The following is a 68,276-nucleotide window of genomic DNA, read 5'->3' on the forward strand; positions in this document are numbered from 1 at the left end:
CAGAGGGAGTTTTGTGTTCCAGAAGGAGTTGTGTGTTCCAGAGGGAGTTGTGTGTGTTCCAGAGGGAGTTGTGTGTTCCAGAGGGAGTTCCAGAGGGAGTTGTGTGTTCCAGAGGGAGTTGTGTGTTCCAGAGGGAGTTGTGTGTGTTCCAGAGGGAGTTGTGTGTGCCAGAGGGAGTTGTGTGATCCAGAGGGAGTTGTGTGTTCCAGAGGGAGTTGTGTGTGCCAGAGGGAGTTGTGTGTGCCAGAGGGAGTTGTGTGTTCCAGAGGGAGTTGTGTGTTCCAGAGGGAGTTGTGTTCCAGAGGGAGTTGTGTGTTCCAGAGGGAGTTGTGTGTGCCAGAGGGAGTTGTGTGTGCCAGAGTGAGTTGTGTGTTCCAGAGGGAGTTGTGTATTCCAGAGGGAGTTGTGTTCCAGAGGGAGTTGTGTGCTCCAGAGGGAGTTGTGTTCCAGAGGGAGTTGTGTGTTCCAGAGGGAGTTATTTGTTCCAGAGGGAGTTGTGTGTTCCAGAGGGAGTTGTGTGTTCCAGAGGGAGTTGTGTTCCAGAGGGAGTTGTGTGTTCCGGAGGGAGTTGTGTTCCAGAGGGAGTTGTGTGTTCGAGAGGGAGTTGTGTGTTCCAGAGGGAGTTGTGTGTGCCAGAGGGAGTTGTGTTCCAGAGGGAGTTGTGTGTTCCAGAGGGAGTTGTGTGTTCCAGAGGGAGTTGTGTGTTCCAGAGGGAGTTGTGTGTGTTCCAGAGGGAGTTGTGTGTGCCAGAGGGAGTTGTGTGTTCCAGAGGGAGTTGTGTGTTCCAGAGGGAGTTGTGTGTGTTCCAGAGGGAGTTGTGTGTGCCAGAGGGAGTTGTGTGTTCCAGAGGGAGTTGTGTGTTCCAGAGGGAGTTGTGTGTTCCAGAGGGAGTTGTGTGTGTTCCAGAGGGAGTTGTGTGTGCCAGAGGGAGTGGTGTGTGCCAGAGGGAGTTTTGTGTTCCAGAGGGAGTTGTGTGTTCCAGAGGGAGTTCCAGAGGGAGTTTTGTGTTCCAGAAGGAGTTGTGTGTTCCAGAGGGAGTTGTGTGTGTTCCAGAGGGAGTTGTGTGTTCCAGAGGGAGTTCCAGAGGGAGTTGTGTGTTCCAGAGGGAGTTGTGTGTTCCAGAGGGAGTTGTGTGTGTTCCAGAGGGAGTTGTGTGTGCCAGAGGGAGTTGTGTGATCCAGAGGGAGTTGTGTGTTCCAGAGGGAGTTGTGTGTGCCAGAGGGAGTTGTGTGTGCCAGAGGGAGTTGTGTGTTCCAGAGGGAGTTGTGTGTTCCAGAGGGAGTTGTGTTCCAGAGGGAGTTGTGTGTTCCAGAGGGAGTTGTGTGTGCCAGAGGGAGTTGTGTGTGCCAGAGTGAGTTGTGTGTTCCAGAGGGAGTTGTGTATTCCAGAGGGAGTTGTGTTCCAGAGGGAGTTGTGTGCTCCAGAGGGAGTTGTGTTCCAGAGGGAGTTGTGTGTTCCAGAGGGAGTTATTTGTTCCAGAGGGAGTTGTGTGTTCCAGAGGGAGTTGTGTGTTCCAGAGGGAGTTGTGTTCCAGAGGGAGTTGTGTGTTCCGGAGGGAGTTGTGTTCCAGAGGGAGTTGTGTGTTCGAGAGGGAGTTGTGTGTTCCAGAGGGAGTTGTGTGTGCCAGAGGGAGTTGTGTGTTCCAGAGGGAGTTGTGTGTTCCAGAGGGAGTTGTGTGTGTTCCAGAGGGAGTTGTGTGTTCCAGAGGGAGTTGTGTGTTCCAGAGGGAGTTGTGTGTTCCAGAGGGAGTTGTGTGTTCCAGAGGGAGTTGTGTTCCAGAGGGAGTTGTGTTCCAGAGGGAGTTGTGTGTTCCAGAGGGAGTTGTGTGTGCCAGAGGGAGTTGTGTGTGCCAGAGGGAGTTGTGTGTGCCAGAGGGAGTTGTGTGTTCCAGAGGGAGTTGTGTTCCAGAGGGAGTTGTGTGTGCCAGAGGGAGTTGTGTGTGCCAGAGGGAGTTGTGTGTTCCAGAGGGAGTTGTGTTCCAGAGGGAGTTGTGTGTTCCGGAGGGAGTTGTGTTCCAGAGGGAGTTGTGTGTTCCAGAGGGAGTTGTGTGTTCCAGAGGGAGTTGTGTGTGCCAGAGGGAGTTGTGTGTTCCAGAGGGAGTTGTGTGTGTTCCAGAGGGAGTTGTGTTCCAGAGGGAGTTGTGTGTTCCAGAGGGAGTTGTGTGTTCCAGAGGGAGTTGTGTTCCAGAGGGAGTTGTGTGTTCCAGAGGGAGTTGTGTGTTCCAGAGGGGGTTGTGTGTGCCAGAGGGAGTTGTGTGTTCCAGAGGGAGTTGTGTGTTCCAGAGGGAGTTGTGTTCCAGAGGGAGTTGTGTTCCAGAGGGAGTTGTGTGTTCCAGAGGGAGTTGTGTGTTCCAGAGGGAGTGTGTTCCAGAGGGAGTTGTTTGTGCCAGAGGGAGTTGTGTGTTCCAGAGGGAGTTGTGTTCCAGAGGGAGTTGTGTGTTCCAGAGGGAGTTGTGTGTTCCAGAGGGAGTTGTGTGTTCCAGAGGGAGTTGTGTGTGTTCCAGAGGGAGTTGTGTGTGCCAGAGGGAGTTGTGTGTTCCAGAGGGAGTTGTGTGTTGCAGAGGGAGTTGTGTGTGTTCCAGAGAGAGTTGTGTGTGCCAGAGGGAGTTGTGTGTTCCAGAGGGAGTTGTGTGTTCCAGAGGGAGTTGTGTGTTCCAGAGGGAGTTGTGTGTGTTCCAGAGGGAGTTGTGTGTGACAGAGGGAGTGGTGTGTGCCAGAGGGAGTTTTGTGTTCCAGAGGGAGTTGTGTGTTCCAGAGGGAGTTCCAGAGGGAGTTGTGTGTTCCAGAAGGAGTTGTGTGTTCCAGAGGGATTTTTGTGTGTTTCAGAGGGAGTTGTGTGTTCCAGAGGGAGTTCCAGAGGGAGTTGTGTGTTCCAGAGGGAGTTGTGTGTTCCAGAGGGAGTTGTGTGTGTTCCAGAGGGAGTTGTGTGTGCCAGAGGGAGTTGTGTGTGCCAGAGGGAGTTTTGTGTTCCAGAGGGAGTTGTGTGTTCCAGAGGGAGTTCCAGAGGGAGTTGTGTGTTCCAGAGGGAGTTGTGTGTTCCAGAGGGAGTTGTGTGTGTTCCAGAGGGAGTTGTGTGTGCCAGAGGGAGTTGTGTGTGCCAGAGGGAGTTATGTGTTCCAGAGGGAGTTGTGTGTTCCAGAGGGAGTTGTGTGTGCCAGAGGGAGTTGTGTGTTCCAGAGGGAGTTGTGTGTTCCAGAGGGAGTTTTTGTGTTCAGTTGTGTGTGCCAGAGGGAGTTGTGTGTTCCAGAGGGAGTTGTGTGTTCCAGAGGGAGTTGTGTGTTCCAGAGGGAGTTGTGTTCCAGAGGGAGTTGTGTTCCAGAGGGAGTTGTGTGTGCCAGAGGGAGTTGTGTGTGCCAGAGGGAGTTGTGTGTTCCAGAGGGAGTTGTGTGTTCCAGAGGGAGTTGTGTTCCAGAGGGAGTTGTGTGTTCCAGAGGGAGTTGTGTGTGCCAGAGGGAGTTGTGTGTGCCAGAGTGAGTTGTGTGTTCCAGAGGGAGTTGTGTATTCCAGAGGGAGTTGTGTTCCAGAGGGAGTTGTGTGTGCCAGAGGGAGTTGTGTGTTCCAGAGGGAGTTGTGTGTTCCAGAGGGAGTTGTGTGTGTTCCAGAGGGAGTTGTGTGTGCCAGAGGGAGTTGTGTGTTCCAGAGGGAGTTGTGTGTTCCAGAGGGAGTTGTGTGTTCCGGAGGGAGTTGTGTTCCAGAGGGAGTTGTGTGTTCGAGAGGGAGTTGTGTGTTCCAGAGGGAGTTGTGTGTGCCAGAGGGAGTTGTGTGTTCCAGAGGGAGTTGTTTGTTCCAGAGGGAGTTGTGTGTGTTCCAGAGGGAGTTGTGTGTTCCAGAGGGAGTTGTGTGTTCCAGAGGGAGTTGTGTGTGTTCCAGAGGGAGTTGTGTGTGCCAGAGGGAGTTGTGTGTGCCAGAGGGAGTTTTGTGTTCCAGAGGGAGTTGTGTGTTCCAGAGGGAGTTCCAGAGGGAGTTGTGTGTTCCAGAGGGAGTTGTGTGTTCCAGAGGGAGTTGTGTGTGTTCCAGAGGGAGTTGTGTGTGCCAGAGGGAGTTGTGTGTGCCAGAGGGAGTTATGTGTTCCAGAGGGAGTTGTGTGTTCCAGAGGGAGTTGTGTGTGCCAGAGGGAGTTGTGTGTTCCAGAGGGAGTTGTGTGTTCCAGAGGGAGTTTTTGTGTTCAGTTGTGTGTGCCAGAGGGAGTTGTGTGTTCCAGAGGGAGTTGTGTGTTCCAGAGGGAGTTGTGTGTTCCAGAGGGAGTTGTGTTCCAGAGGGAGTTGTGTTCCAGAGGGAGTTGTGTGTGCCAGAGGGAGTTGTGTGTGCCAGAGGGAGTTGTGTGTTCCAGAGGGAGTTGTGTGTTCCAGAGGGAGTTGTGTTCCAGAGGGAGTTGTGTGTTCCAGAGGGAGTTGTGTGTGCCAGAGGGAGTTGTGTGTGCCAGAGTGAGTTGTGTGTTCCAGAGGGAGTTGTGTATTCCAGAGGGAGTTGTGTTCCAGAGGGAGTTGTGTGTTCCAGAGGGAGTTGTGTTCCAGAGGGAGTTGTGTGTTCCAGAGGGAGTTGTGTGTTCCAGAGGGAGTTGTGTGTTCCAGAGGGAGTTGTGTGTTCCAGAGGGAGTTGTGTTCCAGAGGGAGTTGTGTGTTCCGGAGGGAGTTGTGTTCCAGAGGGAGTTGTGTGTTCGAGAGGGAGTTGTGTGTTCCAGAGGGAGTTGTGTGTGCCAGAGGGAGTTGTGTGTTCCAGAGGGAGTTGTTTGTTCCAGAGGGAGTTGTGTGTGTTCCAGAGGGAGTTGTGTGTTCCAGAGGGAGTTGTGTGTTCCAGAGGGAGTTGTGTGTTCCAGAGAGAGTTGTGTGTTCCAGAGGGAGTTGTGTGTTCCAGAGGGAGTTGTGTGTTCCAGAGGGAGTTGTGTAGGCCAGAGGGAGTTGTGTGTTCCAGAGGGAGTTGTGTGTTCCAGAGGGAGTTGTGTTCCAGAGGGAGTTGTGTTCCAGAGGGAGTTGTGTTCCAGAGGGAGTTGTGTGTTCCAGAGGGAGTTGTGTGTTCCAGAGGGAGTGTGTTCCAGAGGGAGTTGTGTGTGCCAGAGGGAGTTGTGTGTTCCAGAGGGAGTTGTGTTCCAGAGGGAGTTGTGTGTTCCAGAGGGAGTTGTGTGTTCCAGAGGGAGTTGTGTGTGTTCCAGAGGGAGTTGTGTGTGTTCCAGAGGGAGTTGTGTGTGCCAGAGGGAGTTGTGTGTTCCAGAGGGAGTTGTGTGTTCCAGAGGGAGTTGTGTGTGTTCCAGAGGGAGTTGTGTGTTCCAGAGGGAGTTGTGTGTTCCAGAGGGAGTTGTGTGTTCCAGAGGGAGTTGTGTGTGTTCCAGAGGGAGTTGTGTGTGCCAGATGGAGGGGTGTGTGCCAGAGGGAGTTTTGTGTTCCAGAGGGAGTTGTGTGTTCCAGAGGGAGTTGTGTGTTCCAGAGGGAGTTGTGTGTTCCAGAGGGAGTTGTGTGTTCCAGAGGGAGTTGTGTGTTCCAGAGGGAGTTCCAGAGGGAGTTGTGTTCCAGAGGGAGTTGTGTTCCAGAGGGAGTTGTGTGTTCCAGAGGGAGTTGTGTGTTCCAGAGGGAGTGTGTTCCAGAGGGAGTTGTGTGTGCCAGAGGGAGTTGTGTGTTCCAGAGGGAGTTGTGTTCCAGAGGGAGTTGTGTGTTCCAGAGGGAGTTGTGTGTTCCAGAGGGAGTTGTGTGTTCCAGAGGGAGTTGTGTGTGTTCCAGAGGGAGTTGTGTGTGCCAGAGGGAGTTGTGTGTTCCAGAGGGAGTTGTGTGTTCCAGAGGGAGTTGTGTGTGTTCCAGAGGGAGTTGTGTGTGCCAGAGGGAGTTGTGTGTTCCAGAGGGAGTTGTGTGTTCCAGAGGGAGTTGTGTGTTCCAGAGGGAGTTGTGTGTGTTCCAGAGGGAGTTGTGTGTGCCAGAGGGAGTGGTGTGTGCCAGAGGGAGTTTTGTGTTCCAGAGGGAGTTGTGTGTTCCAGAGGGAGTTCCAGAGGGAGTTGTGTGTTCTAGAAGGAGTTGTGTGTTCCAGAGGGAGTTGTGTGTGTTCCAGAGGGAGTTGTGTGTTCCAGAGGGAGTTCCAGAGGGAGTTGTGTGTTCCAGAGGGAGTTGTGTGTTCCAGAGGGAGTTGTGTGTGTTCCAGAGGGAGTTGTGTGTGCCAGAGGGAGTTGTGTGTGCCAGAGGGAGTTTTGTGTTCCAGAGGGAGTTGTGTGTTCCAGAGGGAGTTCCAGAGGGAGTTGTGTGTTCCAGAGGGAGTTGTGTGTTCCAGAGGGAGTTGTGTGTGTTCCAGAGGGAGTTGTGTGTGCCAGAGGGAGTTGTGTGTGCCAGAGGGAGTTATGTGTTCCAGAGGGAGTTGTGTGTTCCAGAGGGAGTTGTGTTCCAGAGGGAGTTGTGTGTTCCAGAGGGAGTTGTGTTCCAGAGGGAGTTGTGTGTTCCAGAGGGAGTTGTGTGTTCCAGAGGGAGTTGTGTGTTCCAGAGGGAGTTGTGTGTTCCAGAGGGAGTTGTGTGTTCCAGAGGGAGTTGTGTTCCAGAGGGAGTTGTGTGTTCCGGAGGGAGTTGTGTTCCAGAGGGAGTTGTGTGTTCCAGAGGGAGTTGTGTGTTCCAAAGGGAGTTGTGTGTGCCAGAGGGAGTTGTGTGTTCCAGAGGGAGTTGTGTGTTCCAGAGGGAGTTGTGTGTGTTCCAGAGGGAGTTGTGTTCCAGAGGGAGTTGTGTGTTCCAGAGGGAGTTGTGTGTTCCAGAGGGAGTTGTGTTCCAGAGGGAGTTGTGTGTTCCAGAGGGAGTTGTGTGTTCCAGAGGGAGTTGTGTGTGCCAGAGGGAGTTGTGTGTTCCAGAGGGAGTTGTGTGTTCCAGAGGGAGTTGTGTTCCAGAGGGAGTTGTGTGTTCCAGAGGGAGTTGTGTGTGCCAGAGGGAGTTGTGTGTGCCAGAGGGAGTTGTGTGTGCCAGAGGGAGTTGTGTGTTCCAGAGGGAGTTGTGTTCCAGAGGGAGTTGTGTGTGCCAGAGGGAGTTGTGTGTTCCAGAGGGAGTTGTGTGTTCCAGAGGGAGTTGTGTGTTCCAGAGGGAGTTGTGTGTGCCAGAGGGAGTTGTGTGTGCCAGAGGGAGTTGTGTGTTCCAGAGGGAGTTGTGTTCCAGAGGGAGTTGTGTGTGCCAGAGGGAGTTGTGTGTGCCAGAGGGAGTTGTGTGTTCCAGAGGGAGTTGTGTTCCAGAGGGAGTTGTGTGTTCCGGAGGGAGTTGTGTTCCAGAGGGAGTTGTGTGTTCCAGAGGGAGTTGTGTGTTCCAGAGGGAGTTGTGTGTGCCAGAGGGAGTTGTGTGTTCCAGAGGGAGTTGTGTGTTCCAGAGGGAGTTGTGTGTGTTCCAGAGGGAGTTGTGTTCCAGAGGGAGTTGTGTGTTCCAGAGGGAGTTGTGTGTTCCAGAGGGAGTTGTGTTCCAGAGGGAGTTGTGTGTTCCAGAGGGAGTTGTGTGTTCCAGAGGGAGTTGTGTGTGCCAGAGGGAGTTGTGTGTTCCAGAGGGAGTTGTGTGTTCCAGAGGGAGTTGTGTTCCAGAGGGAGTTGTGTTCCAGAGGGAGTTGTGTGTTCCAGAGGGAGTTGTGTGTTCCAGAGGGAGTGTGTTCCAGAGGGAGTTGTTTGTGCCAGAGGGAGTTGTGTGTTCCAGAGGGAGTTGTGTTCCAGAGGGAGTTGTGTGTTCCAGAGGGAGTTGTGTGTTCCAGAGGGAGTTGTGTGTTCCAGAGGGAGTTGTGTGTGTTCCAGAGGGAGTTGTGTGTGCCAGAGGGAGTTGTGTGTTCCAGAGGGAGTTGTGTGTTCCAGAGGGAGTTGTGTGTGTTCCAGAGGGAGTTGTGTGTGCCAGAGGGAGTTGTGTGTTCCAGAGGGAGTTGTGTGTTCCAGAGGGAGTTGTGTGTTCCAGAGGGAGTTGTGTGTGTTCCAGAGGGAGTTGTGTGTGCCAGAGGGAGTGGTGTGTGCCAGAGGGAGTTTTGTGTTCCAGAGGGAGTTGTGTGTTCCAGAGGGAGTTCCAGAGGGAGTTTTGTGTTCCAGAAGGAGTTGTGTGATCCAGAGGGAGTTGTGTGTTCCAGAGGGAGTTGTGTGTGTTCCAGAGGGAGTTGTGTGTGCCAGAGGGAGTTGTGTGTTCCAGAGGGAGTTGTGTGTTCCAGAGGGAGTTGTGTGTGTTCCAGAGGGAGTTGTGTGTGCCAGAGGGAGTTGTGTGTTCCAGAGGGAGTTGTGTGTTCCAGAGGGAGTTGTGTGTTCCAGAGGGAGTTGTGTGTGTTCCAGAGGGAGTTGTGTGTGCCAGAGGGAGTGGTGTGTGCCAGAGGGAGTTTTGTGTTCCAGAGGGAGTTGTGTGTTCCAGAGGGAGTTCCAGAGGGAGTTGTGTGTTCTAGAAGGAGTTGTGTGTTCCAGAGGGAGTTGTGTGTGTTCCAGAGGGAGTTGTGTGTTCCAGAGGGAGTTCCAGAGGGAGTTGTGTGTTCCAGAGGGAGTTGTGTGTTCCAGAGGGAGTTGTGTGTGTTCCAGAGGGAGTTGTGTGTGCCAGAGGGAGTTGTGTGTGCCAGAGGGAGTTTTGTGTTCCAGAGGGAGTTGTGTGTTCCAGAGGGAGTTCCAGAGGGAGTTGTGTGTTCCAGAGGGAGTTGTGTGTTCCAGAGGGAGTTGTGTGTGTTCCAGAGGGAGTTGTGTGTGCCAGAGGGAGTTGTGTGTGCCAGAGGGAGTTATGTGTTCCAGAGGGAGTTGTGTGTTCCAGAGGGAGTTGTGTTCCAGAGGGAGTTGTGTGTTCCAGAGGGAGTTGTTTTCCAGAGGGAGTTGTGTGTTCCAGAGGGAGTTGTGTGTTCCAGAGGGAGTTGTGTGTTCCAGAGGGAGTTGTGTGTTCCAGAGGGAGTTGTGTGTTCCGGAGGGAGTTGTGTTCCAGAGGGAGTTGTGTGTTCCAGAGGGAGTTGTGTGTTCCAGAGGGAGTTGTGTGTGCCAGAGGGAGTTGTGTGTTCCAGAGGGAGTTGTGTGTTCCAGAGGGAGTTGTGTGTGTTCCAGAGGGAGTTGTGTTCCAGAGGGAGTTGTGTGTTCCAGAGGGAGTTGTGTGTTCCAGAGGGAGTTTTGTTCCAGAGGGAGTTGTGTGTTCCAGAGGGAGTTGTGTGTTCCAGAGGGAGTTGTGTGTGCCAGAGGGAGTTGTGTGTTCCAGAGGGAGTTGTGTGTTCCAGAGGGAGTTGTGTTCCAGAGGGAGTTGTGTGTTCCAGAGGGAGTTGTGTGTGCCAGAGGGAGTTGTGTGTGCCAGAGGGAGTTGTGTGTGCCAGAGGGAGTTGTGTGTTCCAGAGGGAGTTGTGTTCCAGAGGGAGTTGTGTGTGCCAGAGGGAGTTGTGTGTTCCAGAGGGAGTTGTGTGTTCCAGAGGGAGTTGTGTGTTCCAGAGGGAGTTGTGTGTTCCAGAGGGAGTTGTGTGTGCCAGAGGGAGTTGTGTGTGCCAGAGGGAGTTGTGTGTTCCAGAGGGAGTTGTGTTCCAGAGGGAGTTGTGTGTGCCAGAGGGAGTTGTGTGTGCCAGAGGGAGTTGTGTGTTCCAGAGGGAGTTGTGTTCCAGAGGGAGTTGTGTGTTCCGGAGGGAGTTGTGTTCCAGAGGGAGTTGTGTGTTCCAGAGGGAGTTGTGTGTTCCAGAGGGAGTTGTGTGTGCCAGAGGGAGTTGTGTGTTCCAGAGGGAGTTGTGTGTTCCAGAGGGAGTTGTGTGTGTTCCAGAGGGAGTTGTGTTCCAGAGGGAGTTGTGTGTTCCAGAGGGAGTTGTGTGTTCCAGAGGGAGTTGTGTTCCAGAGGGAGTTGTGTGTTCCAGAGGGAGTTGTGTGTTCCAGAGGGAGTTGTGTGTGCCAGAGGGAGTTGTGTGTTCCAGAGGGAGTTGTGTGTTCCAGAGGGAGTTGTGTTCCAGAGGGAGTTGTGTTCCAGAGGGAGTTGTGTGTTCCAGAGGGAGTTGTGTGTTCCAGAGGGAGTTGTGTGTTCCAGAGGGAGTTGTGTGTGTTCCAGAGGGAGTTGTGTGTGCCAGAGGGAGTGGTGTGTGCCAGAGGGAGTTTTGTGTTCCAGAGGGAGTTGTGTGTTCCAGAGGGAGTTCCAGAGGGAGTTGTGTGTTCTAGAAGGAGTTGTGTGTTCCAGAGGGAGTTGTGTGTGTTCCAGAGGGAGTTGTGTGTTCCAGAGGGAGTTCCAGAGGGAGTTGTGTGTTCCAGAGGGAGTTGTGTGTTCCAGAGGGAGTTGTGTGTGTTCCAGAGGGAGTTGTGTGTGCCAGAGGGAGTTGTGTGTGCCAGAGGGAGTTTTGTGTTCCAGAGGGAGTTGTGTGTTCCAGAGGGAGTTCCAGAGGGAGTTGTGTGTTCCAGAGGGAGTTGTGTGTTCCAGAGGGAGTTGTGTGTGTTCCAGAGGGAGTTGTGTGTGCCAGAGGGAGTTGTGTGTGCCAGAGGGAGTTATGTGTTCCAGAGGGAGTTGTGTGTTCCAGAGGGAGTTGTGTTCCAGAGGGAGTTGTGTGTTCCAGAGGGAGTTGTGTTCCAGAGGGAGTTGTGTGTTCCAGAGGGAGTTGTGTGTTCCAGAGGGAGTTGTGTGTTCCAGAGGGAGTTGTGTGTTCCAGAGGGAGTTGTGTGTTCCGGAGGGAGTTGTGTTCCAGAGGGAGTTGTGTGTTCCAGAGGGAGTTGTGTGTTCCAGAGGGAGTTGTGTGTGCCAGAGGGAGTTGTGTGTTCCAGAGGGAGTTGTGTGTTCCAGAGGGAGTTGTGTGTGTTCCAGAGGGAGTTGTGTTCCAGAGGGAGTTGTGTGTTCCAGAGGGAGTTGTGTGTTCCAGAGGGAGTTTTGTTCCAGAGGGAGTTGTGTGTTCCAGAGGGAGTTGTGTGTTCCAGAGGGAGTTGTGTGTGCCAGAGGGAGTTGTGTGTTCCAGAGGGAGTTTTGTGTTCCAGAGGGAGTTGTGTTCCAGAGGGAGTTGTGTGTTCCAGAGGGAGTTGTGTGTGCCAGAGGGAGTTGTGTGTGCCAGAGGGAGTTGTGTGTGCCAGAGGGAGTTGTGTGTTCCAGAGGGAGTTGTGTTCCAGAGGGAGTTGTGTGTGCCAGAGGGAGTTGTGTGTTCCAGAGGGAGTTGTGTGTTCCAGAGGGAGTTGTGTGTTCCAGAGGGAGTTGTGTGTTCCAGAGGGAGTTGTGTGTGCCAGAGGGAGTTGTGTGTGCCAGAGGGAGTTGTGTGTTCCAGAGGGAGTTGTGTTCCAGAGGGAGTTGTGTGTGCCAGAGGGAGTTGTGTGTGCCAGAGGGAGTTGTGTGTTCCAGAGGGAGTTGTGTTCCAGAGGGAGTTGTGTGTTCCGGAGGGAGTTGTGTTCCAGAGGGAGTTGTGTGTTCCAGAGGGAGTTGTGTGTTCCAGAGGGAGTTGTGTGTGCCAGAGGGAGTTGTGTGTTCCAGAGGGAGTTGTGTGTTCCAGAGGGAGTTGTGTGTGTTCCAGAGGGAGTTGTGTTCCAGAGGGAGTTGTGTGTTCCAGAGGGAGTTGTGTGTTCCAGAGGGAGTTGTGTTCCAGAGGGAGTTGTGTGTTCCAGAGGGAGTTGTGTGTTCCAGAGGGAGTTGTGTGTGCCAGAGGGAGTTGTGTGTTCCAGAGGGAGTTGTGTGTTCCAGAGGGAGTTGTGTTCCAGAGGGAGTTGTGTTCCAGAGGGAGTTGTGTGTTCCAGAGGGAGTTGTGTGTTCCAGAGGGAGTGTGTTCCAGAGGGAGTTGTTTGTGCCAGAGGGAGTTGTGTGTTCCAGAGGGAGTTGTGTTCCAGAGGGAGTTGTGTGTTCCAGAGGGAGTTGTGTGTTCCAGAGGGAGTTGTGTGTTCCAGAGGGAGTTGTGTGTGCCAGAGGGAGTTGTGTGTTCCAGAGGGAGTTGTGTGTTCCAGAGGGAGTTGTGTGTTCCAGAGGGAGTTGTGTGTTCCAGAGGGAGTTGTGTGTGCCAGAGGGAGTTGTGTGTGCCAGAGGGAGTTGTGTGTTCCAGAGGGAGTTGTGTGTGTTCCAGAGGGAGTTGTGTTCCAGAGGGAGTTGTGTGTTCCAGAGGGAGTTGTGTGTTCCAGAGGGAGTTGTGTTCCAGAGGGAGTTGTGTGTTCCAGAGGGAGTTGTGTGTTCCAGAGGGAGTTTTGTTCCAGAGGGAGTTGTGTGTTCCAGAGGGAGTTGTGTGTTCCAGAGGGAGTTGTGTGTGCCAGAGGGAGTTGTGTGTTCCAGAGGGAGTTTTGTGTTCCAGAGGGAGTTGTGTTCCAGAGGGAGTTGTGTGTTCCAGAGGGAGTTGTGTGTGCCAGAGGGAGTTGTGTGTGCCAGAGGGAGTTGTGTGTGCCAGAGGGAGTTGTGTGTTCCAGAGGGAGTTGTGTTCCAGAGGGAGTTGTGTGTGCCAGAGGGAGTTGTGTGTTCCAGAGGGAGTTGTGTGTTCCAGAGGGAGTTGTGTGTTCCAGAGGGAGTTGTGTGTTCCAGAGGGAGTTGTGTGTGTTCCAGAGGGAGTTGTGTGTGCCAGAGGGAGTTGTGTGTTCCAGAGGGAGTTGTGTGTTCCAGAGGGAGTTGTGTGTGTTCCAGAGGGAGTTGTGTGTGCCAGAGGGAGTTGTGTGTTCCAGAGGGAGTTGTGTGTTCCAGAGGGAGTTGTGTGTTCCAGAGGGAGTTGTGTGTGTTCCAGAGGGAGTTGTGTGTGCCAGAGGGAGTGGTGTGTGCCAGAGGGAGTTTTGTGTTCCAGAGGGAGTTGTGTGTTCCAGAGGGAGTTCCAGAGGGAGTTTTGTGTTCCAGAAGGAGTTGTGTGATCCAGAGGGAGTTGTGTGTGTTCCAGAGGGAGTTGTGTGTTCCAGAGGGAGTTCCAGAGGGAGTTGTGTGTTCCAGAGGGAGTTGTGTGTTCCAGAGGGAGTTGTGTGTGTTCCAGAGGGAGTTGTGTGTTCCAGAGGGAGTTGTGTGTTCCAGAGGGAGTTGTGTGTGTTCCAGAGGGAGTTGTGTGTGCCAGAGGGAGTTGTGTGATCCAGAGGGAGTTGTGTGTTCCAGAGGGAGTTGTGTGTGCCAGAGGGAGTTGTGTGTGCCAGAGGGAGTTGTGTGTTCCAGAGGGAGTTGTGTGTTCCAGAGGGAGTTGTGTTCCAGAGGGAGTTGTGTGTTCCAGAGGGAGTTGTGTGTGCCAGAGGGAGTTGTGTGTGCCAGAGTGAGTTGTGTGTTCCAGAGGGAGTTGTGTATTCCAGAGGGAGTTGTGTTCCAGAGGGAGTTGTGTGCTCCAGAGGGAGTTGTGTTCCAGAGGGAGTTGTGTGTTCCAGAGGGAGTTATTTGTTCCAGAGGGAGTTGTGTGTTCCAGAGGGAGTTGTGTGTTCCAGAGGGAGTTGTGTTCCAGAGGGAGTTGTGTGTTCCGGAGGGAGTTGTGTTCCAGAGGGAGTTGTGTGTTCGAGAGGGAGTTGTGTGTTCCAGAGGGAGTTGTGTGTGCCAGAGGGAGTTGTGTGTTCCAGAGGGAGTTGTGTGTTCCAGAGGGAGTTGTGTGTGTTCCAGAGGGAGTTGTGTGTTCCAGAGGGAGTTGTGTGTTCCAGAGGGAGTTGTGTGTTCCAGAGGGAGTTGTGTGTTCCAGAGGGAGTTGTGTGTTCCAGAGGGAGTTGTGTGTTCCAGAGGGAGTTGTGTGTGCCAGAGGGAGTTGTGTGTTCCAGAGGGAGTTGTGTGTTCCAGAGGGAGTTGTGTTCCAGAGGGAGTTGTGTTCCAGAGGGAGTTGTGTTCCAGAGGGAGTTGTGTGTTCCAGAGGGAGTTGTGTGTTCCAGAGGGAGTGTGTTCCAGAGGGAGTTGTGTGTGCCAGAGGGAGTTGTGTGTTCCAGAGGGAGTTGTGTTCCAGAGGGAGTTGTGTGTTCCAGAGGGAGTTGTGTGTTCCAGAGGGAGTTGTGTGTGTTCCAGAGGGAGTTGTGTGTGCCAGAGGGAGTTGTGTGTGCCAGAGGGAGTTGTGTGTTCCAGAGGGAGTTGTGTGTTCCAGAGGGAGTTGTGTGTGTTCCAGAGAGAGTTGTGTGTTCCAGAGGGAGTTGTGTGTTCCAGAGGGAGTTGTGTGTTCCAGAGGGAGTTGTGTGTGTTCCAGAGGGAGTTGTGTGTGCCAGATGGAGTGGTGTGTGCCAGAGGGAGTTTTGTGTTCCAGAGGGAGTTGTGTGTTCCAGAGGGAGTTGTGTGTTCCAGAGGGAGTTGTGTGTTCCAGAGGGAGTTGTGTGTTCCAGAGGGAGTTGTGTGTTCCAGAGGGAGTTCCAGAGGGAGTTGTGTTCCAGAGGGAGTTGTGTTCCAGAGGGAGTTGTGTGTTCCAGAGGGAGTTGTGTGTTCCAGAGGGAGTGTGTTCCAGAGGGAGTTGTGTGTGCCAGAGGGAGTTGTGTGTTCCAGAGGGAGTTGTGTTCCAGAGGGAGTTGTGTGTTCCAGAGGGAGTTGTGTGTTCCAGAGGGAGTTGTGTGTTCCAGAGGGAGTTGTGTGTGTTCCAGAGGGAGTTGTGTGTGCCAGAGGGAGTTGTGTGTTCCAGAGGGAGTTGTGTGTTCCAGAGGGAGTTGTGTGTGTTCCAGAGGGAGTTGTGTGTGCCAGAGGGAGTTGTGTGTTCCAGAGGGAGTTGTGTGTTCCAGAGGGAGTTGTGTGTTCCAGAGGGAGTTGTGTGTGTTCCAGAGGGAGTTGTGTGTGCCAGAGGGAATGGTGTGTGCCAGAGGGAGTTTTGTGTTCCAGAGGGAGTTGTGTGTTCCAGAGGGAGTTCCAGAGGGAGTTGTGTGTTCCAGAAGGAGTTGTGTGTTCCAGAGGGAGTTGTGTGTGTTCCAGAGGGAGTTGTGTGTTCCAGAGGGAGTTCCAGAGGGAGTTGTGTGTTCCAGAGGGAGTTGTGTGTTCCAGAGGGAGTTGTGTGTGTTCCAGAGGGAGTTGTGTGTGCCAGAGGGAGTTGTGTGTGCCAGAGGGAGTTTTGTGTTCCAGAGGGAGTTTTGTGTTCCAGAGGGAGTTCCAGAGGGAGTTGTGTGTTCCAGAGGGAGTTGTGTGTTCCAGAGGGAGTTGTGTGTGTTCCAGAGGGAGTTGTGTGTGCCAGAGGGAGTTGTGTGTGCCAGAGGGAGTTATGTGTTCCAGAGGGAGTTGTGTGTTCCAGAGGGAGTTGTGTTCCAGAGGGAGTTGTGTGTTCCAGAGGGAGTTGTGTTCCAGAGGGAGTTGTGTGTTCCAGAGGGAGTTGTGTGTTCCAGAGGGAGTTGTGTGTTCCAGAGGGAGTTGTGTTCCAGAGGGAGTTGTGTGTTCCGGAGGGAGTTGTGTTCCAGAGGGAGTTGTGTGTTCCAGAGGGAGTTGTGTGTGCCAGAGGGAGTTGTGTGTTCCAGAGGGAGTTGTGTGTTCCAGAGGGAGTTGTGTGTGTTCCAGAGGGAGTTGTGTTCCAGAGGGAGTTGTGTGTTCCAGAGGGAGTTGTGTGTTCCAGAGGGAGTTGTGTTCCAGAGGGAGTTGTGTGTTCCAGAGGGAGTTGTGTGTTCCAGAGGGAGTTGTGTGTGCCAGAGGGAGTTGTGTGTTCCAGAGGGAGTTGTGTGTTCCAGAGGGAGTTGTGTTCCAGAGGGAGTTGTGTGTTCCAGAGGGAGTTGTGTGTGCCAGAGGAAGTTGTGTGTGCCAGAGGGAGTTGTGTGTGCCAGAGGGAGTTGTGTGTTCCAGAGGGAGTTGTGTTCCAGAGGGAGTTGTGTGTGCCAGAGGGAGTTGTGTGTGCCAGAGGGAGTTGTGTGTTCCAGAGGGAGTTGTGTGTTCCAGAGGGAGTTGTGTGTTCCAGAGGGAGTTGTGTGTTCCAGAGGGAGTTGTGTGTGCCAGAGGGAGTTGTGTGTGCCAGAGGGAGTTGTGTGTGCCAGAGGGAGTTGTGTGTTCCAGAGGGAGTTGTGTTCCAGAGGGAGTTGTGTGTGCCAGAGGGAGTTGTGTGTGCCAGAGGGAGTTGTGTGTTCCAGAGGGAGTTGTGTTCCAGAGGGAGTTGTGTGTTCCGGAGGGAGTTGTGTTCCAGAGGGAGTTGTGTGTTCCAGAGGGAGTTGTGTGTTCCAGAGGGAGTTGTGTGTGCCAGAGGGAGTTGTGTGTTCCAGAGGGAGTTGTGTGTTCCAGAGGGAGTTGTGTGTGTTCCAGAGGGAGTTGTGTTCCAGAGGGAGTTGTGTGTTCCAGAGGGAGTTGTGTGTTCCAGAGGGAGTTGTGTTCCAGAGGGAGTTGTGTGTTCCAGAGGGAGTTGTGTGTTCCAGAGGGAGTTGTGTGTGCAAGAGGGAGTTGTGTGTTCCAGAGGGAGTTGTGTGTTCCAGAAGGAGTTGTGTTCCAGAGGGAGTTGTGTTCCAGAGGGAGTTGTGTGTTCCAGAGGGAGTTGTGTGTTCCAGAGGGAGTGTGTTCCAGAGGGAGTTGTTTGTGCCAGAGGGAGTTGTGTGTTCCAGAGGGAGTTGTGTTCCAGAGGGAGTTGTGTGTTCCAGAGGGAGTTGTGTGTTCCAGAGGGAGTTGTGTGTTCCAGAGGGAGTTGTGTGTGTTCCAGAGGGAGTTGTGTGTGCCAGAGGGAGTTGTGTGTTCCAGAGGGAGTTGTGTGTTCCAGAGGGAGTTGTGTGTGTTCCAGAGGGAGTTGTGTGTGCCAGAGGGAGTTGTGTGTGCCAGAGGGAGTTATGTGTTCCAGAGGGAGCTGTGTGTTCCAGAGGGAGTTGTGTGTGCCAGAGGGAGTTGTGTGTTCCAGAGGGAGTTTTTGTGTTCCAGAGGGAGTTGTGTGTGCCAGAGGGAGTTGTGTGTGCCAGAGGGAGTTGTGTGTTCCAGAGGGAGTTGTGTGTTCCAGAGGGAGTTGTGTGTTCCAGAGAGAGTTGTGTGTTCCAGAGGGAGTTGTGTTCCAGAGGGAGTTGTGTTCCAGAGGGAGTTGTGTGTGTTCCAGAGGGAGTTGTGTTTTCCAGAGGGAGTTGTGTGATCCAGAGGGAGTTGTGTGTTCCAGAGGGAGTTGTGTGTGCCAGAGGGAGTTGTGTGTGCCAGAGGGAGTTGTGTGTTCCAGAGGGAGTTGTGTGTTCCAGAGGGAGTTGTGTTCCAGAGGGAGTTGTGTGTTCCAGAGGGAGTTGTGTGTGCCAGAGGGAGTTGTGTGTGCCAGAGTGAGTTGTGTGTTCCAGAGGGAGTTGTGTATTCCAGAGGGAGTTGTGTTCCAGAGGGAGTTGTGTGTTCCAGAGGGAGTTGTGTTCCAGAGGGAGTTGTGTGTTCCAGAGGGAGTTGTGTGTTCCAGAGGGAGTTGTGTGTTCCAGAGGGAGTTGTGTGTTCCAGAGGGAGTTGTGTTCCAGAGGGAGTTGTTTGTTCCGGAGGGAGTTGTGTTCCAGAGGGAGTTGTGTGTTCGAGAGGGAGTTGTGTGTTCCAGAGGGAGTTGTGTGTGCCAGAGGGAGTTTTTGTGTTCCAGAGGGAGTTGTGTGTGCCAGAGGGAGTTGTGTGTGCCAGAGGGAGTTGTGTGTTCCAGAGGGAGTTGTGTGTTCCAGAGGGAGTTGTGTGTGTTCCAGAGGGAGTTGTGTGTGCCAGAGGGAGTTGTGTGTGCCAGAGGGAGTTATGTGTTCCAGAGGGAGCTGTGTGTTCCAGAGGGAGTTGTGTGTGCCAGAGGGAGTTGTGTGTTCCAGAGGGAGTTTTTGTGTTCCAGAGGGAGTTGTGTGTGCCAGAGGGAGTTGTGTGTGCCAGAGGGAGTTGTGTGTTCCAGAGGGAGTTGTGTGTTCCAGAGGGAGTTGTGTGTTCCAGAGGGAGTTGTGTGTTCCAGAGGGAGTTGTGTTCCAGAGGGAGTTGTGTTCCAGAGGGAGTTGTGTGTGTTCCAGAGGGAGTTGTGTTTTCCAGAGGGAGTTGTGTGATCCAGAGGGAGTTGTGTGTTCCAGAGGGAGTTGTGTGTGCCAGAGGGAGTTGTGTGTGCCAGAGGGAGTTGTGTGTTCCAGAGGGAGTTGTGTGTTCCAGAGGGAGTTGTGTTCCAGAGGGAGTTGTGTGTTCCAGAGGGAGTTGTGTGTGCCAGAGGGAGTTGTGTGTGCCAGAGTGAGTTGTGTGTTCCAGAGGGAGTTGTGTATTCCAGAGGGAGTTGTGTTCCAGAGGGAGTTGTGTGTTCCAGAGGGAGTTGTGTTCCAGAGGGAGTTGTGTGTTCCAGAGGGAGTTGTGTGTTCCAGAGGGAGTTGTGTGTTCCAGAGGGAGTTGTGTGTTCCAGAGGGAGTTGTGTTCCAGAGGGAGTTGTGTGTTCCGGAGGGAGTTGTGTTCCAGAGGGAGTTGTGTGTTCGAGAGGGAGTTGTGTGTTCCAGAGGGAGTTGTGTGTGCCAGAGGGAGTTGTGTGTTCCAGAGGGAGTTGTGTGTTCCAGAGGGAGTTGTGTGTGTTCCAGAGGGAGTTGTGTGTTCCAGAGGGAGTTGTGTGTTCCAGAGGGAGTTGTGTGTTCCAGAGGGAGTTGTGTGTTCCAGAGGGAGTTGTGTGTGCCAGAGGGAGTTTTGTGTTTCAGAGGGAGTTGTGTTCCAGAGGGAGTTGTGTGTTCCAGAGGGAGTTGTGTGTTCCAGAGGGAGTTGTGTGTTCCAGAGGGAGTTGTGTGTTCCAGAGGGAGTTGTGTGTTCCAGAGGGAGTTGTGTTCCAGAGGGAGTTGTGTTCCGGAGGGAGTTGTGTTCCAGAGGGAGTTGTGTGTTCCAGAGGGAGTTGTGTGTTCCAGAGGGAGTTGTGTGTGCCAGAGGGAGTTGTTTGTTCCAGAGGGAGTTGTGTGTTCCAGAGGGAGTTGTGTGTGTTCCAGAGGGAGTTGTGTTCCAGAGGGAGTTGTGTGTTCCAGAGGGAGTTGTGTGTTCCAGAGGGAGTTGTGTTCCAGAGGGAGTTGTTTGTTCCAGAGGGAGTTGTGTGTTCCAGAGGGAGTTGTGTGTGCCAGAGGGAGTTGTGTGTTCCAGAGGGAGTTGTGTGTTCCAGAGGGAGTTGTGTTCCAGAGGGAGTTGTGTGTTCCAGAAGGAGTTGTGTGTGCCAGAGGGAGTTGTGTGTGCCAGAGGGAGTTGTGTGTGCCAGAGGGAGTTGTGTGTTCCAGAGGGAGTTGTGTTCCAGAGGGAGTTGTGTGTGCCAGAGGGAGTTGTGTGTGCCAGAGGGAGTTGTGTGTTCCAGAGGGAGTTGTGTGTTCCAGAGGGAGTTGTGTGTTCCAGAGGGAGTTGTGTGTTCCAGAGGGAGTTGTGTGTGCCAGAGGGAGTTGTGTGTGCCAGAGGGAGTTGTGTGTGCCAGAGGGAGTTGTGTGTTCCAGAGGGAGTTGTGTTCCAGAGGGAGTTGTGTGTGCCAGAGGGAGTTGTGTGTGCCAGAGGGAGTTGTGTGTTCCAGAGGGAGTTGTGTTCCAGAGGGAGTTGTGTGTTCCGGAGGGAGTTGTGTTCCAGAGGGAGTTGTGTGTTCCAGAGGGAGTTGTGTGTTCCAGAGAGAGTTGTGTGTGCCAGAGGGAGTTGTGTGTTCCAGAGGGAGTTGTGTGTTCCAGAGGGAGTTGTGTGTGTTCCAGAGGGAGTTGTGTTCCAGAGGGAGTTGTGTGTTCCAGAGGGAGTTGTGTGTTCCAGAGGGAGTTGTGTTCCAGAGGGAGTTGTGTGTTCCAGAGGGAGTTGTGTGTTCCAGAGGGAGTTGTGTGTGCCAGAGGGAGTTGTGTGTTCCAGAGGGAGTTGTGTGTTCCAGAGGGAGTTGTGTTCCAGAGGGAGTTGTGTGTTCCGGAGGGAGTTGTGTTCCAGAGGGAGTTGTGTGTTCGAGAGGGAGTTGTGTGTTCCAGAGGGAGTTGTGTGTGCCAGAGGGAGTTGTGTGTTCCAGAGGGAGTTGTGTGTTCCAGAGGGAGTTGTGTGTGTTCCAGAGGGAGTTGTGTGTTCCAGAGGGAGTTGTGTGTTCCAGAGGGAGTTGTGTGTTCCAGAGGGAGTTGTGTGTTCCAGAGGGAGTTGTGTGTGCCAGAGGGAGTTGTGTGTTCCAGAGGGAGTTGTGTGTTCCAGAGGGAGTTGTGTGTTCCAGAGGGAGTTGTGTGTTCCAGAGGGAGTTGTGTTCCAGAGGGAGTTGTGTGTTCCGGAGGGAGTTGTGTTCCAGAGGGAGTTGTGTGTTCGAGAGGGAGTTGTGTGTTCCAGAGGGAGTTGTGTGTGCCAGAGGGAGTTGTGTGTTCCAGAGGGAGTTGTGTGTTCCAGAGGGAGTTGTGTGTGTTCCAGAGGGAGTTGTGTGTTCCAGAGGGAGTTGTGTGTTCCAGAGGGAGTTGTGTGTTCCAGAGGGAGTTGTGTGTTCCAGAGGGAGTTGTGTGTTCCAGAGGGAGTTGTGTGTGCCAGAGGGAGTTGTGTGTTCCAGAGGGAGTTGTGTTCCAGAGGGAGTTGTGTGTTCCAGAGGGAGTTGTGTGTTCCAGAGGGAGTTGTGTGTTCCAGAGGGAGTTGTGTGTTCCAGAGGGAGTTGTGTGTTCCAGAGGGAGTTGTGTTCCAGAGGGAGTTGTGTTCCGGAGGGAGTTGTGTTCCAGAGGGAGTTGTGTGTTCCAGAGGGAGTTGTGTGTTCCAGAGGGAGTTGTGTGTGCCAGAGGGAGTTGTTTGTTCCAGAGGGAGTTGTGTGTTCCAGAGGGAGTTGTGTGTGTTCCAGAGGGAGTTGTGTTCCAGAGGGAGTTGTGTGTTCCAGAGGGAGTTGTGTGTTCCAGAGGGAGTTGTGTTCCAGAGGGAGTTGTTTGTTCCAGAGGGAGTTGTGTGTTCCAGAGGGAGTTGTGTGTGCCAGAGGGAGTTGTGTGTTCCAGAGGGAGTTGTGTGTTCCAGAGGGAGTTGTGTTCCAGAGGGAGTTGTGTGTTCCAGAGGGAGTTGTGTGTGCCAGAGGGAGTTGTGTGTGCCAGAGGGAGTTGTGTGTGCCAGAGGGAGTTGTGTGTTCCAGAGGGAGTTGTGTTCCAGAGGGAGTTGTGTGTGCCAGAGGGAGTTGTGTGTGCCAGAGGGAGTTGTGTGTTCCAGAGGGAGTTGTGTGTTCCAGAGGGAGTTGTGTGTTCCAGAGGGAGTTGTGTGTTCCAGAGGGAGTTGTGTGTGCCAGAGGGAGTTGTGTGTGCCAGAGGGAGTTGTGTGTGCCAGAGGGAGTTGTGTGTTCCAGAGGGAGTTGTGTTCCAGAGGGAGTTGTGTGTGCCAGAGGGAGTTGTGTGTGCCAGAGGGAGTTGTGTGTTCCAGAGGGAGTTGTGTTCCAGAGGGAGTTGTGTGTTCCGGAGGGAGTTGTGTTCCAGAGGGAGTTGTGTGTTCCAGAGGGAGTTGTGTGTTCCAGAGAGAGTTGTGTGTGCCAGAGGGAGTTGTGTGTTCCAGAGGGAGTTGTGTGTTCCAGAGGGAGTTGTGTGTGTTCCAGAGGGAGTTGTGTTCCAGAGGGAGTTGTGTGTTCCAGAGGGAGTTGTGTGTTCCAGAGGGAGTTGTGTTCCAGAGGGAGTTGTGTGTTCCAGAGGGAGTTGTGTGTTCCAGAGGGAGTTGTGTGTGCCAGAGGGAGTTGTGTGTTCCAGAGGGAGTTGTGTGTTCCAGAGGGAGTTGTGTTCCAGAGGGAGTTGTGTGTTCCGGAGGGAGTTGTGTTCCAGAGGGAGTTGTGTGTTCGAGAGGGAGTTGTGTGTTCCAGAGGGAGTTGTGTGTGCCAGAGGGAGTTGTGTGTTCCAGAGGGAGTTGTGTGTTCCAGAGGGAGTTGTGTGTGTTCCAGAGGGAGTTGTGTGTTCCAGAGGGAGTTGTGTGTTCCAGAGGGAGTTGTGTGTTCCAGAGGGAGTTGTGTGTTCCAGAGGGAGTTGTGTGTTCCAGAGGGAGTTGTGTGTGCCAGAGGGAGTTGTGTGTTCCAGAGGGAGTTGTGTGTTCCAGAGGGAGTTGTGTTCCAGAGGGAGTTGTGTGTTCCAGAGGGAGTTGTGTGTTCCAGAGGGAGTTGTGTGTTCCAGAGGGAGTTGTGTGTTCCAGAGGGAGTTGTGTGTTCCAGAGGGAGTTGTGTTCCAGAGGGAGTTGTGTGTTCCGGAGGGAGTTGTGTTCCAGAGGGAGTTGTGTGTTCCAGAGGGAGTTGTGTGTTCCAGAGGGAGTTGTGTGTGCCAGAGGGAGTTGTTTGTTCCAGAGGGAGTTGTGTGTTCCAGAGGGAGTTGTGTGTGTTCCAGAGGGAGTTGTATTCCAGAGGGAGTTGTGTGTTCCAGAGGGAGTTGTGTGTTCCAGAGGGAGTTGTGTTCCAGAGGGAGTTGTGTGTTCCAGAGGGAGTTGTGTGTTCCAGAGGGAGTTGTGTTCCAGAGGGAGTTGTGTGTTCCAGAGGGAGTTGTGTGTTCCAGAGGGAGTTGTGTGTGCCAGAGGGAGTTGTGTGTTCCAGAGGGAGTTGTGTGTGCCAGAGGGAGTTGTGTGTGCCAGAGGGAGTTGTGTGTGCCAGATGGAGTTGTGTGTTCCAGAGGGAGTTGTGTTCCAGAGGGAGTTGTGTGTGCCAGAGGGAGTTGTGTGTGCCAGAGGGAGTTGTGTGTTCCAGAGGGAGTTGTGTGTTCCAGAGGGAGTTGTGTGTTCCAGAGGGAGTTGTGTGTTCCAGAGGGAGTTGTGTGTGCCAGAGGGAGTTGTGTGTGCCAGAGGGAGTTGTGTGTGCCAGAGGGAGTTGTGTGTTCCAGAGGGAGTTGTGTTCCAGAGGGAGTTGTGTGTGCCAGAGGGAGTTGTGTGTGCCAGAGGGAGTTGTGTGTTCCAGAGGGAGTTGTGTTCCAGAGGGAGTTGTGTGTTCCGGAGGGAGTTGTGTTCCAGAGGGAGTTGTGTGTTCCAGAGGGAGTTGTGTGTTCCAGAGAGAGTTGTGTGTGCCAGAGGGAGTTGTGTGTTCCAGAGGGAGTTGTGTGTTCCAGAGGGAGTTGTGTGTGTTCCAGAGGGAGTTGTGTTCCAGAGGGAGTTGTGTGTTCCAGAGGGAGTTGTGTGTTCCAGAGGGAGTTGTGTTCCAGAGGGAGTTGTGTGTTCCAGAGGGAGTTGTGTGTTCCAGAGGGAGTTGTGTGTGCCAGAGGGAGTTGTGTGTTCCAGAGGGAGTTGTGTGTTCCAGAGGGAGTTGTGTTCCAGAGGGAGTTGTGTTCCAGAGGGAGTTGTGTGTTCCAGAGGGAGTTGTGTGTTCCAGAGGGAGTGTGTTCCAGAGGGAGTTGTTTGTGCCAGAGGGAGTTGTGTGTTCCAGAGGGAGTTGTGTTCCAGAGGGAGTTGTGTGTTCCAGAGGGAGTTGTGTGTTCCAGAGGGAGTTGTGTGTTCCAGAGGGAGTTGTGTGTGTTCCAGAGGGAGTTGTGTGTGCCAGAGGGAGTTGTGTGTTCCAGAGGGAGTTGTGTGTTCCAGAGGGAGTTGTGTGTGTTCCAGAGGGAGTTGTGTGTGCCAGAGGGAGTTGTGTGTTCCAGAGGGAGTTGTGTGTTCCAGAGGGAGTTGTGTGTTCCAGAGGGAGTTGTGTGTGTTCCAGAGGGAGTTGTGTGTGCCAGAGGGAGTGGTGTGTGCCAGAGGGAGTTTTGTGTTCCAGAGGGAGTTGTGTGTTCCAGAGGGAGTTCCAGAGGGAGTTGTGTGTTCCAGAAGGAGTTGTGTGTTCCAGAGGGAGTTGTGTGTGTTCCAGAGGGAGTTGTTTGTTCCAGAGGGAGTTCCAGAGAGAGTTGTGTGTTCCAGAGGGAGTTGTGTGTTCCAGAGGGAGTTGTGTGTGTGCCAGAGGGAGTTGTGTGTGCCAGAGGGAGTTGTGTGTGCCAGAGGGAGTTTTGTGTTCCAGAGGGAGTTGTGTGTTCCAGAGGGAGTTCCAGAGGGAGTTGTGTGTTCCAGAGGGAGTTGTGTGTTCCAGAGGGAGTTGTGTGTGTTCCAGAGGGAGTTGTGTGTGCCAGAGGGAGTTGTGTGTGCCAGAGGGAGTTATGTGTTCCAGAGGGAGTTGTGTGTTCCAGAGGGAGTTGTGTGTGCCAGAGGGAGTTGTGTGTTCCAGAGGGAGTTGTGTGTTCCAGAGGGAGTTTTTGTGTTCCAGAGGGAGTTGTGTGTGCCAGAGGGAGTTGTGTGTGCCAGAGGGAGTTGTGTGTTCCAGAGGGAGTTGTGTGTTCCAGAGGGAGTTGTGTGTTCCAGAGGGAGTTGTGTGTTCCAGAGGGAGTTGTGTTCCAGAGGGAGTTGTGTTCCAGAGGGAGTTGTGTGTGTTCCAGAGGGAGTTGTGTGTTCCAGAGGGAGTTGTGTGATCCAGAGGGAGTTGTGTGTTCCAGAGGGAGTTGTGTGTGCCAGAGGGAGTTGTGTGTGCCAGAGGGAGTTGTGTGTTCCAGAGGGAGTTGTGTGTTCCAGAGGGAGTTGTGTTCCAGAGGGAGTTGTGTGTTCCAGAGGGAGTTGTGTGTGCCAGAGGGAGTTGTGTGTGCCAGAGTGAGTTGTGTGTTCCAGAGGGAGTTGTGTATTCCAGAGGGAGTTGTGTTCCAGAGGGAGTTGTGTGTTCCAGAGGGAGTTGTGTTCCAGAGGGAGTTGTGTGTTCCAGAGGGAGTTGTGTGTTCCAGAGGGAGTTGTGTGTTCCAGAGGGAGTTGTGTGTTCCAGAGGGAGTTGTGTTCCAGAGGGAGTTGTGTGTTCCGGAGGGAGTTGTGTTCCAGAGGGAGTTGTGTGTTCGAGAGGGAGTTGTGTGTTCCAGAGGGAGTTGTGTGTGCCAGAGGGAGTTGTGTGTTCCAGAGGGAGTTGTGTGTTCCAGAGGGAGTTGTGTGTGTTCCAGAGGGAGTTGTGTGTTCCAGAGGGAGTTGTGTGTTCCAGAGGGAGTTGTGTGTTCCAGAGGGAGTTGTGTGTTCCAGAGGGAGTTGTGTGTGCCAGAGGGAGTTGTGTGTTCCAGAGGGAGTTGTGTGTTCCAGAGGGAGTTGTGTTCCAGAGGGAGTTGTGTTCCAGAGGGAGTTGTGTTCCAGAGGGAGTTGTGTGTTCCAGAGGGAGTTGTGTGTTCCAGAGGGAGTGTGTTCCAGAGGGAGTTGTGTGTGCCAGAGGGAGTTGTGTGTTCCAGAGGGAGTTGTGTTCCAGAGGGAGTTGTGTGTTCCAGAGGGAGTTGTGTGTTCCAGAGGGAGTTGTGTGTGTTCCAGAGGGAGTTGTGTGTGCCAGAGGGAGTTGTGTGTGCCAGAGGGAGTTGTGTGTTCCAGAGGGAGTTGTGTGTTCCAGAGGGAGTTGTGTGTGTTCCAGAGGGAGTTGTGTGTGCCAGAGGGAGTTGTGTGTGCCAGAGGGAGTTGTGTGTTCCAGAGGGAGTTGTGTGTGTTCCAGAGGGAGTTGTGTGTGTTCCAGAGGGAGTTGTGTGTGCCAGAGGGAGTTGTGTGTGCCAGAGGGAGTTGTGTGTTCCAGAGGGAGTTGTGTGTTCCAGAGGGAGTTGTGTGTGCCAGAGGGAGTTGTGTGTTCCAGAGGGAGTTGTGTGTTCCAGAGGGAGTTGTGTTCCAGAGGGAGTTGTGTTCCAGAGGGAGTTGTGTTCCAGAGGGAGTTGTGTGTTCCAGAGGGAGTTGTGTGTTCCAGAGGGAGTGTGTTCCAGAGGGAGTTGTGTGTGCCAGAGGGAGTTGTGTGTTCCAGAGGGAGTTGTGTTCCAGAGGGAGTTGTGTGTTCCAGAGGGAGTTGTGTGTTCCAGAGGGAGTTGTGTGTGTTCCAGAGGGAGTTGTGTGTGCCAGAGGGAGTTGTGTGTGCCAGAGGGAGTTGTGTGTTCCAGAGGGAGTTGTGTGTTCCAGAGGGAGTTGTGTGTGTTCCAGAGGGAGTTGTGTGTTCCAGAGGGAGTTGTGTGTTCCAGAGGGAGTTGTGTGTTCCAGAGGGAGTTGTGTGTGTTCCAGAGGGAGTTGTGTGTGCCAGAGGGAGTGGTGTTTGCCAGAGGGAGTTTTGTGTTCCAGAGGGAGTTGTGTGTTCCAGAGGGAGTTGTGTGTTCCAGAGGGAGTTGTGTGTTCCAGAGGGAGTTCCAGAGGGAGTTGTGTTCCAGAGGGAGTTGTGTTCCAGAGGGAGTTGTGTGTTCCAGAGGGAGTTGTGTGTTCCAGAGGGAGTGTGTTCCAGAGGGAGTTGTGTGTGCCAGAGGGAGTTGTGTGTTCCAGAGGGAGTTGTGTTCCAGAGGGAGTTGTGTGTTCCAGAGGGAGTTGTGTGTTCCAGAGGGAGTTGTGTGTTCCAGAGGGAGTTGTATGTGTTCCAGAGGGAGTTGTGTGTGCCAGAGGGAGTTGTGTGTTCCAGAGGGAGTTGTGTGTTCCAGAGGGAGTTGTGTGTGTTCCAGAGGGAGTTGTGTGTGCCAGAGGGAGTTGTGTGTTCCAGAGGGAGTTGTGTGTTCCAGAGGGAGTTGTGTGTTCCAGAGGGAGTTGTGTGTGTTCCAGAGGGAGTTGTGTGTGCCAGAGGGAGTGGTGTGTGCCAGAGGGAGTTGTGTGTTCCAGAGGGAGTTGTGTGTTCCAGAGGGAGTTGTGTGTGCCAGAGGGAGTTGTGTGTTCCAGAGGGAGTTGTGTGTTACAGAGGGAGTTGTGTTCCAGAGGGAGTTGTGTTCCAGAGGGAGTTGTGTTCCAGAGGGAGTTGTGTGTTCCAGAGGGAGTTGTGTGTTCCAGAGGGAGTGTGTTCCAGAGGGAGTTGTGTGTGCCAGAGGGAGTTGTGTGTTCCAGAGGGAGTTGTGTTCCAGAGGGAGTTGTGTGTTCCAGAGGGAGTTGTGTGTTCCAGAGGGAGTTGTGTGTGTTCCAGAGGGAGTTGTGTGTGCCAGAGGGAGTTGTGTGTGCCAGAGGGAGTTGTGTGTTCCAGAGGGAGTTGTGTGTTCCAGAGGGAGTTGTGTGTGTTCCAGAGGGAGTTGTGTGTTCCAGAGGGAGTTGTGTGTTCCAGAGGGAGTTGTGTGTTCCAGAGGGAGTTGTGTGTGTTCCAGAGGGAGTTGTGTGTGCCAGAGGGAGTGGTGTGTGCCAGAGGGAGTTTTGTGTTCCAGAGGGAGTTGTGTGTTCCAGAGGGAGTTGTGTGTTCCAGAGGGAGTTGTGTGTTCCAGAGGGAGTTGTGTGTTCCAGAGGGAGTTCCAGAGGGAGTTGTGTTCCAGAGGGAGTTGTGTTCCAGAGGGAGTTGTGTGTTCCAGAGGGAGTTGTGTGTTCCAGAGGGAGTGTGTTCCAGAGGGAGTTGTGTGTGCCAGAGGGAGTTGTGTGTTCCAGAGGGAGTTGTGTGTGTTCCAGAGGGAGTTGTGTGTGCCAGAGGGAGTTGTGTGTTCCAGAGGGAGTTGTGTGTTCCAGAGGGAGTTGTGTGTTCCAGAGGGAGTTGTGTGTGTTCCAGAGGGAGTTGTGTGTGCCAGAGGGAGTGGTGTGTGCCAGAGGGAGTTTTGTGTTCCAGACGGAGTTGTGTGTTCCAGAGGGAGTTCCAGAGGGAGTTGTGTGTTCCAGAAGGAGTTGTGTGTTCCAGAGGGAGTTGTGTGTGTTCCAGAGGGAGTTGTGTGTTCCAGAGGGAGTTCCAGAGGGAGTTGTGTGTTCCAGAGGGAGTTGCGTGTTCCAGAGGGAGTTTTGTGTTCCAGAGGGAGTTGTGTGTTCCAGAGGGAGTTGTGTGTTCCAGAGGGAGTTGTGTGTTCCAGAGGGAGTTGTGTGTTCCAGAGGGAGTTGTGTGTGCCAGAGGGAGTTGTGTGTTCCAGAGGGAGTTGTGTGTTCCAGAGGGAGTTGTGTTCCAGAGGGAGTTGTGTTCCAGAGGGAGTTGTGTTCCAGAGGGAGTTGTGTGTTCCAGAGGGAGTTGTGTGTTCCAGAGGGAGTGTGTTCCAGAGGGAGTTGTGTGTGCCAGAGGGAGTTGTGTGTTCCAGAGGGAGTTGTGTTCCAGAGGGAGTTGTGTGTTCCAGAGGGAGTTGTGTGTTCCAGAGGGAGTTGTGTGTGTTCCAGAGGGAGTTGTGTGTGCCAGAGGGAGTTGTGTGTGCCAGAGGGAGTTGTGTGTTCCAGAGGGAGTTGTGTGTTCCAGAGGGAGTTGTGTGTGTTCCAGAGGGAGTTGTGTGTTCCAGAGGGAGTTGTGTGTTCCAGAGGGAGTTGTGTGTGTTCCAGAGGGAGTTGTGTGTGCCAGAGGGAGTGGTGTGTGCCAGAGGGAGTTTTTTGTTCCAGAGGGAGTTGTGTGTTCCAGAGGGAGTTGTGTGTTCCAGAGGGAGTTGTGTGTTCCAGAGGGAGTTGTGTGTTCCAGAGGGAGTTGTGTGTTCCAGAGGGAGTTGTGTGTTCCAGAGGGAGTTCCAGAGGGAGTTGTGTTCCAGAGGGAGTTGTGTTCCAGAGGGAGTTGTGTGTTCCAGAGGGAGTTGTGTGTTCCAGAGGGAGTGTGTTCCAGAGGGAGTTGTGTGTGCCAGAGGGAGTTGTGTGTTCCAGAGGGAGTTGTGTTCCAGAGGGAGTTGTGTGTTCCAGACGGAGTTGTGTGTTCCAGAGGGAGTTGTGTGTTCCAGAGGGAGTTGTGTGTGTTCCAGAGGGAGTTGTGTGTGCCAGAGGGAGTTGTGTGTTCCAGAGGGAGTTGTGTGTTCCAGAGGGAGTTGTGTGTGTTCCAGAGGGAGTTGTGTGTGCCAGAGGGAGTTGTGTGTTCAAGAGGGAGTTGTGTGTTCCAGAGGGAGTTGTGTGTTCCAGAGGGAGTTGTGTGTGTTCCAGAGGGAGTTGTGTGTGCCAGAGGGAGTGGTGTGTGCCAGAGGGAGTTTTGTGTTCCAGAGGGAGTTGTGTGTTCCAGAGGGAGTTCCAGAGGGAGTTGTGTGTTCCAGAAGGAGTTGTGTGTTCCAGAGGGAGTTGTGTGTGTTCCAGAGGGAGTTGTGTGTTCCAGAGGGAGTTCCAGAGGGAGTTGTGTGTTCCAGAGGGAGTTGTGTGTTCCAGAGGGAGTTGTCTGTGTTCCAGAGGGAGTTGTGTGTGCCAGAGGGAGTTGTGTGTGCCAGAGGGAGTTTTGTGTTCCAAAGGGAGTTGTGTGTTCCAGAGGGAGTTCCAGAGGGAGTTGTGTGTTCCAGAGGGAGTTGTGTGTTCCAGAGGGAGTTGTGTGTGTTCCAGAGGGAGTTGTGTGTGCCAGAGGGAGTTGTGTGTGCCAGAGGGAGTTATGTGTTCCAGAGGGAGTTGTGTGTTCCAGAGGGAGTTGTGTGTGCCAGAGGGAGTTGTGTGTTCCAGAGGGAGTTGTGTGTTCCAGAGGGAGTTGTGTGTTCCAGAGGGAGTTGTGTGTGCCAGAGGGAGTTGTGTGTGCCAGAGGGAGTTGTGTGTTCCAGAGGGAGTTGTGTTCCAGAGGGAGTTGTGTGTTCCAGAGGGAGTTGTGTGTTCCAGAGGGAGTTGTGTGTTCCAGAGGGAGTTGTGTGTGTTCCAGAGGGAGTTGTGTGTGCCAGAGGGAGTTGTGTGTTCCAGAGGGAGTTGTGTGTTCCAGAGGGAGTTGTGTGTGTTCCAGAGGGAGTTGTGTGTGCCAGAGGGAGTTGTGTGTTCCAGAGGGAGTTGTGTGTTCCAGAGGGAGTTGTGTGTTCCAGAGGGAGTTGTATGTGTTTCCAGAGGGAGTTGTGTGTGCCAGAGGGAGTGGTGTGTGCCAGAGGGAGTTTTGTGTTCCAGAGGGAGTTGTGTGTTCCAGAGGGAGTTCCAGAGGGAGTTGTGTGTTCCAGAAGGAGTTGTGTGTTCCAGAGGGAGTTGTGTGTGTTCCAGAGGGAGTTGTGTGTTCCAGAGGGAGTTCCAGAGGGAGTTGTGTGTTCCAGAGGGAGTTGTGTGTTCCAGAGGGAGTTGTGTGTGTTCCAGAGGGAGTTGTGTGTGCCAGAGGGAGTTGTGTGTGCCAGAGGGAGTTTTGTGTTCCAGAGGGAGTTGTGTGTTCCAGAGGGAGTTCCAGAGGGAGTTGTGTGTTCCAGAGGGAGTTGTGTGTTCCAGAGGGAGTTGTGTGTGTTCCAGAGGGAGTTGTGTGTGCCAGAGGGAGTTGTGTGTGCCAGAGGGAGTTATGTGTTCCAGAGGGAGTTGTGTGTTCCAGAGGGAGTTGTGTGTGCCAGAGGGAGTTGTGTGTTCCAGAGGGAGTTGTGTGTTCCAGAGGGAGTTGTGTGTTCCAGAGGGAGTTGTGTGTTCCAGAGGGAGTTGTGTTCGAGAGGGAGTTGTGTTCCAGAGGGAGTTGTGTGTGTTCCAGAGGGAGTTGTGTGTTCCAGAGGGAGTTGTGTGATCCAGAGGGAGTTGTGTGTTCCAGAGGGAGTTGTGTGTGCCAGAGGGAGTTGTGTGTGCCAGAGGGAGTTGTGTGTTCCAGAGGGAGTTGTGTGTTCCAGAGGGAGTTGTGTTCCAGAGGGAGTTGTGTGTTCCAGAGGGAGTTGTGTGTGCCAGAGGGAGTTGTGTGTGCCAGAGTGAGTTGTGTGTTCCAGAGGGAGTTGTGTATTCCAGAGGGAGTTGTGTTCCAGAGGGAGTTGTGTGTTCCAGAGGGAGTTGTGTTCCAGAGGGAGTTGTGTGTTCCAGAGGGAGTTGTGTTCCAGAGGGAGTTGTGTGTTCCGGAGGGAGTTGTGTTCCAGAGGGAGTTGTGTGTTCGAGAGGGAGTTGTGTGTTCCAGAGGGAGTTGTGTGTGCCAGAGGGAGTTGTGTGTTCCAGAGGGAGTTGTGTGTTCCAGAGGGAGTTGTGTGTGTTCCAGAGGGAGTTGTGTGTTCCAGAGGGAGTTGTGTGTTCCAGAGGGAGTTGTGTGTTCCAGAGGGAGTTGTGTTCCAGAGGGAGTTGTGTGTTCCAGAGGGAGTTGTGTGTTCCAGAGGGAGTGTGTTCCAGAGGGAGTTGTGTGTGCCAGAGGGAGTTGTGTGTTCCAGAGGGAGTTGTGTGTGTTCCAGAGGGAGTTGTGTGTGCCAGAGGGAGTTGTGTGTGCCAGAGGGAGTTGTGTGTTCCAGAGGGAGTTGTGTGTTCCAGAGGGAGTTGTGTGTGTTCCAGAGGGAGTTGTGTGTGCCAGAGGGAGTTGTGTGTTCCAGAGGGAGTTGTGTGTTCCAGAGGGAGTTGTGTGTTCCAGAGGGAGTTGTGTGTGTTCCAGAGGGAGTTGTGTGTGCCAGAGGGAGTGGTGTGTGCCAGAGGGAGTTTTGTGTTCCAGAGGGAGTTGTGTGTTCCAGAGGGAGTTCCAGACGGAGTTGTGTTCCAGAGGGAGTTGTGTTCCAGAGGGAGTTGTGTGTTCCAGAGGGAGTTGTGTGTTCCAGAGGGAGTGTGTTCCAGAGGGAGTTGTGTGTGCCAGAGGGAGTTGTGTGTTCCAGAGGGAGTTGTGTTCCAGAGGGAGTTGTGTGTTCCAGAGGGAGTTGTGTGTTCCAGAGGGAGTTGTGTGTGTTCCAGAGGGAGTTGTGTGTGCCAGAGGGAGTTGTGTGTGCCAGAGGGAGTTGTGTGTTCCAGAGGGAGTTGTGTGTTCCAGAGGGAGTTGTGTGTGTTCCAGAGGGAGTTGTGTGTGCCAGAGGGAGTTGTGTGTTCCAGAGGGAGTTGTGTGTTCCAGAGGGAGTTGTGTGTTCCAGAGGGAGTTGTGTGTGCCAGAGGGAGTGGTGTGTGCCAGAGGGAGTTTTGTGTTCCAGAGGGAGTTGTGTGTTCCAGAGGGAGTTCCAGAGGGAGTTGTGTGTTCCAGAAGGAGTTATGTGTTCCAGAGGGAGTTGTGTGTGTTCCAGAGGGAGTTGTGTGTTCCAGAGGGAGTTCCAGAGGGAGTTGTGTGTTCCAGAGGGAGTTGTGTGTTCCAGAGGGAGTTGTGTGTGTTCCAGAGGGAGTTGTGTGTGCCAGAGGGAGTTGTGTGTGCCAGAGGGAGTTTTGTGTTCCAGAGGGAGTTGTGTGTTCCAGAGGGAGTTCCAGAGGGAGTTGTGTGTTCCAGAGGGAGTTGTGTGTTCCAGAGGGAGTTGTGTGTGTTCCAGAGGGAGTTGTGTGTGCCAGAGGGAGTTGTGTGTGCCAGAGGGAGTTATGTGTTCCAGAGGGAGTTGTGTGTTCCAGAGGGAGTTGTGTGTGCCAGAGGGAGTTGTGTGTTCCAGAGGGAGTTGTGTGTTCCAGAGGGAGTTGTGTGTTCCAGAGGGAGTTGTGTGTGCCAGAGGGAGTTGTGTGTGCCAGAGGGAGTTGTGTGTTCTAGAGGGAGTTGTGTGTTCCAGAGGGAGTTGTGTGTTCCAGAGGGAGTTGTGTGTTCCAGAGGGAGTTGTGTTCCAGAGGGAGTTGTGTGTGTTCCAGAGGGAGTTGTGTGTTCCAGAGGGAGTTGTGTGTTCCAGAGGGAGTTGTGTGTGCCAGAGGGAGTTGTGTGTGCCAGAGGGAGTTGTGTGTTCCAGAGGGAGTTGTGTGTGCCAGAGGGAGTTGTGTGTGCCAGAGGGAGTTGTGTGTTCCAGAGGGAGTTGTGTGTTCCAGAGGGAGTTGTGTGTTCCAGAGGGAGTTGTGTGTTCCAGAGGGAGTTGTGTGTGTTCCAGAGGGAGTTGTGTGTGCCAGAGGGAGTTGTGTGTGCCAGAGGGAGTTGTGCGTTCCAGAGGGAGTTGTGCGTTCCAGAGGGAGTTGTGTGTTCCAGAGGGAGTTGTGTGTGTTCCAGAGGGAGTTGTGTGTTCCAGAGGGAGTTGTGTGTTCCAGAGGGAGTTGTGTTCCAGAGGGAGTTGTGTGTGCCAGAGGGAGTTGTGTTCCAGAGGGAGTTGTGTGTTCCAGAGTGAGTTGTGTGTGTTCCAGAGGGAGTTGTGTGTGCCAGAGGGAGTTCTGTGTGCCATAGGGAGTTGTGTGTACCAGAGGGAGTTGTGTGTTCCAGAGGGAGTTGTGTGTGTTCCAGAGTGAGTTGTGTGTGCCAGAGGGAGTTGTGTGTGCCAGAGGGGGTTGTGTGTTCCAGAGGGAGTTGTGTGTTCCAGAGGGAGTTGTGTGTGTTCCAGAGGGAGTTGTGTGTTCCAGAGGGAGTTGTGTGTTCCAGAGGGAGTTGTGTGCGTTCCAGAGGGAGTTGTGTGTGCCAGAGGGAGTTGTGTGTGCCAGAGGGAGTTGTGCGTTCCAGAGGGAGTTGTGTGTTCCAGAGGGAGTTGTGTGTTCCAGAGGGAGTTGTGTGTTCCAGAGGGAGTTGTGTGTTCCAGAGGGAGTTGTGTGTTCCAGAGGGAGTTGTGTTCCAGAGGGAGTTGTGTGTTCCAGAGGGAGTTGTGTGTTCCAGAGGGAGTTGTGTTCCAGAGGGAGTTGTGTTCCAGAGGGAGTTGTGTGTTCCAGAGGGAGTTGTGTGTTCCAGAGGGAGTTGTGTGTGTTCCAGAGGGAGTTGTGTGTGCCAGAGGGAGTTTTGTGTTCCAGAGGGAGTTGTGTGTTCCAGAGGGAGTTCCAGAGGGAGTTGTGTGTTCCAGAGGGAGTTGTGTGTTCCAGAGGGAGTTGTGTGTGCCAGAGGGAGTTATGTGTTCCAGAGGGAGTTGTGGGTTCCAGAGGGAGTTGTGTGTGCCAGAGGGAGTTGTGTGTTCCAGAGGGAGTTGTGTTCCAGAGGGAGTTGTGTGTTCCAGAGGGAGTCGTGTGTTCAAGAGGGAGTTGTATGTGTTCCAGAGGGAGTTGTGTGTTCCAGAGGGAGTTGTGTGTGTTCCAGAGGGAGTTGTGTGTGCCAGAGGGAGTTGTGTGTGCCAGAGGGAGTTGTGTGTTCCAGAGGGAGTTGTGTGTTCCAGAGGGAGTTGTGTGTGTTCCAGAGGGAGTTGTGTGTGCCAGAGGGAGTTGTGTGTTCCAGAGGGAGTTGTGTGTTCCAGAGGGAGTTGTGTGTTCCAGAGGGAGTTGTGTGTGTTCCAGAGGGAGTTGTGTGTGCCAGAGGGAGTGGTGTGTGCCAGAGGGAGTTTTGTGTTCCAGAGGGAGTTGTGTGTTCCAGAGGGAGTTCCAGAGGGAGTTGTGTGTTCCAGAAGGAGTTATGTGTTCCAGAGGGAGTTGTGTGTGTTCCAGAGGGAGTTGTGTGTTCCAGAGGGAGTTCCAGAGGGAGTTGTGTGTTCCAGAGGGAGTTGTGTGTTCCAGAGGGAGTTGTGTGTGTTCCAGAGGGAGTTGTGTGTGCCAGAGGGAGTTGTGTGTGCCAGAGGGAGTTTTGTGTTCCAGAGGGAGTTGTGTGTTCCAGAGGGAGTTCCAGAGGGAGTTGTGTGTTCCAGAGGGAGTTGTGTGTTCCAGAGGGAGTTGTGTGTGTTCCAGAGGGAGTTGTGTGTGCCAGAGGGAGTTGTGTGTGCCAGAGGGAGTTATGTGTTCCAGAGGGAGTTGTGTGTTCCAGAGGGAGTTGTGTGTGCCAGAGGGAGTTGTGTGTTCCAGAGGGAGTCGTGTGTTCCAGAGGGAGTTGTGTGTTCCAGAGGGAGTTGTGTGTTCCAGAGGGAGTTGTGTGTTCCAGAGGGAGTTGTGTGTTCCAGAGGGAGTTGTGTTCCAGAGGGAGTTGTGTGTTCCAGAGGGAGTTGTGTGTTCCAGAGGGAGTTGTGTTCCAGAGGGAGTTGTGTTCCAGAGGGAGTTGTGTGTTCCAGAGGGAGTTGTGTGTTCCAGAGGGAGTTGTGTGTGTTCCAGAGGGAGTTGTGTGTGCCAGAGGGAGTTTTGTGTTCCAGAGGGAGTTGTGTGTTCCAGAGGGAGTTCCAGAGGGAGTTGTGTGTTCCAGAGGGAGTTGTGTGTTCCAGAGGGAGTTGTGTGTGCCAGAGGGAGTTATGTGTTCCAGAGGGAGTTGTGGGTTCCAGAGGGAGTTGTGTGTGCCAGAGGGAGTTGTGTGTTCCAGAGGGAGTTGTGTTCCAGAGGGAGTTGTGTGTTCCAGAGGGAGTCGTGTGTTCAAGAGGGAGTTGTATGTGTTCCAGAGGGAGTTGTGTGTTCCAGAGGGAGTTGTGTGTGTTCCAGAGGGAGTTGTGTGTGCCAGAGGGAGTTGTGTGTGCCAGAGGGAGTTGTGTGTTCCAGAGGGAGTTGTGTGTTCCAGAGGGAGTTGTGTGTGTTCCAGAGGGAGTTGTGTGTGCCAGAGGGAGTTGTGTGTTCCAGAGGGAGTTGTGTGTTCCAGAGGGAGTTGTGTGTTCCAGAGGGAGTTGTGTGTGTTCCAGAGGGAGTTGTGTGTGCCAGAGGGAGTGGTGTGTGCCAGAGGGAGTTTTGTGTTCCAGAGGGAGTTGTGTGTTCCAGAGGGAGTTCCAGAGGGAGTTGTGTGTTCCAGAAAGAGTTATGTGTTCCAGAGGGAGTTGTGTGTGTTCCAGAGGGAGTTGTGTGTTCCAGAGGGAGTTCCAGAGGGAGTTGTGTGTTCCAGAGGGAGTTGTGTGTTCCAGAGGGAGTTGTGTGTGTTCCAGAGGGAGTTGTGTGTGCCAGAGGGAGTTGTGTGTGCCAGAGGGAGTTTTGTGTTCCAGAGGGAGTTGTGTGTTCCAGAGGGAGTTCCAGAGGGAGTTGTGTGTTCCAGAGGGAGTTGTGTGTTCCAGAGGGAGTTGTGTGTGTTCCAGAGGGAGTTGTGTGTGCCAGAGGGAGTTGTGTGTGCCAGAGGGAGTTATGTGTTCCAGAGGGAGTTGTGTGTTCCAGAGGGAGTTGTGTGTGCCAGAGGGAGTTGTGTGTTCCAGAGGGAGTCGTGTGTTCCAGAGGGAGTTGTGTGTTCCAGAGGGAGTTGTGTGTGCCAGAGGGAGTTGTGTGTGCCAGAGGGAGTTGTGTGTTCTAGAGGGAGTTGTGTGTTCCAGAGGGAGTTGTGTGTTCCAGAGGGAGTTGTGTGTTCCAGAGGGAGTTGTGTTCCAGAGGGAGTTGTGTGTGTTCCAGAGGGAGTTGTGTGTTCCAGAGGGAGTTGTGTGATCCAGAGGGAGTTGTGTGTTCCAGAGGGAGTTGTGTGTGCCAGAGGGGGTTGTGTGTTCCAGAGGGAGTTGTGTGTTCCAGAGGGAGTTGTGTGTTCCAGAGGGAGTTGTGTGTTCCAGAGGGAGTTGTGTGTTCCAGAGGGAGTTGTGTGTGTTCCAGAGGGAGTTGTGTGTGCCAGAGGGAGTTGTGTGTGCCAGAGGGAGTTGTGCGTTCCAGAGGGAGTTGTGTGTTCCAGAGGGAGTTGTGTGTTCCAGAGGGAGTTGTGTGTTCCAGAGGGAGTTGTGTGTTCCAGAGGGAGTTGTGTGTTCCAGAGGGAGTTGTGTTCCAGAGGGAGTTGTGTGTTCCAGAGGGAGTTGTGTGTTCCAGAGGGAGTTGTGTTCCAGAGGGAGTTGTGTTCCAGAGGGAGTTGTGTGTTCCAGAGGGAGTTGTGTGTTCCAGAGGGAGTTGTGTGTGTTCCAGAGGGAGTTGTGTGTGCCAGAGGGAGTTTTGTGTTCCAGAGGGAGTTGTGTGTTCCAGAGGGAGTTCCAGAGGGAGTTGTGTGTTCCAGAGGGAGTTGTGTGTTCCAGAGGGAGTTGTGTGTGCCAGAGGGAGTTATGTGTTCCAGAGGGAGTTGTGGGTTCCAGAGGGAGTTGTGTGTGCCAGAGGGAGTTGTGTGTTCCAGAGGGAGTTGTGTTCCAGAGGGAGTTGTGTGTTCCAGAGGGAGTCGTGTGTTCAAGAGGGAGTTGTATGTGTTCCAGAGGGAGTTGTGTGTGCCAGAGGGAGTTTGGTGTGCCAGAGGGAGTTGTGTGTGCCAGAGGGAGTTTGGTGTGCCAGAGGGAGTTGTGTGTTCCAGAGGGAGTTGTGTGTTCCAGAGGGAGTTGTGTGTTCCAGAGGGAGTTGTGTGTGTTCCAGAGGGAGTTGTGTGTGCCAGAGGGAGTTGTGTGTGCCAGAGGGAGTTGTGTGTTCCAGAGGGAGTTGTGTGTTCCAGAGGGAGTTGTGTGTGCCAGAGGGAGTTGTGTGTGCCAGAGGGAGTTGTGTGTGCCAGAGGGAGTTTTGTGTTCCAGAGGGAGTTGTGTTCCAGAGGGAGTTGTGTGTTCCAGAGGGAGTTGTGTGTGCCAGAGGGAGTGGTGTGTGCCAGAGGGAGTTGTGTGTGCCAGAGGGAGTCGTGTGCACCGTAGGCACTAGCTCCAGAGCCAACCAAGGACTGTTATCTTTTGTACCGCTGCACTGATCTGTAAATATCTATTTTTTCTGTTCTGCACCGGTTTGTTTTTTGCATTTCTGGGAATAAATTCACAAACACTATTCTTAACTCTGCCATTATATTATTTCTTTGTTTAAAAAAGAACCCACTACAGTATCTTTGACCTTTTAATTGGACTGAATATTCCATTAACTTTAAAGGATTGCTATTTGTAATTTTTCGGATGCAAAATGTGGAAATTATTCTTGCAAATCTGCTCTTGTTACACAACTCTCCCAACACAACACACAAACATCTCTTGCAAAGCTGCCAAGATCACTGGGTCCATCCCGCTCCTGGTCTCCTCTTGAGCTGTGCTTAAATCAGAGCTGGAGCTCTTGTTAGGTACAAACAACAAATCCAAAAGATTCAACTGCAGCCTGAGAGAGACTGTCTAAGCTGGGAAGCCATGCGACTTGGATATTCTTACGTCAAAATGGTTTACTTAAGTTCTGAAGGCTGCCAAGACCATATCTCAAGTAGCATGTGGATTTAACAAGTTCTACTCTAAGTATACGGCCATGACATTTTACAGGTCAATGCGATATTAAAACGTTTTGAAGGACAATTGTTATTTCCCCCAACTACACATTGATATAATATAGATGATTTAAGAAGACTTCTTCTTTTCCTTAAAAAAGAACACTGCACAAAAAGCCTTAAAGAGAGGTAAAATCATGAACCCATAAATATACAAATGAGAAGAAAATATTATTGAACAACACTTTGTTGTCGTTTTGAGCTCTTGCTTTGTGCCTCTTTACTCACACAGAGAGATAATGAGTATGATGCACGGGGCGGGGAGGACACCCAGCATTCACCAGCATTCCCCGCGCACTGATTGGAAAGTCCTGGCGCTGCGCACGCGTCAATCCGCTGATAGGTCTGCGCTACCAGGAGGGCGGGGCTGGAGGAGGAGACAACACACACACGAGGGGCACGCGCCCGGCCCTTTGTGTTCAGAGCCTCATCTCTCACATAATGAATAATTGAAGCGCGCGAGAGAGAGCAGACGGAGCTCCCGGCGCGCGCTATGACTTGTGCTGCCGCGTCACACCGTCACCGCGCGCGACTGCCGCTCCTCGTGTCTCCAAGTCACACAGACGCAGAGAAGTGAGAACCCCCGCGCACGAGACACATCCCGGGTGAGAAGGTGAAATAAGCGGGACTAGATCCAGTTGAAGGTGGTGCTTGTCTGTCAGGGGGACAGAGTTGAAGAGCGCAGAGCGCGGGAAACTCTTGCAGCTGTTCAGAGAGCAGAGCGCGGTTGAAGCCCGGTCCAGTGCGTCCTCCAGCATGTTGGTGCTATGTCTGCTCGGTGCCGTGTGGCTCGCGGCGAGTCCGAGCCGTGCGCAGAACGAAACGGAGCCCATAATCCTGGAAGGGAAGTGCCTCGTGGTGTGCGACTCCAACCCCACCTCCGACCCCACGGGCACGGCGCTGGGCATCTCCGTGCGCTCGGGCAGTGCCAAAGTGGCCTTCTCCGCGGTGCGCAACACCAACCACGAGCCCTCCGAGATGAGCAACCGCACTATGGTCATCTACTTTGACCGGGTAGGCCACTTTTCTATTCTCTCTGTTTAATCTGTGTCATTGTTCGGCACATGGAAATCTGCAACTTTCAGACCGATCTGTAGTATTATGCAAGAAAGTACAACTTTCTGTGCTGCGGTGTATTGTGCGCCTTCAAAGTTTAAGGGCAATGAGCGGGTCTAAAATATGCGACTTCATGATGATTATAGTTTACATCGTCTTTGCTTTCTTCGGAATAAGTTGAATAATAATATATTTTTTAAAAAAGCCACAAGGTTATGTATCCTTTTTTCTACTTGTTGAACGACAGTTTTCAGACCACAGTTGAGTATACGGCAGGTCGCGAGGGCCAATCCGCGGTAAAGGTTAATGCTCTCAAACTGCGTTCAATGACGCTCCGTGGGGCCATAAAGGGTTAGGACATTTAGCATGATGGAAAACTCTACGTGAAAGATTGATTAAGTTCACTTTTATTCCGCGTAAAGTTTGGGACTTGGGGAAAGTGTAAAACAGCAGTAGTTATTGTAAAGCAGCATAAGAAAAGAAGCAGAGCGCGCGCTGCGGGGCCAGAATGACGCGCGCCACTGGCCATGGAACATATTCCTCCACATGATGTCAAAATGTGGCATGGGAGGGGCGTTTAATTAAAGGCCTGTTAAATGATTATATAGTGAATATTCAAAGCTTTAAAAACATATATTATTATTATTATTGTTAGAAGAAACATTATGATATAACGATTAGTCAAAATCTTAATTTTCTTTCATTCTAATATATTACTATTCCAATGTGATCAGCTTTTGTGAAATTAAACTTTCTGAATGGAAAAGTAAAGATATCTTGACATAAAAATATGTGTTTTTTTAGTCTAAATATTGGATTGAAATGACTTCATTTTAAAATAATCACTTGTAATGATAATATTGTGACTTCCGTTATCTATTATCTATTACTATAAACAATCTTGACATCCCTAATTTTGATGTGTTTCTGATCATTGTAATCAAAAGATCTAAATGTTCATATTTTTCTTAACTTTTGTTTAGTTTATTTGTTCTAAACACAGTTTTTATGAATGCCACCTCTTTGCCTTTTCTCTCTCGTCTCACCTGCAGGTCCTTGTAAACGTTGGCAAAAATTTTGACGAAGAGAGGAGTAATTTCATCGCACCACGCAAAGGGATTTACAGTTTTAACTTCCATGTCGTCAAGGTCTACAACCGCCAAACCATACAGGTAGCACGCCTTCCTTTTTCCTAAAGACCATTTTTTAAATGTAATTTCTAAATGCAGTGTGGCACAGGGAGTGGGAAGGTATAGCTCCATGAAGAGTGGGAGAGAAGCCCAAACCCCACCCTCCCAGCGAATCATAATTAATCAATACCTGCATGAGGGCAGTGTGCAGAGGGCGCCAGATGCAGTGGGTTTATTTTCAGAACCACGGACAGCTCCACCAGTGCTACTTTTTCAAGCAGCTCTTCCGCTTTTTTTTTTTTTTTTTACCTATTACACATTTATATATTCCTATACTATGAGTTCCTAATGAGAGTTGTTGTGCTTTCTCATTCACTCACATTGCCTGGAGTGCAGTGCTCTTTCATCCTCACAACAACTCTATGTCTTAGATGCGCTTTTACATATCCAATTGATGTGAGTTCCCTCCAGTCTCGACACTTGACAGCGTTTCTGCACATGATTGCACGGTGTTAATTATTATGTGTCTTTTGCAAATTAAACTATATACTCATGCTGCTAGCTCCCCAGAGTGTTGCCATTTTGTTTTGCTACTTACGCTTTATTATTGGCGGTGTGAATTAATTAGCGTGACAGTAACATAAACAAGCTGTAGTGATAAGTCAATGAAAATGAAACGAGTCGGGATTAGCTTGTATGTGGCACAATGAAAGTACACACTTCTGACTTTTGACGAGGGCAATTAGGCTTGTCATGAGGAGCGTAACATTGACAGTGACAAGTGCTACTGTACTGTGCGGAAAATGCACTAAGGTGTAAATGATAATGTTTTTGCTTATTTTGAGTGAAAAATAAGCAGTGACAAGCGCTTCATTGATCTTTTTGCGTAAAACAGTGCAAGGAGTCATTGGAAGTGCTTACAAAACGGGTAGATGGATGTGGATGATGCCAGTAAGATGGAAATAACAAGCAAAGAACCACAAGGCATGAACTCTTAACGATAAGAATGATTTGTACATGGCTATAAAACATGGGGTGTATTTTTTATATAAAGAAAACATGATGCATTTTTCTAGTTCTCTATTAGACCACAACATAGGACAATCAGCTGTTTACATTTTAATGAATTATAAACCGCAATATTGATGTAAAACAGCTTGATAATAAAAATGTGTCCTTTGACTTCCTGTTGTGCAGCGCTCTGACATTCACCGTTGTAGCAAATTTCCATTTACAAGTTTCTATTTCTTTTAAATGGCCGCTGATTATTTTTTAATGAGTATTTGAAAATGTAAGAATTCAAGTACACGATTGTGGGCAGAGATAAGGGGTGAAACAAAATATATTTTTTAGCACTCAAACCTCAAATGCAGGACAATGTTGGATTAACCAAACATGCATGAATCAATCAATCAATCAATCAATCAAATTACAACTCTGAATTAGCTAATGATGAAACTATATAATAACTTGCTTAAATAATATGTTACCTTTTAAATTTATGGTCATGTACAAATATAGGTTTTTATTCATTATTACCATCAAGAGTGCCTGTTTTTCCATCTTACTGGCATCATCGACCTGGTTTTTACACATTTTCAGGAATAGTTAACGCATTTTAAACACAAAATTATAGTTTTTAATGTGCATCCATAATTTAGATGTGTTTTATATTATTCCATATATATTTTTTAATATATAAGGCATCTAAGTTGTTTTTCTTAGAGTACGTAACTGCGATAAAAGTATTCTGTCAAGCGCGAGATCAGGATCTTCGCGTTTGAGTCTTGCTTTGCCGTTATCTACTTCTGTTTTTGACCGATCAGAGCTTCATCAATATTTTCACTTTCCGAATGCGTTTCATTTTTTAATTAGATTTATAATTTGGAGGTGGAAAATGTATCACAATTGTTTTAAAATTGTGAATGTTGTTTTGAACATACGCAACATTTGAAAATCGCGTATATCATTTGTCGTAAACATGCTATACAAGGAGTTGATTCAAAATGTTAAATTATATTGTAAACGTCAAGTATCGATATCAACAAATACACCTTAAAGTAACAAATGAATCAAGAGTCACACATGGATAATTTTAGAAAACCATAAATTCAAATAATAATATGTAAATGATAGTATAAAAATGTGCATGGATAAGACCTGACAAAGCGTATCTAAGTGAGTATTGCAGAATGGTTTGATGTGGAGGAGACAGGTGTAGGCCGCCCTATGATACATCTGAAGTTTGAGTGCTTCTCTCCGCCCTCCTCCCATCCATTCAGAACATCTGCTGTGTGGAAAACTCCTACTGTTTGATGGGATCCGAGGCAGCGACTGTGGAGCGCAGCAGACAGAGCAGCTGAGGCAGTGGTTATAGGAGCAGGTCAGAGCAGGGGCCGAGCCAGGATTAGGGAGCACAGGCCAGTGTGAGACGGAGAGAGGGAAAGAGGAGAAGAAAGGAGACAAGGTCAAAGGTAGGTCAGACAACATGTTCAAAAATATATATATGCATACAACACATTATGTAAAAAACCCAAATACATTGCCCTTCTGATGTACCAATTTTGATTGTGCTGGAAGACAGAGAAGAGAGCTGACAGCGAACAATAGGGAATAATAATGCTGAACTATAGCACAACAAAAGCATGCAAACAGTTAATATAACTAAAACAAAGTCATTGTACACAAAATATAATTTTCAACCCTGGCCACAAAATTGGACTATAAAGAATTTCAACAAAATGTTACTTTGAATAAGTTTGATGTATGTATGTATGTATTGGTAGAGGTTGGAAATATATCAACATTTAGATAATATAGTGTATGTTGTTTTGAAGATATGCAACATTTGAATATCAAATATATTGTTTATATTAAGAAAAAGCTATTAAAAATCTGATTAAAAATAAGTATGAAAAGTATGTAATCAGCTTTTTAAAAGGGGTATAGGGTGGTATTTCTGGAATTTTGTGATTATTATTACAGACATTTCACAATTGTCAGACAATTAAACCTATACAAACATATATTGTTGCATAAGGTCCACAGAAATTTGAATAGCATTTTAGAGATCTAAGCATCCTCTACTAAATTTACATACAATCTAATTTTCTTGTACAGATCCAGTTATAGCTGTATTGCTTCCAAAAAATAAAAGCATTTTGAGCTATGATTCCTTAGAAATGAAGCATTAAAATCTTTGTAATGTAGATGCTTTCTCTATATCCTTTTGTTCCAAAGACATAGTGAACACTCTGTGCCCACACTTGGAACACTCAGTTCACAGATTATAAATACAAACAGATGAGGTGTAGGACGGATACTCAAACTCCACTCTGATCAGTGGGCTTTTGAAAATGTAGAAACACAGATTAGTTTACCTTCTGTTGTATCACACACACCATCTTGTTTTATACTACAACAAATCACTTTACTATATTTATATATAGACTTTACTATATCTTACTATATCTATATATAATCTCTCTCTATCTCTATCTCTATCTCTATCTCTATCTCTATCTCTATCTCTATCTCTATCTCTATCTCTATCTCTATCTCTATCTCTATCTCTATCTCTATCTCTATCTCTATCTCTATCTATCTAATGGGGTATGAGAAATACAATGGACCTTGGGAATGAGTCATGCGGCGTGTTACTCCTGGTTCCAGTTGAGAAAACAGAACCTCAAGGATAACACATAACTGTGAGTTCTGGCTTTTATCCATTCAGTTTGGTGTTATGTAAACATTCTTTTTGTGAGAAAGCTCTGCATCTTACGACACAGAAGCCTTTGAACTCTCGTGCCAGCTCACTTTAGTCCAACTTAATACTGCTGCGCACAGAACTACACTTTTGCAGTTCCTTCACCGTTCACTCTGTTTTACTGAGGAGAGAATCAGGAAATGAGAACATCTACTTAAATTGTGTCTGTAACTATAACACATACTTATTTTATTTTAATATTTCCCAATATACCCAAATACTAATCAATATCAAATCTAATTTCAACAAATGACATAAATAGGACACTTCTACTAGATTATTTGATTGTGATCCTTCACGTTACAATATAATCGTAGTGAAAAATGATTAGCGTAGTACTTTTTTAGGTGACAATTAAAACGTTCATTAAGACAGTTTGATTTCATAAAGCTTGCAAAGAAAGGTGAGTCATTAGACTTGTGAATGAAGGGAAACAAAGGCTTTTACTGTTGTTTGTTCATGGTGCCAAGAACTGTAAAATCGTAATGTTTCATCTCACAATAATCGCACTAAAACACACACTAAAATTTGATATAGTCACATCCACTGATCACAGATGACTTTTTTACTATATTAAAACACTCTCCCACAATTTATTGGTCAATTATGGGTTGGTAACCAGGAAATGTACAAACCAATGGTGTCCCAAATAGAATGCACACGTCATACTTAACTTGCACACACCAAATCCTCTAAACTTGATTAAATTAGAAAGTTGCTGCTGAGGCTAGTGCTTAGTGTCTGAGGGCATCTCGTTATGTGATGAAATAATGAGTAAAATGCCCAATTCCGTCTTTAAGATTGTGTAATTAAGGCCCAGATAAGTCTATCCTAGAAGTGTTTTTTTTTTATTTTATTTGTATTATCATTATTATTGATATTTCAGTGACTTAAATTTGAAATATGGCAGTTTGGCCTCACAAAGAAGGCTGAGACTTTCTACCACGTCTAAGGCATTGTTCCTTGTCACACAGAAGACAAAATACAAGTCAGAGAGCCATAAATAAAAGCTTATCTGTACTGTGCTGTCACTTAGAAACAATACAAGAGTAAATTATAGTTATGGAGTTAATTTGTCTGGGGCTCAACACAGGAGACATATATTTTCGGAGTTGTCATCACTGGTGCAGGCGGTGCATTTTTATGAGCGGGCTGAAGCAATATCCTCCACAAAAACTTCATTCCTTTGTGCGGCCAAACTGTTCTTAAGTGCTGTGAATTCTTTCTATAGAGTACATTTCTGTTCATATATAGGTTGGGATGGACAAAAAAACAGAGTGGCTTGTGACCTCAACAGGCTGGATAAACTTTCAAGTCATTCAAATTATATATATATATATATATATATATATATAAAAGTAATATAAAAATGACTAAGACTTGATGACATAATACGCCTGCTCATCTGCGTAATGGCACGTTGTGTTCTTGGTCACAACCGCTGACTGCTTGTGTTGTATGTGACTTGTAGCAGGGAAATATTCACTTGACTTGTGCCTGTCCTTCCTGGCTTCATATTTATTGACATCAGATATCAGTTTGTATCTGGACATTGGCTCCCATTTTATGAAGGAAATGCGTCAAAATAGCGATGGAAGCTTCTATTTCGGCCAAACAGAAGTAGAACATGATCTACATAGCAGGTCATTTTATGTTTCATCCCATCGAATGCAACACCATAGATTGTTTTCGACTGTCTAATATATTGGGCTAAAGATTCCAAGTATAAAGAGAACAAAAGGGGAGACCAAGCACAACCCTGTTCCACTCCTCTTTCAAATACGTTTTCATTCTTGATGCGTGACTGTTGTAAAGAGCCCCAATATTCTTTCAGATTAAGTTAATTTGTTAAATAAGGCCAGCTAATAGAATCAAAAGCTTTCTCAGCGTACAAACTTCATTCTTATTACAGCTTTGTTTGGCTGTTGTGATGTAGAAGCCTAATGTTGTCTTGGGTTTGTTGATAGACTTGACAATTATATATTTTGACATATTTTTTTTATTCTTTTAGACAAAATGGAGGTGTATATATGATAATCCACATTCAGGGTTGAGATCAGATATTATACTCGCATTTTTCAATCCATCCTGCCGTCATTTAATGTTCTGTATTCTCTATTTGAGCTGTAACATTGCCAGATTGGCACGTTCAAGAGGAAATTGTGTGATTTCATTCCAATTCCTGAATCCAATTTACTTGCATTCATAATCGTATGGGATTTATTGTTAGTCAAACTCATGTAAGGATATAAAACATCTATATTCACACTCTGAGAGGAGAGGATGTTGAGATTATGGTTGGCATTGACCTTTGTTTTCAAACTATTCTATACAAAGTGACAGTGCTATATCATAGTTTTAAATGTAATGATATGTGGACAATAATTCTGCTGTGATTGTTACATTACCACTAATTGTTCTGACCATATGTTGCTCCGAGCGTGGATCCCACACACTCAAGAGCAGAGCCTTGTTAGTCACAAAGGAAATCAGTCCGCTCCACTGAGAGCGTTTACATTCCATAGCTATTGTTTCCAGGCTTGAATTGTCTCCAAATGTGATTCTTTTCAGCTTCTGCGTCACCAAAATTATAGCCAATTTTTACCGTTCTAGGCTATTTTATACATGCCGTTAAATTGAATAGATTCCCTTGCACAATAAGATAATATCAACACCATCAGAGCACTTATTTCAATTGACTGCCATGAATACCAGATGTATTTTAGTTTAGGCTTTTACTGTGAGATAATTCGAGGCCATTTGAATGTTCAGCAGTTCTCTCTCAACACAATAAATATCCTCATCTATAACATTTACCTCAAAAGTTCACAAACATGGACTCCAATGATCCAATATTAGGTTTGTTTTTGGTATAATCTATATTTTACACAAGTGTTCTCTCATGTACTCGTGTCATTTAATCTGAACCTGATCCTATGACCCGACAAAGCTCTGGGGACCTCCTGCAATCTCTGGAGCCCACCTAAGGGGTCACTGCCTCCCAGGTGTGGAACCTCAGTAAAAGACCAACCTGAACATGGCCCGGTTCAAGAGGTCGTGGTCTTAAATGACGCAGAGGGTCTGTCACAACCGCTGACGTGAGACAATGTGATGACACAATAATCCCATGTCCTTCTTTAAGAGCTGCAGCCAGACGCCAGGAAACACTCTTTAGGCCAACATTCATTCATCTATAATTTCACTGCTCTTTTATGTGTCTTCAGCCCTCTTTCAGATAATTGGTGCTCATGTATAATGAAGGGATGAATTGAAAGCTATTCTGATGCTTCTATTGTTGCGGTCGTAGCTGTGTGGACACTTTTACTTACAGCTGCGTGTTTCTGTGCTCAATCTCATTCTTTTAAAACCAGTGGCACAACTTTATTAGAACGATAGATCACACTGACCCAACCTGAGTGTCCATTACCACTGGGACCTGTGTAAGACAGAGAGAAGTGAAAGGCACACATTCTGTGCTGTGTAAATCTTTCTTTTACGACTCCCAAAAATGTTGGTACAGTGTATAAAGGTTTATTTAAAAGTGCTATAGGCAGGGCCGGCCCAGCCTATAAGCGAACTAAGCAGCCGCGTAGGGCCCCGAGGCTTTAATAGGGCCCCCAATCTGGCAACCCGTCTTATGCGAAGTGCAAGCGCAGCGTGCGCCACTAGTGTAGTAGCGCTGCTGGCGCGGCAGCGCACACAGCGGTAACATATAACGCACAAACCGCATTTATTTGTAATGACAATCTGGCAACCGAGACACCAGACCTGCGCTGATTGGTCAACTTCATTGTGCGCGAGCAGAACGAGAGCAAAACATAAACACAACACAACGTGGTCCCTGCGTGGTCCTCATGTCCAGAGGAATATATCTCCCCGATGCCGAAAAACGAAAGAAGAAACTTCTTGACGATGTAAAGAAACTGCAAACTCAACAACACTCTCCAGGTATTGAACTTCTCTTACAAAGAGATGGTTAATGCTGCTGTTTGAAACAACACGATTCTGTCACGTTAGTTCGCTCAGGCTGGAGGCGACGAGAGCTCTGCCCCGCGCACAATAATATGTCTGAATGAAAGATAATAAGCTTAACATTGACACCAGCCCGGTAGTGTCAGCTGCAGGTGAGGCCGGTGAGGGGCCTCTATGCCCGGGTCACTAAGAGGCGGAGATCTGGTCCGGACGAGCGCCGTCTCGTCCAGAACCTCTGACGTGAGACTTTGGAGTGAACAGTGTGCGGCCCTGTCCTGGGCCCCTGTCCCCTGTCCCGGGCCCCTGAGCAGGGCCCCTGTGCAGCCTCAGTCAGAGATGAGCGGTTTGAGTTTGCTCTCTCTCACATCACCATGTGTGAGATCAATCGTGACTCGTGATGTCTGTTTTACTTTGACTTCTTAACGTGCAATAAGTGGAACGTAAAGGTTTATGCACGTGAGGTCCATCAGCCAATCACATCGCAGCATTGTTTCATGCAGGAGTCCAGTGTCTGATGTTCTGATCAGAACAAACATTTATATTGTAATTCACTTTTAATAGAGCAATAAACATTTCAATTTATTTAAAAAGCATCATTAGACTATTTGTTATAAATTATAATAAATTGATAGTGAAAAATAACCAGACATATTATGATTACGTCTGTTATAGAATAATACTATATATTTTTATACAAAAGTGGCAAAGTTGCAGAAACGCAGTCTCTTCACTAGCTAGGTTTGGACCTTCACTTCTCGTTCTGTTCATTCTCTGGGAATAATATGTTTGCACTGTTTTATCAGTATTAATTGTTAATCAAGCAATGCTTATGCCATTTGTTTAATTTAATATAACTTGTTTTGTCACTTTGGCAAGAAGGAACAGTTGGGAGCTGTAAAAGATAAATTAGTAAGGATAACTATTAGTTTTACATTTTCAGTTAAAATGAATCAATTTGATAATAATTATTTTTCATAGCCAATATTGTATTGAGTAATTAAGTACACTAATGTATTAATAACTGGCTTTAGTCATTTTCTCCTGGCACAGTTTCATCACATCATCATTTTATAGCATTACAACCTCAACATTTTACTCTTACTTTAGCCGGCTGGACCACATTAAAATGCAGCAGAAGACCCAAAAAAGGTCTGAAAATTTCTGATTTAAAAAAAACAAAATAGTCTTTAAATCTAACAAAATGGACCAAAGTGCGTCTGTCGCAGTCGCCATGTCCTTTTTGACTTCCCCCCAAGCAACAATGTGATGGTCAGACACTCAAACTGAACAATCCCAGATAGATTCTCAAGAGTTTGTGAAGCAAATTGTGCAAGAATTCATCTTGCTGGCAACTTTTTCCTCCCCAAAAGAAAAAAAAACATTGCTTTCGAGACAAGCAGGTGACACTACGATGTGTGGAGAAAATGGTGGGCCCAGTCACATTAAGATTATATCTTTTATTGGATTTTTGAGCAATAAAAACATCTGTAGTTAAGAAAATGCTGGTTAAGTTATGCAATGCACAGAACTTAACAGAAATGGTTAGTTTTGTTTAGTTTATTTATTTGGCAGCATATATTATATTATAAATACACTGGATTTAGCTCAAAGCTCATTTCCATGTGTAGTCCTATGGGACATGGTACAGACAAAATCAAGTATTTAAAAGAAAATACTGAGTCTTGTGATTCTAGTATTTAGAATGGGACTTTGAATGATAAAAACATGAAATGAAATGAAATGTTAGGGTTTTATTTGTGGTAACATCAGTCCGCATACATTCACTGTCCTGATGGGTTTTATTACCATGGATGTTCTCTTATTTCGACTCATTGTGGAGTGTCTTGAATTATGTCTGCATTTTCTTTATATGTTGGTCTGGTCTTCTTGCAGCCCTCAGCTGATTAGTCTCAAATTAAACCCTTCTTTGGCTGATAAATATGTCTACACACTGTGATGAGCAGTTATTGCTGTAGCTGAAATGCTCCTCTTATGCTCTCCACTGAAATCACTTTTCTCTTATATATAAATGTAATTAGGCCAGCGCAGTAATTATGGCTGACTGCGAGGAGCATCAATACGATGTGAACAGATGTGTCTGGGTTTTTAACAAATTGATATTGCAAACCTTTTTTGTAATAGCTTTAAGTGGTTAATTGTTCTCCAATACTTCTGTTAAATGAGACATATTTTACAAAATATACTTTTATGAGCTTTAAACATGGTATAACATTGTTCCTTTATCATTAACCTACAGGAAGTAAATGGTCCCACTTCTATGTGTAAGTTATTTTAGATCAGTTTTGCAGTTTACAATGAACAAAATGTAAACGAATGTTCTATATACTTCATAGTTTATTACTAAATGCTTATGCCTTGGGCAGAGTACTCATAAGTTGTCAGATAGTTCATTGCAGTGCAGTTTTTTTTATGTTTACAAAGTTTGAAGTGAACAGAGTATCTACTCATTGTGGATTGGGGTAGAAACAAATGCTTATTGGATTCATCTTTTCACTGGCTATGTTCACATACACACATACATTTGATTATTATGAGATTTCTGGATAATTTAGCTGTTTATACAGAAATGATGATTGAGTAGAAAAGTTGGCTCCTGTGGTGTCTCTTGGGGCAGCCTGGAGAATCCCTCTACCCTCCAGAGCTGTTGGAGCCTTTATAATTGCCCACTCAGTACATTGCTATATGAAGGTGATTTATGAAACAGACGGCCTCGTGAGCCAAAACAGTCGCTGGTGGGAAATGACATTTGAGTGTGACCTGCGCAATGTTTTGGTCCTGATAATTTCAAAAATGATTTAAGTGTTGTCTGAGTGTTTTCATCACATTCACGTAGCAGCAGAGGCGCTCTTCACTTTGGCAGTCTGAGGCGCTGCTGTGTTCAGTTTGCTATTAAGAGAAGGACCAGGCCAAGAGGGCTCTTGACTGTGACAGGCTCTCCATCTGTGGCCCCCCACACACACACGCACACGCACACGCGCACACGCACACACGCACACGCACACACGCGTTCACTCTCTCTACACAACAGAACAGAAAATGGGCTGGACGAGTGCATAATTATAGCCTGTTTGTCACTGTATTCAAACAGTTGGTGAAAAATGTACATTTAGATACTTCCACACTGCAGATTGATGTGAAACATTTTTAATTTAGAATCACACGATTAAAGCTCCACTAATTAACAAAGTGTAAACAATGTACATTTTTTGTACTGTGAAAAAGAACAATTCGTAAGATTTTTTTAAAAATATGCTGTATGCTCTACAATAACATAAAATATATAAATCTTAAAAATTAGATGTGCAACTAACAATTATACATATCAAATCAAATTTATTTATAAAGCACAATTCATACAAACTGCAATTCAAAGTGCTTTACAGTGTTTAAAACACAATTCAAAACAAGTAATACATTAAAAAAAACAATGCAGTTTATAAAAATATTAAACAATGTACATCAGAGTAAAGTAAAGAATAAAAATAATGTAGTATTTTAAAATATAATAAAACAGGTAAAATCAGTCATAGGCGCGGCTAAACAAAACAGTTTTTAGTTTGGATTTAAACACAGCCGGGGTGGGGGCCTGTCTCACGACTTCAGGAAGGCTATTCCAGACCTTTGGCCCATAGACCTGGAACGCAGATTCTCCGTGTCTGGTCTTGGCTCTGGGCACCAGCAGGAGGCCAGTCAATTATCAAACATTGTATAACATTGTTAGGCATGTTACTTTCAAACACTAAACCCAACAAAGCTGTCTTTAAGTGGAATAGTAGAAACATACAGTATTTTTGTCAATTTAAAAACATGGACATGCTGTATAACATGCCGTATAACTTAATGCGAGATGGTTTGCAGGCTTTTAGATCGGATTTGGAAACACCCCGTCCAAATCATTTTGCACAGGGGCCGACTAGGCGAAAAAACCAGTAGCTTCTGCATTCTCCGGACCACGGCTCGGCAGCCAATCAGAGCCAAGCACACACATTTCGTCGACCAATCGACGAAATCAAATCAAATTTTAACTTGTAAACTGTAATGGCGGACTATTGTCAAATGCTTCCCGGCCCGATTTAATGATAATATTCCCTTTTTTTTCTAAGATTTATTAATAAAATGGACTCAAATGCCCGTCCACATTTTAAAATACCCCGTCCAAAATACGGGAAGACGGGTCTCTATCTAAAAGCCTGATGGTTTGTCATTTATCTTAATACACCCTCACCCTCCAACAGATGGAGGTAGAAGTTATTTCAGAGAGTCATGCAAGCTGAAAGGTTGAGCTAATGGTCCTCTTGTTGTATTTCAATAGTAGCAATACATATTTATTTTGAGAGGCTAAAACTCGTGGACATCAGGCTAGTTAGAGTTATGATCTCATACAAAAAGGAGGATGGCGGTATAAAAAGCTTTTTGTGATCATTGTGTTAAAATGTGGGTTCAACACATTATTTGAGCGATAACCTTCCCTTCGGCTGCATGTGGGTAACAATACATATTTTAGACAGCGATGTGCTCACGTCGGCTCTAGTCATGAAAGATTGAAGAGGCAAAAACAAGTCGACGAACAGGCTAATGTGACTTTCGCCTATAAAGGAATTTGGGAACTTGTTTGCACAGTTGCAGTTATGCGTATGAGCTTTCGGGCATATTAGACGGAATAGATCATTATAATTTTGCAGCCAGCTCCATGTTATTTTGAACCAACGGGAGAAGTTTGTGTTGGTGACTTATGTGTCATTTTGTGTTTAGTGTGGGCAATATAATCCCACAGAGCTAACTATGTGCCACAGTGATTGAAACGGATCTAGCTCTGAACCACAACAAAACCAAATTATACGTGTCCCTTGAAGCTGGACATAGAATCGTCTACTTTTACACAATTACAATATTTCGGACAGTATTTCCCCCCCTCCCCCGACTGTGCTGACTGTTGAACAAGACGTCGTAGCAAATACTGTCTTATTTCTTTCTCTCTCTTCTGTAGGTGAGTCTGATGCACAACGGCTGGCCAGTGATCTCAGCTTTCGCCGGCGACCAGGATGTGACGCGCGAGGCGGCCAGTAACGGCGTTCTGATCCAGATGGAGAAGGGGGACCGGGCCTACCTCAAGCTCGAGCGGGGCAACCTGATGGGCGGCTGGAAGTACTCCACCTTCTCAGGCTTTCTGGTGTTCCCCGTGTAGAGGCTGTGTGCGAGGCAGAGGAGCCGAGGTGGAGGTGGACAGAAGAAGCCGCTGAGGACAGGACAAACACTGAAGAGCGGACAATGAGAGGAAGAGGAACGTTATAGACATTTTGGAGCACTACTGAAGTGGGGGAGGCTGGAGGAGTGATGTTTAAGTGCAAAAATTGATTCAAGAGCGCGATTCAGAGAGATTAGGAAGGCCATGCTTTAGCAGGCGGCTTCTTCACCTCCTTTCCTCTATGATCCATCCTCTCATCCATAATGCTCCACCCACTGTTTCTCTGTGGCTACTGCAGCTTTGGACACTCAAAACCTTTTTTTATTCTCCACTGACGAGCGCAATTAATCATTTCTATGAGTGATCAGAAGCCTGAGTGTAACCTCCCATCGCCATCACTCATTCATCAAAGTGTACAGTCGGCTTTGGAGAATGAGGCGTTTATCTTGTTTCTCTTTTTAAATGTTTGATTGACTTGAACTGATTTTTGAATCAGTTTGTTCTCTAAAGCCAAAACACATTTTATGAGGGAACACGCCTGACTGATGACAAAAATGTGTGTTCTCCTATTTTTCCCCTAATGTGCTGTTAATAGCTTGTCATAAAATGTTTCACTAGAGGATTCTGGTTGCCCTTTTCAGAATTCATATGCTGTCTGTTGCATAAAAACTGAACCACTTTGATTCAGTCAGTGTTCATCTCTCGACTTCTAAATTGGCGTGTTGCTTTAGGAGGACATCTATGTCTGTTTTTATGCCCTCCCTTGTATTTTAATAAATAGTAATAATGATAATAAACGTGATAGTGGTGCACTAGCCTGGCTAAGTCAGATGTGAGTTCTCTGTATCTTCTATCAGAGGAAAATGTACCCTCCAATGCTGCTGCAGGACAGGACAAAAAAGTTGTGGAAAGATTTGCCTAGTTCCCCAATTCTTTCCACTCTTTATCCTGATCAAAATGACCAGTTATACAATAGGTTTGTATAACTATTGTAACAAGATGCGAGATGCAGGATGAGTTTGCTTGTGTGACTGCTTTACTCTACCTCTGTTGGCCCCGCCCATAAAGAAATTAAAATAATGAATCCATTTTTTTGTTTTTTTTTGACAGTGCAGTAAAGACTGTAACTGTGTCAGGCACTACTCCTGAACAAAGTACACAAAAACGCTTGTATTGAAGATAGGTGTGGATTTTCCTCTACGCTCTGTCAGTCAAACCAGATTTTGGATTATGAACACATTACATTATGAATACTTATACTGATTCTGTATAATTAGTGTATATGTTTTGAACACTTTTTTTTCACATTGGCCTTGTTGAAAATCAGCTGGTTTTGTCATAAGGCACCGCAGAGATCCCCTCACACTTTTGCTTGTTCCAAAATTTGAACATCAAGCACAACCTGATGTAAACTACCATTCAGTGATCTTTCCCAGGCCGTAGTGTACTTGAGCTGGATTCTGTCTGTAGGTAATCTTGTTGTACACGCATATGTGGAGAATTCTTCCAAAAGTGTGAGCTGACATTGAAACATTTTGCTGCATTGCTCGGTGACATATTTGCTACTCTCTTATCCGTAATCCTAGCATGTGGCTCCACTGATGCGTCATAAAGTCATCATATTTTTTGTCCATTATTTTTCCTCATGCCTTTCTGCATTCCTGTGGTTCTCCTCTTTTCGGACTATGACTTTCCCTCACCGTGGCCCTGACCTCCACATGCGCCTGTGCCTCCTCTGATTCCTCGGTGTGTTTCCCTCCTGCTGCTGCTTGGATCCTTCCTTTCTTATTCCTCAAAGTGGGACTTTGGATGTTGAACCACTACAGACTCTAATATATATGAATAGTTAAATACCCACAGTATATACAAATGGATCTATGAATATATTGAAATGAAAGCCACAATTTCTACTCTCCCAATACAATGTTGGCCATGGTAATATACTGAGAATTGAATCTGGTTAATGACTATATCTGTATTTCTGTATTTCTGTGTTATATAAATAATATTCCCTGAGAAACTTGCTAGTGATTGTGTGTGCGATCTGGAGCTGCTGTCCTGCTCTTCTGATTAAAACATGCTTCTTGTTTTATGTTTTGGGTCAAGCCAAGCGATGACTAAAAGACTATATCATCTGAACAGCTGAAAAGATTATAATTATAGTTTTACTGACTGTAAATGACATGTGAATACTTAGAAAGTGACGGTAGTCCTTCATTTACCAATCTATTTGATTTATCCATGGTTTTCTAATTTATTTGATCAGATGAATTCAATAAAATATAAATGGTTCCTTTATTTTTGTTATACCTATTGAAGCGTGGGTTTGCTGTCTTCTTTGGACCCTTGGATTATTCATCCTCTGCATTGCACTCAATTACAGGGGCACAACTCAAAGCCATTGTTTGTCAAATTAATTAAGGTAAACTGTCAATCGATCAATCAATCAAACTTTGAATGGAACTTTTCATACATACATGATACAGCACAAAGATTTCACACAAGAAACAAGTAAGCAACAAAAAAAAGAAAAAAACCCTTTCAACAGAAAAAGTGAAATAGAATATTAGGAAATTTTAAATATAAAATGTATTATTCCCTTAGGGACTGTGTTTCACTGCATTTGACCCTCCTTCAATGCTTCACGGAGCAGAGGGTGCAACAGGGCGGGGCCCAGGACTCACCTCCAGCTCTTGAACTGAGCTTGGACTGGAAGAACTCAGCCGGAAGATTTTCCTATTGTGAATATTTGACCTGACCTGACCCGTCCATCACTCCATTCAAAAGATGGTCATTGAAGAAACGCATAATTACACACTGCACCCACACAATTAAATGAACACACACACACACACACACACACACACAGACAACACACACAGACACACACACACATGTGAGTTCGCCAAAGCAAGATCCGTGCAGCGACTAATGAAGCGCTCACAGAAGATTGTGAGATTCTGCATTGCTCAGCACTAATGTGCAGGAATAGAGCCAGTTTTGAAGAGTAGACGGTCGTTTTAGTCACTGATTTGAATGGCATATTTTACACACAACAAAGGTTTCTGAAAATCTTTACATAAGTGACAATATTTGTATATTGGGCGAACAGCGGCTTTATTTTACATACATCTAAAAGAATTGTCCATTGATTCATCACCACCTTTCTGTCTGTGAGTGGTCTGTAATCACTCGTCATTGCTTTCATGTAAATATACTCCTCGTCCCTTTGCCTTAGCCTCTTCTAGGTTTGTGGGTTTTTGTCTCCAGGTTTTAATGAGGTCCAGAAGGGAAGATTAGTCTTGTACAAGAACATTATACATTATACGGTACGCTAAATTCTAGCCTCAGATAAATGTGTTCCATATCTTCTTAAAATAATACACAAAATGCCCCTGTGAGCAAAGGGCGGAGGTTTTACAGGTGCCATGTCCACTTTATGTGGTTTGTGATCAGTGTGACTAGAATAGTATAGTTCAAGACACTACGTATCATACCTCTACAATTAGACTGACAGATCTAAGCTTCTCTCAGAGCATCACCATCTCAAACGCACTCAGCACATTCAAACACGGGAAAGTGTCACAACTGTTTTCACACCGTCGACCTTTGGTGGATGAACGCTCGGACAATTGAGCCAATGCCTTTTCCCTTTTTATATAACCACAATAAAGAGTGTTATATATTTAGGAGCACTGGGACATTTTTACTTGCTCTTGAGTATACAGTACATGTACAAACAATGTAGCCAGAAGTGGTTATATCATCTTCTGTTTTGTGCCAACCACAAATTCCCTCAAATGACTCATTTGATCTGCAGCTCAGTAAAAATAACTTTATGGTTTATGAACACACCGTGTTGTGTCAGCAGCAAATATACAAATATACGCTGCTTTCCTCTTTCTTTAAGCCTCAAGCTTCCCAAAGGACATTTTTGACCATTTTGTTTTTCAACCACTGTTTGTTTCAGTTAAAGTTAGTGATAACACATTTTGTGACCTGGCCAATTTCATGTTATTAGTTCCTTATATTTTAGTTTTGATTTATGAATTACCCGCTATATAATGAGAACCAAACCAAAATTTCAAACATTATGCCAGTATGAGTAAAAGGTAGATTTTAACAATAAACTGTGTACACAAAAAATGACAAACATAATAGAAATGTCTTTATTATTTAATTATTTTATTAATTAATTTGTGATTTTCCAGGGTAATCAAAATACTCCATTAAAGAGGGGGTATTACACTTCTATGGGGCATTAATTGTTAACACATAGCATATATAGATATATAGCATTTTTACCTTTTGTTTGATTTGAAAATGCTTTAGTCACCAAAAACAATGTATTAAAACAGAGATTCTCAAAGTGTGGGGCGTGCCCATTTGAGGAGGTTGGGACGTTTGGGGAAATGTGCGCACATTACACGTAACAGTGTTTTGAGCAACAGAAAAACGCCCAGTGCCAACACAGGGTTAATCTCTAAATACAAGAGAGCAGTGGAGGAGTGGGTCAGCCTGCCTCTGTGCCCCTGACCCATGTCTGCCCCGGGTTAAGAACGAGTCACGGCTTTGGATTCTATATGTGCAATATGCGTTCTGTCCCTCCTCCGTTCCTCCACGCACTTCTGTCCTGGTTCCCTTTTGTGCTCGTCTCCTTCCTCCTGGTTTCAATTCAGAGTTTTAAATCTCCTGACCGCTCATTTGGCAATTTAAAGCATATCTGAACAATATGTGAGCATTTGCTTCTTTTTTACTCTGCTTTTCGTGTCTAATGTGAGACATAAGTGCAGCCATGCAAGTCAGCTCCTCGTAGAAAGCTGCTTGTGTGTGACGTCGTGGATCCGCCCTGGTAAAAGTGATCCACAGTGATCAGAAGTAAGCAAACCAACAATAGACTTTAACATGTCAAATGTGAGGAAATGTTCTGGCTAAAAACAGTCGGACTGGGACGTTATCTGCTAGTTTTATGTGAAGTGAAGCAGAGACCGCGATTAGACGAGAGACCCAGCTTCTTCAGCGAGCGACACTGTTCACTACCAAGGACTAGGCCACATCAATGGAATATGAGTGAATCTTTATTGATAATAGTGATGATGGATCGATTAGAGTTGGCTGGGTAAAGATGAGGAGAGAATAACATGGTAGAAAGCTCCAAAAAGTTTATTTAGCATAATACACCTTCTTTAAAATCAATAGGAAGGATGTGTTAGAACTAACGGCACAGTGGCTGCGCTCTTTTGCCTCGAAAGTCCTGCAGGATATCTCTGCACGTTTATACAGATCGACATCAGTCTGGTCACTGTTTTCATCTCCCAGAGTTCAGAAAATAATGATTGACAGTATTGTTCATCCATATCGAAACAAACCTGGCTGCTTATACAAACAAAAAAGAAAGGAAAAAATATCCCAGGGACTGTAAAACATCACAGTCTTCTGCAGAATCGATGACTAAATCACAAAACAACACAATACAGCTGAAAACGACACAAAACCAACACAATACAGCTGAAAACAACACAATACAGCTCAAAACAACACAAAACCAACACAATACAGCTAAAAACAACACATAACCAACACAATACAGCTCAATACAACACAAAAACAATACAATACAGCTAAAAACAACACAATACAGCTCAAAACAACACAAAACAGCTCAAAACAACACAAAAACAACAGAATACAGCTAAAAACAACACAATTCAGCTAAAAACAACACAATTCAGCTCAAAATAACACAAAACAGCTCAAAACAACACAAAAACAACAGAATACAGCTAAAAACAACACAATTCAGCTAAAAACAACACAATTCAGCTCAAAACAACACAATACAGCCCAAAACAACACAATACAGCTCAAAACAACACAATACAGCTGTTTTGTCCGAAGTGAGAGAAGTTTGATTTAGTTCTAAATGTTGACGACCGCGCAAGGTTTCCAGGTGACTTCTTCAACTCAGACAAGAACTAGAGAAGTGTGTATTCTGGATCCCGGGAAAAGCACTTTCACCTCACATCAAGAAGGTTCTGGGTTTGACTCCTGGGGCACCTGAGAGTTACTGTGAGAAATGGGCATGTTTCTCCTGGTGTCTGAGATCCTCCAGCCGAGCCTAAGCTCTGGAGATGGATCGCCAGGCGCTGAATATACTTGAATCTTCTGAGACACAATCTTATTAATCCAGCATTACCGCCTGGCCAGGGCCGCCTTAAGAGAGACCCTAGAGACTATTATTATAAGGATTTTTAAAATATTAAGAAGTTTTAAAATATTTTAAACACACATGTGCAAGATGTTTATGTAAAAAAGAACAGGTCTTAAAAGTACTGTGTGCTATTAAAGTGCAGTATGAATGTTGAACGTGTTGAATATCTCTTGAAAGATAAAAACACAAAGTAGGCGGAGACTGGAGAGCTGTATTGAAACAACCGCATGAGTCTTTTCTCGAGTCTAGACAATTATTTCTATGCCATGGTACAATATCAGAGTAGCTGAAAGGATTAAGTGGGCGGGGCGAATGGTTCAAATTAAAACCAAATCAAGCCCTTTAATGGTCAACAAAAAATAATACATAAAATTTGATTTATCAAAAGAGCCTCCAACGCAACGTCACTTACAAATGAAGCTAAAGTGTTGTTTCAGGCTGGAAGACTATTCCTGCTGACTTGAAGCAAATGATTACCAGAAAATAGGTAATTTAATATCCATTTAAAGCCTTTATAATGTTCAGCCATAAAGCACCAGAATGCAGCCCAGAATAGGACACTGCAAGAACTTGAACAGGTAATCAATCATTATTTTGTGTTTGTTGTCCTTTAGCTTGTGAGCTTATTTAAGTAATTCATTTAAATTTATTTTATGTTTGTTAAAGACTTTGACTGTAATTTAGTTCAGATATACTTGCTTACACAATGGCTGGAGCGGGCCAGACTGAAGTATATCACAGAGGCACTCATCATGGCTGCACAGGAACAGGCCCTGAGCACCAAGAGCTCCAGAAGAACACGTGGCAGGTGTTTTTTACATACATAATATTAATACAATTCCATGAGCCATTTGTTTAGCCATCTAACAACTTCCTATTCAATCCTTTTAAATAAAGCTTGCTCAATATTGCAGCGGTTCTAAAATAAACCTGTGTATGCATTGGCTCATGTATTTGTGCTGGTGTCCAGAGGCTGAGTCCTGCAGCAGTAATTTGATTGTGGCGGAGCAAAGTAGAAATAACAGTGCGCACCTTCCTCCTCTGCATTTCTCCTCTGTTCTCAATGTCAGAGCCGCGCTGACAGTAGCTTTCTGAGGCAGCCTTATAGTCTCAGCCCTATGGAAATAAGCCCACACTGGCCCAATAGCTGGCCAAAAGTACCCCAGCGTCCACACCACACCCCCATGCGTGCGACCCGTGCCCCTTCTGTGCCTGACCAGATGGGCACGAGGCTGTCAACAAGAGAAAAAAAATTGACATCTCGACAGAAAAAAAGATACCACATACCAGCAATATTTTGACTTTTGACCTTTACCCTTTGTGCCTGTTTTTCCAAGGTCACCCATATTCAGAGACAGGCGGATGGTGTCCTCTGACATGACTCCCCGAAGGACCGAGCGGTGGCCGTAACCTTTGTCATTCAAACAACATAAGCAAGCATGTCCGGTCGTCTGGTCTTCATCCTCGTAACTGTCCTTTTGTTGTGTTGGGTTTCATTACTGGACATAATACAGCGGGTATACATTACTCAGACAAACTAGAAGCAATTTCAAAGCAAAGACGTCACCAAACATCTTGGCTTTATCCTGCAATGGTGCGCAAAGAATGGAAAATCTGAGTAAAACTGTTTTGATATGTTCCCTCCACCATTACTACAACAACATACCAACTCAATACTCATGCACCAATACAACAGTTACAACACTACATACTTTAGAAGCCTTAATAAAGCATGAACCAAAAATCTTCAATAAAGCATAACTGAAGCTTAATTCACAATGGTTTATTAAGAATGATTCAGGCTTAGTGACTCTTAAAGAGGACATATTATAACATGTCTGCTCCGGTTTCCTCCGGGATCTCCAGTGTGTTTGCAGCATGTGTATCATGTATTTTCACACTGTCCCAAACAAATGAACAAATAATAATAACAAATTATAGAAAAAGTCGGACTGTTGTGGTGAAGAAGGAGCTGAGTCAAAAGGCAAATCTCTCGATTTACCGGTCAATCTACGTTCCTACCCTCACCTATGGTCATGAGCTTTGGGTAATGACCAAAAGGACAAGATCGTGAATACAAGCGGTCGAAATCAGTTTAGGGTGAGGAGGTTGGCCACACAGGGGGAGCTCCTAGTAGAGCCGCTGCTCCTCCACGTCGAGAGGAGCCAGCTGAGGTGGCTCGGTCATCTGTTCAGGATGCTTCCTAGGCGTGTTTCGGGCATGTCCCACCGGGAAGAGACCCCGGGGAAGACCCAGGACACGCTGGAGGGACTTTGTCTCTCGGCTGGCCTGGGAACGCCTCGGGATCCCCGGAGGAGTTGAAGGAAGTGTCTGGAGAGAACGAAGTCGGGGAGTCCCTGCTTAGACTGCTGCCCCCGCGACCCGGCCCCGGATAAGCGGAAGAAGATGGATGGATTCAGTTTTAGGACACTTTTTTTAGAAAAACAAGATGTTTCGACTCTCATCCAAGAGTCATTCTCAATCTGCAGATCTAGTCTGAGAACTCGGGTTAATTATCCTAAGACCTGCCCACTGGGCGGAACCTCCTTATCATAGCCTGTATTTTTTGTGTATTTTTTAGTATTAAGTATAAGTTTCACCTGAAACAAATCATCTTTGTTACCCGAACCACCTGAGGCTGTCTAGGTAACAAAGAAGATAAATTTATGCAGTTTTGAACAGGTAGGTCCAATTAAGAAGTTTACTGAGCCTTAATCATTCTTAATTTTTTGTGGATTATCAATCTAATTGAGGTGTAGTTAAGATAACGTGATACCCAGACAACTACACATTTAATCAAATCAAATCAAATCAATTTATTTTTGTAAGGCCCAAAATCACAACAACAGTTGCCTCTGAGGGCCACAGGGAGAAATTAATCAACAATGTCTGTGGTGGCGATGAAGTCAGACAATGTCTGTGCTCTTCAGGCAGATGAGGGACCGACTGAGGCGAACTGGAGCCACTCTTCAGGCAGATGAGGGACCGTCCACACAGGGCAGGGACCACTTCACCAGGGGAGGGGCATCTGGGTCCACAGGTCCTCAGGAGTGAGAGAAAGAAAAAGAAGGCGGTGAACAGTTTGCAAGTGGAATCAAAAAATAAATATTGTTTGATAGCATAAGTAGTCAGAAGAAGAGGATAGTGCTCAAGCTGTCATACTTCTCCCAGCATGGTTACTCCTAGGGCAGCGTAGCTAAAGCTGTGGGTTTATGTTTCTGTTCCTAACTACTCTGACCATAAGCGATTTCGAAGAGGAACGTTTTAAGCCTGGACTTAAATGAAGAGACTGTGTCAGCATATTTAACATGGGTCGGGAGCTGATTCCATAACACAGGAGCTTGGTAGCTAAACGCTCTACCTCCTACTGTACTTTTAGAGACTCTTGGGACCACCAGAAGGCCAACATTCTGAGAGCGAAGAGCTCTGTTTGGATGATATGGTTCTATAGCATCTTTGAGGTAGGATGGGGCCATGTCATTTATGGCTTTGTAGGTCAAGAGTAGAATTTTAAATTTGATTCTAAACTCGACGGGGAGCCAGTGAAGAGACTTCAGCACCGGCGTAATGTGCTCTCTTCTTTTTGTTCCTGTTAGTAATCTTGCTGCTGCATTTTGAACCAGTTGAAAGCTTTTTATGGAGCTTTTAGGACACGCTGCAAGCAGGGAGTTACAGTAGTCTAATCTAGTCGTTACAAATGCATGGATACGTTTTTCGGCATCACTTTTAGGCAGGATTCTTCTGATTTTGGCTCTTGTTGCGCAAATGGAAATAGGCTGTTTTACAAGCTTGATTTATATGAGCTTTAAATGAGAGCTCCTGGTCAAATAAGACTCCAAGGTTTCTTACAGTAGAACTGGAGGCTACACTGACATTGTCCAGTGTGATCTGCTCAGATAGACCGTCTCGTAGATGCTTAGGGCCAAGCACAATGACCTCGTTTTTTTCAGGGTTAAGAAGCAGGTAGTTTAGTGTCATCCAGGTTTTTATCTCCTTCACACAAGCACTAAGTCTGTCTACTTGATCGCTCTGATCAGGTTTCATTGATAAATACAGCTGAGTGTCGTCTGCATAGCAGTGGAAGTTAATGCCATGCTTTCTAATAATGTTGCCTAATGGTAGCATATAAAGAGTAAACAGAATTGGACCGAGTACCGAACCCTGTGGCACACCGTAAATTACTTTAGAGCAAGGTGAGGAGCTCTGGTTTACATTAACAAATTGGTATATATCAGATAAATAGGATTTAAACCAGCTGAGGGCTGTTCCTCCAACACCTACATCACATTCTAACCTCTGCAGTAGAATGTTGTGGTCGATGGTGTCAAACGCTGCGCTGAGGTCCAACAGAACCAGGATTGAGACCAGTCCATCGTCAGCGGCTAATAACAAATCATTTGTGACTTTAACTAGTGCAGTTTCAGTGCTGTGGTGGGCTCTGAACCCTGACTGGAAAACTTCAAATAAGTTATTGTCCTGCAGGTGGTGACAAAGCTGTTTTACTACAACTTTTTCAAGGATTTTAGAGACGAAGGGAAGATTTGAAATAGGTCTGTAGTTTACCAATAGGTCGGGATCTAGATTAGGCTTTTTCAGAAGAGGTTTAATGACTGCATGTTTGAAGGACTGTGGAACATAGCCACTTTCGAGTGAAGTATTTATTATATTAAGAATAGGGTCTATAATTAGGGGGAGAATGTCTTTGAGGAGTCTGCTTGGAATGGGGTCTAGGACACAAGTTGAGCTTTTAGAGGACATAATGGCTGAAGTTATCTCTGCTTGATCAACAGCTGTGAACCTTTCTAAGTTTACAGGTGGATTTATATGGGACGTTAGATTTACAGCTTTGGCTAGTTCAGGGCTAATAGCGGGGGTAATTTCATCTAATTTATCTCTGATTGTTTTTATGTTATTGTTAAAAAATAGGAGGAAATCATCAGAGCTGAGTGTAGCTGGGATTGAGGGCTCTACTGCACTGTGACAGTTTGTTAGCCTAGCTACAGTGCTGAAAAGGAATTTAGTGTTACTTTTGTTGACTTCTATTAGATTTGAATAATATCTGGTTTGGGCCTTACGCAGAGCCTGCTTATAGGACAGCAGGCAACTTTTCCATGCTTTTAGGGATTCTTCTGTGTGAGAGCGACGAAATAATCCCTCTAACTTTCTAACTCTTTGTTTATGTGAACGCAGTTCTTGGTTGTACCATGGGGAGGCGCGCTTTGGCCTAATGACCTTCTGTTTTAACGGCGCGACAACGTCAAGAGCAGACTTCAGAGAATTCATGGTCAAGTCGACAAATTGATCACTTAAACTGGGACTAAAGCTGTTCTCAGCAGGATCACATGACATGTCACTGAATATTGGCTCCATTATTTCTTTGAATTTTGAGATAGATTTTTCAGATATTGTCCTTTTCATTATAACTTTATTTTGTGGGACTGGATGATCTTTAAGAATAAATTGAAAGGTAATTAGGAAATGATCTGACAATATAGGGTTTTGAGGGAGGACAATGAGGTCACTAATCTCTGTTCCATACGTTAGGACAAGATCCAGAGTGTTCTTGTGAGTGTGAGTCGGTTTATTTACATTCTGAGTGAAACCAATGCTGTCTAACAAGGCGCTGAAGGCATTACTGCGAGCGTCATCACTCATGTTCACGTGGATATTAAAGTCTCCAGCTATAACTATTTTATCCCAGGCTAACACTTGGTTTTTCATATTTGGACATGTGATCGACAGCATAAGGCTTTCAAATGAGTGAGATGCATTGTTAGTTTTAGGGCTCATGAGTAGGCTTGAGTGTGAGATCACTGCCACACCACCACCTCGGCCTGTGCTCCTGGCAGTCTGAAAGTTAACATGGGTGGGTGGGGTGGACTCATTTAGTCTGACGTAGTCGTCTTGTTGAAGCCACGTTTCAGTTAGAGCTAGAAGATCTATGTTATAGTCACTAATTAATTCATTAACTAAGAGCGATTTGGAGGAAATTGCTCTAATGTTTAGCAGTCCATATTTTACGTGTTTATTCATTTGTATATTTGTGTCATTTGTGATTGTTATTTTCCTTAAGTTATTTGGTCTGACGCCTGAAATATTTTTTCTGAGATGTGACTTTTTGGCATTATTTGTACGAGGGACACGAGGGACACACACAGTCTCTATCTGTCTTGAATCTGAACACTTCACATGTAACAGAACGGTCGAGAGTTCAGCGACAGAGGAGCGTCTTAAACTGCTGCTCTGCGCCCAGGGCTCATCCCTCTGGGAGATGTTTTTTCACTTAACACGACTAAGACTATCGGTCAAATTCCGAACTAATAGGGATGTACCCTCCGAAGTCGGATGGATGCCATCCCTGCGTATGAGCCCGGGCTTTCCCCAAAACGCACTCCAGTTATCAATAAAGACAACGTTGTTTTGAGGGCACCATCTGGATAACCAGTTGTTGAATGCTGAGAGACGGCTGTACAATTCAGCATTGATCCGATTGGGCAGGGGACCAGAAAATATTACAGTGTCCGACATCGACTTCGCTAGGTCACACACCGCGGCTACTTGAACTTTGAGCACCTCTGATTGTCTCCGCCGGGCGTCGTTACCGCCTGCGTGAATCACGACTCGCCGGAAACGGGTCCTACTCCGCTTTAAGATCCTAAGGTTTCCTTCGATGTCAGCCATTCTGGCCCCCGGGTAACACCTAACGCTAGCAGCTGGCAGCTTCACGTCTCTAACAATAGAACTCCCGATTACAAGAGTTTCTCTAGTGTGTTCAGCGGGCGTGTGATCGCTGAGGGGAGAAAACCTATTATAGACGTGAAGCTCACGGCGCTCTGAGGTTCGGCGTTTAGCGCCTTGTCCCCTCCAAACTGTCACAAATTGGTCCCTATTCTGTTCCTGGTCTAGTCCCGGCTGCACGGGAGACGCTGAGGGGCTGAGCTCGGCCTTACTGCTACTGCTAATGCTAATGCTACGCCCTGCAGCGCGGTCCGGTAGCCCTCGCGCTAGAACCGAACTATAACTGGACTTTAGCTCCTCTAAACAGCGGATCCGCGCTTCTAACTCCGTAACCCTGGCCTCCAAAACTACCACTACACTGCACTTCACGCACCTATCATCAGAGAACGAGGCAGGGTTCTGACTCGACATATGACAGCTCAAACAGGTAAAGGTAGATCCAGCCATGACGCTAGCGGCTAGGCTACACTAGGCTAGTTCAGGCTGGAGCTAGAGAGTGAGGAGGGCTTTTTAATCCACGAAATACTGAAAAGTGAGCGGCTTGAGGCTCCGGATTGTTTGCGGAGAAATCAAACGTTCACTTTCGTGAATATGATGCGTAAATAGTGTGTATAATTCGTGGATTAATCGGTAAAAGGCTCTAAGAACGAACAGCTCTGAAAACGCGACACACTCACCGGAAATGACGTCATGTAGAGTCCTTTAACAGCCTTACAATTAAGAATTGTGCTGTAGTGAACACATGTAGGTAGCAATAAGGTAGCAAAGAGAGGGAAAGAGGAAAAGAATGAGAGAAGGGGAAAAGGGTCGAGTAGTGTTGACTGTGTGTTATGAGCTGAGTTGATGGGGGAGTGCAGATGTGAGGCTATAGCACAATGACATAGACAACACAGAGCAAAGATCACCTCATAATGAGCAATGACTGCTTCCAGCTCCACAACGTATTAGTTTGGACCTCCGTGCCTTATGTCCTCAACTCACAGGTTTTGTTTGGTTTTAATTATAGTAGGACGTATTATATCAAAGCCACCATGTTCTCAATAAGTTAAGAGTAAATGTTATGTCCAAAAATGTTCATACAGTTTGAGTTCTGTGTCTGAGATTATTTGGAACTGCATAACAACTGACTTCCAGTATGACATCAGCATGGACGGAGGTTCACTCTGCTGCTGCCAAAACATATCTTAAAAAAAAAACGTTTTACCCAAAAAATCCCAAGAAACGAGGGGCAAGAGATGAGCAAACGTGGAGGACACAAGTCTGGTAATGCTACGGGAACTAAACAAGCAAAGCTGATGGTCTACAGCTACGGTGAAAAACAGCCCGCCTCACGAGCTAACGAGGCTAACATGCCTGACGCAGCTGCTGACCGCCTGCTCCCTGCCGGTAAACAAGACTCTGTCCCTGAAGTGGGGTCTCCAAGCCTGCACTTGTCCGAAGATGGAGGGTAGTTCACCTTCCCCCGACTGGCCATTATGATGCATAAAATTAAAAGTGAAATGCAGCGTGATATTGAGAGCGGAAATGAGAGCAGTGCTTGGTGCAACCCGATTTGACTATATCGAATTTGACTTAAAGGATCTAAAGGAAGCAGGAGCAGATGCATGGATGAAGCTGGACAGCGTATTTCAGACAATACGGACAAGCTGCAGACTATGAGGGCTGAGAAGAATACCTAGTGGTACAGCTTGTAGTGGCCATACCTACAGCTTGTAGTGGTCATACCTACAGCGTGTAGTGACCATACCTGCAGCTTTTAGTGACCATACCTGCAGCTTGTAGTGACCATACTTGCAGCTTGTAGTGGCCATACCTGCAGCTTGTAGTGACCATACCTGCAACTTGTAGTGGCCATACCTGCAGCTTGTAGTGACCATACCTGCAGCTTGTAGTGACCATACTTGCAGCTTGTAGTGGCCATACCTGCAGCTTGTAGTGACCATACCTGCAACTTGTAGTGGCCATACCTGCAACTTGTAGTGACCATACCTGCAACTTGTAGTGGCCATACCTGCAGCTTGTAGTGGTCATACCTGCAGCTTGTAGTGGTCATACCTGCAGCTTGTAGTGGTCATACCTACAGCTTGTAGTGACCATACCTGCAACTTGTAGTGGCCATACTTGCAGCTTGTAGTAGTCATACCTGCAGCTTGTAGTGGTCATACCTGCAGCTTGTAGTGGCCATACCTGCAGCTTGTAGTGGTCATACTTGCAGCTTGTAGTGGCCATACTTGCAGCTTGTAGTGGTCATACCTGCAGCTTGTAGTGGCCATACCTGCAGCTTGTAGTGACCATACCTGCAACTTGTAGTGACCATACCTGCAACTTGTAGTGGCCATACCTGCAGCTTGTAGTGGTCATACCTGCAGCTTGTAGTGGTCATACCTGCAGCTTGTAGTGGTCATACCTGCAGCTTGTAGTGGCCATACCTGCAGCTTGTAGTGGTCATACTTGCAGCTTGTAGTGGCCATACTTGCAGCTTGTAGTGGTCATACCTGCAGCTTGTAGTGGTCATACCTGCAGCTTGTAGTGGCCATACTTGCAGCTTGTAGTGGTCATACCTGCAGCTTGTAGTGGTCATACCTGCAGCTTGTAGTGGCCATACCTGCAGCTTGTAGTGGTCATACTTGCAGCTTGTAGTGGCCATACTTGCAGCTTGTAGTGGTCATACCTGCAGCTTGTAGTGGTCATACTTGCAGCTTGTAGTGGCCATACTTGCAGCTTGTAGTGGCCATACTTGCAGCTTGTAGTGGTCATACCTAAAGCTTGTAGTGGTCATACCTGCAGCTTGTAGTGGCCATACCTGCAGCTTGTAGTGGTCATACCTACAGCTTGTAGTGGCCATACCTGCAGCTTGTAGTGGTCATACCTACAGCTTGTAGTGACCATACCTGCAGCTTGTAGTGGCCATACTTGCAGCTTGTAGTGGTCATATCTGCAGCTTGTAGTGGCCATACCTGCAGCTTGTAGTGGTCATACCTGCAGCTTGTAGTGGTCATACCTGCAGCTTGTAGTGGTCATACCTGCAGCTTGTAGTGGTCATATCTGCAGCTTGTAGTGGTCATACCTGCAGCTTGTAGTGGTCATACCTGCAGCTTGTAGTGGTCATGCCTGCAGCTTGTAGTGGTCATATCTGCAGCTTGTAGTGGTC

The 68,276-nt window shown here is 47.6% G+C and overlaps 1 protein-coding gene across 1 annotated transcript; it reads left to right on the top strand.

The window, feature by feature from the left end:
* Window positions 1–37,705: 37,705 nt before the first annotated feature.
* On the top strand, window positions 37,706–52,254 carry cbln1 (cerebellin 1 precursor). Its single transcript, XM_072435370.1, has 3 exons — window positions 37,706–38,060; window positions 39,155–39,274; window positions 51,979–52,254. The coding sequence occupies exons 1-3, from the start codon at window positions 37,803–37,805 to the stop codon at window positions 52,174–52,176; spliced, it is 576 nt and encodes a 191-aa protein (XP_072291471.1). The 5' UTR covers window positions 37,706–37,802; the 3' UTR covers window positions 52,177–52,254.
* The last annotated feature ends 16,022 nt before the right edge of the window (window positions 52,255–68,276 follow it).

The sequence above is a fragment of the Eucyclogobius newberryi genome, unplaced genomic scaffold (assembly GCF_026437365.1).
Source record: "Eucyclogobius newberryi isolate DKJ021-1_F unplaced genomic scaffold, fEucNew1.0.hap1 SCAF_7, whole genome shotgun sequence".
Lineage (NCBI taxonomy): Eukaryota > Metazoa > Chordata > Actinopteri > Gobiiformes > Gobiidae > Eucyclogobius > Eucyclogobius newberryi.

Excerpts from the sequence above, each read along its gene's own strand:
- cbln1 (XM_072435370.1), top strand. The coding sequence starts at position 37,803 with ATGTTGGTGCTATGTCTGCTCGGTGCCGTGTGGCTCGCGGCGAGTCCG. Across the intron at positions 38,061-39,154 it reads TGGTCATCTACTTTGACCGG|GTCCTTGTAAACGTTGGCAA; the intron begins GTAGGCCACTTT and ends TCTCACCTGCAG. Across the intron at positions 39,275-51,978 it reads ACAACCGCCAAACCATACAG|GTGAGTCTGATGCACAACGG; the intron begins GTAGCACGCCTT and ends TCTCTTCTGTAG.